This window comes from Arvicanthis niloticus, chromosome 29, assembly GCF_011762505.2.
Source record: "Arvicanthis niloticus isolate mArvNil1 chromosome 29, mArvNil1.pat.X, whole genome shotgun sequence".
In the NCBI taxonomy this organism is placed as follows: domain Eukaryota; kingdom Metazoa; phylum Chordata; class Mammalia; order Rodentia; family Muridae; genus Arvicanthis; species Arvicanthis niloticus.
The window spans coordinates 19,631,417-19,702,377 of record NC_133437.1 but is presented as its reverse complement, the minus strand read 5'-3'; the positions used below and the strand labels follow the sequence as shown (position 1 = coordinate 19,702,377).

Genomic DNA, 70,961 nt, shown 5'->3' with positions numbered 1-70,961 from the left:
CAAGAGAGACCAACCTTTCTCTCTGTATGCAGGCAGGGACAGAGCGGTTAGTGCCGGGATGAGTGGGTGATGATTCCCTTGTGATTAACTGTGAAGAATGGGGACCCGACTGCAGGAACATGGACAGTAAGCGCTGACTGCCTCGAGGTCTGAAGGTGGTGAGGACTGGACATTTAAACGGCTACAGGAGCTGGTGTGGAAAGTGGCAGTGGGTGACCGAGATGATGCAAGAGGAGCACGAGGTGGGACAAGGGAAGGTGCTTCAGTCTGATGCTGACTGAATTTGAAAAGCTTACGGGACTCTTCATCAAAAAGGGGTCCAGGTAGAAAGAAGTTGGACAGACAGACCATCCTGATGCTTAGCAGACGCCTGGGCTAAAGAGATTATAGAAGTGCCCAAGAATGCTCCAGGAGCAGTATTTCAGAGCTGGAGGGAGAGTAAGAGAGCATTCAAAATCGAGGGAAAGTGGCCGCAAAGTCTTGGGGACAGTCTTAGCAGGAGACCTGAACCTAAAGAAGGCACCAGTGTTCATCTAACACGGCCCAGGAGAAGTAACCGCAGGATTTGCTTCCAGATAAGGTTCTTCCGGCCACCACTCCTGTGGGTGTTAGGCACCCAGCTCAAGCCCTCCACCCCCTCCTTAAAGTGTTTCTTACTTGAGAATCCTCCTGCACATTCCTACATACATAGCTTTTCTCTCCTCCACAGACACTAGGTAATGCATCCCTACACGTGATAAGCCTGAAATTGGTGGTAACCACATAAACCAGGAAGACTTACGCTCAACTATCTTGTTCTGCCTTGTCACCCAATATGTGGTCCAGGTACTAGCTGAGCCCTTAGTGAGTCATTGGGCAGACACAAGACTGAAAGTGTGAACACATATGTGCGCATACACACATACACGTACACAGGTGCACACACATGTTCTCTCTCTGTCTCTGCCTCTCTGTCTCTGCCTCTCTGTCTCTGCCTCTCTCTCTCTCTCTCTCTCTCTCTCTCTCTCTCTCTCTCTCTCTCTCTCATTTTGTTCTTCTTTTATGTCTTTTAATACCAGGTCTCCCTTTAACACAAGCCAGTCTGGAACTCACTATACCCCAGGTTGGCCTCAAACTTACGATCTTCCTACTTCAAATTTTGAGGAGCTGGGGTAACAGACAGGGGCTCCCAGTCTCAGCTACATGGATTCTTGACCACAGGACATCTTCCCAAGCAGCCCCCACTGTTTTTTTTATTTCTGAAGGTGAGCATGCCATTGGGTCAGCGTAACTCTGTTCAGAGTCTGCTCCCTTGACCTTGTGAGCGCAGTTGCTGAGGAATGGCTAGATTTGCAACAGTGTTTCTTCTTTGCTCCTTTATTTTTAGACTCCATCCTAGTTATCAACCTCCTAGCAACAAGCTGTATTTCTACCCACGTTCCCACAGGAGCAGAGGGGGCTTTCCCTTCCCACTCTGCCCTCTTCTCTAAGACGCAGCACACACTCACCTTCCTCCATGGCCCTTGGGGCAGCAGCGCACACCTGTTCATTCTGCTGATTAAAAACAGACTCAGAGGCGTCCCCAGTTGGATCACTTGTCTCTGATAATTGTCATTTGTTGGGAACAGGTGTACCAGGTGGAAACCCAGGGATCTGTGCTCAGAGGGCGACTGTGAACACCGTAGACAGCCGCATCCCACCGGACAGGTAGGACATAAGGAATTTTCCTTTTCTTTTGCTTTATTCATTTATTTTTCAATTCAGTATTCTAATATGACTCTGGGCCTGTTTGGTTGTAAAACTATGAATTGCTGGAGGCACACGGATCAGAGGAGTGGGAATTAGAGGGGGAAAAAAACCTGCAACACTCTTGTTTACAACTTGCTCTCGAATGGGCGGAACACCTTAGTGGACCATCATTACAGTTTAAGAACTGTCACTTGTGTATTTTCACAGAAGAGTTGACGTGTCCCCATCTGCTTTCTTTGAGCGAGTGCCTTCCCCTTGGTTTGGGGTCCTGCTCCAAGAGTAATCCACTCTACTGCCAGCATGCCCACCCAGCTGGAGATGGCCATGGACACCATGATTCGCATTTTCCATCGGTACTCTTGCAAGGAGGGGGACAGGTTCAAACTCAACAAGGGGGAGCTGAAGATGCTGTTACAGCGAGAGCTCACAGAGTTCCTCACAGTGAGTCCGTCTTTCTGCCTCATCTGCTGCTGCATAGATGGGGGATGGTTTTGGGGACAGGTGTTATGAACATTCTGTCCATCATTTGCTTCAGGACCCTAAGAGCTGGGGAAGTAAATCCCGGAGATCCATCTTTTCTGCATACACTGGCGGGAGCCATTTTCCTTTCCACTGTCTAAGGCTCCAGGTATAGCTAGCTATTATTAATTGTAAAGATAGCACTGGGTAAAACTAGCTGTATCTTTTATTGTTGCACCAGAATATCGAATGTTGGATTTAAAAAAAACAAAAAACAAAAAACACTTCAATGTAAATTGTCAACACTGGGAGAACCTAACCATAGCGGTAAGGAAAATGGCTCCTGGGTTTGTCTTTTTGTGTGTTTCAGACACTGTGCTAAGTGTGGTTGTGAGATAAAATAGTTTGTACCCCATATAATACTTGGGACACACTTAGTAAAGAAATGCACGTTGTTTAGTGTGAAATTCAGATTTATCCAGGTGTCCAGAACTTGTACTGGCCTTATCCAGCAAACTTGGTACTAAGCACCTTCAAATGCGTTAAAGCATCTTCATAGCATGTGGGTGAAGACTATTCTTCCCATGGGATAAATTAGGGAATTCTGAAATGTTGCATGATTGTTCCAAAGCAAATGTTCCAAAGGTAGACGATAGGGCCACTCATTGTCCCCTTTGACTTTGAAGCCTCTGTTTATATGTTGCTCAACTATCCTCTGGTGTCTTGGTCCTCTGCCTGTGTCTCTCAGTGTCCTGGTCTTCTGTCTGTGTCTCTCAGTGTCCTGGTCCTCTGCCTGTGTCTCTCAGTGTCCTGGTCTTCTGTCTGTGTCTCTCAGTGTCCTGGTCCTCTGCCTGTGTCTCTCAGTGTCCTGGTCTTCTGCCTGTGTCTCTCAGTGTCCTGGTCCTCTGCCTGTGTCTCTCAGTGTCCTGGTCTTCTGTCTGTGTCTCTCAGTGTCCTGGTCTTCTGCCTGTGTCTCTCAGTGTCCTGGTCCTCTGCCTGTGTCTCTCAGTGTCCTGGTCTTCTGCCTGTGTCTCTCAGTGTCCTGGTCTTCTGCCTGTGTCTCTCAGTGTCCTGGTCTTCTGCCTGTGTCTCTCAGTGTCCTGGTCATCTGCCTGTGTCTCTCAGTATCTTGGTCTTCTGCCTGTGTCTCTCAGTGTCCTAGTCCTCTGCCTGTGGTCTCCAGTGAATGCACTTCCAGCAACCATAATTCACTTGAATCTGCGACTGTTTTCTTTGCATATCTGGCCCTTTGGGTCGGAGCTGGTTTCTGTGGACCTGAGGCAGGGGTTAAGACTCTAGGCTGGCTGGGATCTTCTTGTAAATAGACTTTGGGGAATGTCTTTAGGAGAATGAAAAGTTGCATGCAAACAGAAGGAAGATGTGACTTCAGTTGTCATGACCCTCCAGGCCTCCAAGTTAGAAACTTTCTTTTTCTTTTTAGTGCCAAAAGGATCCCCAGTTGGTGGATAAGATAATGCAGGATCTGGACGCCAATAAGGACAACGAAGTGGATTTTAATGAGTTTGTGGTCATGGTGGCAGCTCTGACGGTTGCTTGTAATGATTACTTTGTAGAGCAACTGAAGAAGAAAGGCAAATAAAGATGACTAGTAAGGTAGCAAAAGGCAGAACCAGATTCAAAGTCTGTACCTCCTGTGGGTCTATATCCTTCCTGTTAATAGACACAGTGATACCACTTATATATGTTATGTATGTACACTTACTAACAACAAGTTATGTTAACCTTGACATACTGACTTCACAGAATTATTTATTCCAGGTCTTAGGCCCTCTTTAAAATTTTCCCATATTATTAAAAAAATGTTATGATTTTTAATCAAATAGAGAACACCCACAAATTTAGCTTCTTTAAAGAGAAAATTTTAATTTGGTGAATTTCTAAGATCTTATTCTTAAATTGTGTCTTGCTATTTCTTCCTTACTAAAGAGATTATTACTAGGCCCTCCCCATAGGTTATTAAATGTGTTTCAAATGGCAGGAGCTGAGAGGCTTCTTTACCAGCAGAAAGGCTGGTAAAGAGAAGCCTGGAGCTCTGTGGTATGGCGCACACCTTTAATCTCAGTGCTTGGGAGGCAGAGGCAGGCAGATCTCTGTGAGTTCGAAGCCAGCCTGGTCTACATAGTGAATTCTAGGACAGCCAGGCCTACACAGAGAAACCCTGTCTCAGGAGGTGTGTGTGTGTGTGTGTGTGTGCTTTTCTCAGTGAGTTAGAGTGGGGTGGATAGATTCAGGCCTACATGTTCAAACGATAAGAGCTGAATAGAGCAAATCTTGGGAGTGGGTAAATACCCTTCCATGCCCCACCAGGACTGACTGTTTTATACTGGATACCAGGTCCCAGAGCTTCCCCTTGGGTTATATAGCATCAAGCCTGGGGATTGCTTCCTTCCCTCTGGCCTTCCTACTCTCACTACACTGCTCCAACTTGCTTGCTATGCGGAAAATAAGTGACTAGCACAAGAATCCTTGACTAAAAGTCAGCTCCTGGGACTCCAAACTGTGGCAGATAATTGGGAGAATTTAAAGAAAGGAAATAGTACTTTAAAGTGATGATGCTAGGTACTGGGGGAGGACCCTGGTGGCTCAAACCAGGATTCAGGGATGGAGGTGAAGGCATACAGCTGAAGTGTTTGGGAGGAGAGACTGGCAGGCTCTGGGAAGTGTCACAGGGCAGATTGTTGTTGGCCTGATATACAGTCTGTCTTTTCTCCACACAACGGAACTCTGCTTATGCAAGGGTGTACGGGACCAACTAAAATACTTTATTTCCTAATACGTTGTACAGCTTGGGGCGGGGGCGGGGAGGCAGGCAAGCTGGACTAAGGGAAGCTGAAGGCTGCTAGGAATGTCGGGAATGTTTTGCTGACTCTGTTAGAGGCTTTATGCCTTCTGCCTTCCACCTGTTGCTTCTTTCCGTTCCTTTCCATTGGTTTATCCCCATGAGGCTTGAAGTGAAGCTCCCTCCTGGCCCTGAAGGGCGGTGGAGAACAATGTCTGAGGAAGGGGCTGTCTGTGTTGGACACAGCTCTCCCCTCACAAGGAGACAGGAGGAGAGCCAGGAGAGCCTGGCACCTTGGGAGCTAGCGAAGGAAGCTGAGAGAGAGAGAGAGAGAGAGAGAGAGAGAGAGAGAGAGAGAGAGAGAGAGAGAGAGAGAGAGAGAGAGAGAGAGAGAGAGACAGAGAAGAAGAAGAGGAGGAGGAGGAGGAGGAGGAGGAGGAGGAGGAGGAGGAGGAGGAGGAGGAGGAGGAGGAGGAGAAGGCAGGATGGATGGTTAGACCCATCAGGTGCAGGTCATCATGAGCTCAGTGTTGTTGAGGAGGAGAATTTGGATTAGGGAATGGTCTCAGTCTCTGGAGCACAAGTAGGCGCTCAATACGTATTTCTGTAATAAAATCCATGAAGGAACTTGCCAGCCACTGACGTTCTAGATCGAAGACCTGCCATGTTTTGGTTTAGCCTCTTTCAAACCAGTTCTAAGTGAGAGTTTGGGAAGATTTTAACAGGATGGCAAAGGACTCCAGAGAAGAAATCTGTACCCTGCAATTCACTTACCTCTGCCTTTCAAAAGGATACAAGGAAGTAAACGGACTTGAACATGCATGTGGCTGTGCATAGGTTCTTGTCTTTTCTTGTCTTTGTTTTTTTTTTTTTCTTTTTAAAAAATTGAAAACAAACACTTCATACAGTGGAGGTTGTTTGTGTGTGTGTGTGTGTGTCCACGAAGGCCTGAGAACTCTCAGACCCTCTACCTTTTCCATTTCAATTTGATCTGAACTTTACATGTTCTGAGGTAGCTCACTGAAACATGAAAAGTAAACCCAAGCGTTCGCTCGCTGCTCTATTCTTGGAAGGATGTTCTCCAAACAGCGGAGAAAATGGGAAAACGATGTTCATGTCATGGTGTTTCTGAAAATCAATCAAAAGTAGGGAAAAGCAATTTATGTCTCAAGTTAGATTCCGAATAAGTAAGAATTGCACAGTGTACAAAAGTCCCTCTCAAGTAAACAAGCCTTCTTTTTCTTTCCTATGCCCCAACTCTTTGGTCGGCTACACAAATCTAATTTTGTGGGAGGCAAAATTACTTAGTGCCTATGTCTAGGGGCACTTGTCTTTTTTTTTTTTTTTTTTTTTTTAAATAAACTTGAAGTTCAAACACAATCACAAGCTGTCTCTGAATGGGTGTCTGCTGCTGCTCATTGTTTGCTGAGGTTATTACACAGAGCGGTTTATAGGGGACAACGGTCTGGTTTATCTGGATTTGAAAGGCTGTGCTAGAACACTAAGGACTGGGTCAAGAAAGGCTTCCCAGAGGCAGAGATGTGTGTGCACCAAGCGTTTGATATGGAAATCATGGGAGTGTGGTTAAAGAACGAGAAACACAGAGAAGGCAGTGGGCTTGGATTAGCAGGGATGGTTTGAGAGTGTGCAAGTTCTAGGGTATCCAAGGGTCTAGGGTATAGGCGGGCAAGAGAGTTAGGTCACAGGTGCTATTTGAAATTTATTTTTAAATGGCCTTCTTAGAAGATTTAAATCTTTGCAGCAGAGGTGTAGAGTTCTTTCATACTACTTTGAAATATAGATCTTTGAGCCAGGCATGGTGGCTCACACATATAAGGCCATATAAGGCTCACACATATAAGGGAGGCTGAGGCAGGAGAATCATTTTCTTTGTTGTTGTTTCAAAAATCAAAGCAAAAAGCAAATAGATGGCAGAGAGATGATAGATAGGTAGATATATAGATAGATGATAGACAGACAGATAGATAGACAGACAGATGGATGGATGATGTGCCCCAGCACCCTGCCCCAATATTCCACTTTATTTCAGTAAGGCCTAGGCATCAGCACTCAATTGGACTTTCAGCCAGTGTCAAAACTCACTTAAGGGGCTGGGAGATGGCTCAGCGTTTAAGAGAGCTTGATGCTCTTCCTGAGGACCCAGGGTTGGTTTCCAGTACCCTTCAGGCAGCTCACAACTGCCTATCACTCCAGCTCCGGGGGGATCCAACACGCTCTTCTGGCTTCCATGGGCACCCATAAATATGTGGCTGGTACGCACGTGCGCACGCACACACACACACACACCACATACACACGCACATAAACAAATAAAAAAGGCTTATTTACTATTGACACTGCATCATAGTAAAGGCACTTGGACATCAAGTTGTCTAGTGACTGCAGTGTCCGACCTCCCAGCCCTGCCATCTTAGTTTAGCCAACAGAGTCCTGCTTCTCTAGCCTAAGGCTGCATTTATCCCTAATGTGCCAGTATCCCCCATTCCCCACCCCCACCTTACCCCTAGCTTTCTCTTCTCCAATGTCCTTATGTTGTCTGATTTCCTCCAAAGGAAATATGGCTGAGCAAGAACTGACCCCGCATTCCTAACCCACTCCTCTATGCTGCCATCTAACCGTCTCCCCATTTATTTTAGAGTCTAGACTGTTTCTGTTAGCAACACCTGTAAGTTGATAGAAACGCAGACTGCCAGGCTCTTTCCACGCCCAGGGAGGATGATCAGATGTTCAAGTGCCCTAAAACTGGAGCCTCTGACTTTCCGAGACAGCGCTCAGTCAGGCGTTGATCTCATTGACGGAAGCCGTTCACTATTTTTGTGGGTTTCCAAACTTTATTTAGTAATTGTGTTTGCGTGTGTGCACGAGCACACACATACAAGTGTATGCATGTGGAGCTCAGAGGACAACGTGTAGAAGTCAGTTCTCCCTACCGTGCGGGTCCTGGAATCAAACTCAGCTCGTCAGGCTTGCTCCTGAGCCATTTTGCTGTCCCTAATATGAACTATAAATGGTTAGGTTTTGATATGATCTCAATTCGGCTAAAAGAAATACTGTAGTGCAAGGACTGGCGAGATAGCTCAGATGGTAAAGGCTAGCACTATACTCATCTCACACTGCTACAGAAGTGAAAAATATTTTTTAAAGCACTGCAGCGGCATGAGTTTTAAAGGGAAATCTTTTTTTTTATTGGATATTTTATTTATTTACATTTTAAATGTTATCTCCTTTCCCTGTTTTCCCTCTGGAAACCCCCTATCCCATCTCCCCTCCCCCTGCTTCTGAGGGTGCTCCCCCACCCACCCACCCACTCCCGCCTCCCCACCGTGGCATTCCCCTACACTGGGGCATTGAGCCTTCCCAGGACCAAGGACCTCTCCTCCCATTGATGCCCTATAGGGCCATCCTCTGCTACATATGCGGCTGGAGCCATGGGTCCTCCATATGCACTCTGGTTGGTGATTTAGTCCCTGGGAGCTTTGGGGAGGTTCTGCTTGGTTGATACTGTTGTTCTTCGTATGGACAAACCCTTTCAGTTCTAAAAGGAAATCTTAAGGAAAAAAAGTTGAGTACCCATTGAACATAATGGAAGTACATCAGTTCAAAACTTGTGGGACACAGTTCAACAACCCCTAAAAGAAAAGTTTACACATATTCACATACATACACATACATGCATACACATACATGCATACACATACATGCATACACATACATGCATACACATCATGTAATACACATATAATATACATACATACATACAAATAGTTAGGGGCTTTTGAGAGTGCTCAGTAGGGAAAGTGTTTGGCATGCATGAGGACCTGAGTTCGGATCCCCAGAGCCCGTGTAAATCTGGACATAGTGATGTACGGCTGTAACCGCAGTGCTTCTATGGTAAGATGGGTGTAGGAACTCAAGAAGCTCATAGGACAGATAGTCTGGTGTTTGCGGTAACAAACAAAAAGAGACCCTGTCTCAAACAAAGAAGATGGTAAGGACTGATACCCAAGGTTGTCCCCTGACACCCACACACATGGCATACCATGTTGAATGTCTATACTGACACCCTCACTCTCCACATACACAGAGATTTAAAAGACCATTACATTGGAAAAAGGAGACTCTTAAATCAGTATTTCTTACAGTTTCATATGAGAAGTTTATGCATGTACTTCAACTATCAGTAGAATTTCAAAAATACAACTCACATGAATTCCTAGCCTTACTTTAAAATATTTATTTTATGTGTGTTTGTGTGTGCCTGAGTGTGTATGTATACATGCCATGTGCACATGGGAGTCTTTGGAGGTCAGAAAAGTCATTGGGTCCCCTGGAACTGGAGTTGCAGATGGTTAGATTAACTATATTGGGAATTGAACCCAGGTCCTCTGCAAGAGTGTTGAGTGCTATTAACCACTGAACCATCCCTGTAACCTGCTCAGTCTTAATTTTAATTAGCAGCTATTTTACACTATTCACAGACAGAATGATTCTGAGTATCGAGCCGTATTGGTTTACTGATGTTGGGTAGTGTAAGAAAGTGCTGACGGGGCTGGAGAGATGGCTCAGTGGTTAAGAGCACTGGCTGCTCTTCCAGAGGTCCTGAGTTCAAGCCACAGCACCCACATGGTAGCTCACAACCATCTGTAATGGGATCTGATGCCCTCTTGTGGCAGGCAGCTTGTGATGGTTTGGAATATGCTTGGCCCTGGAGTGGCCCTATTAGGAGGTGTGGCCTTGTTGGAGTAGGTATGTCATGGTGGTTGTAAGCTTTAAGACCCTCTTCCTAGCTGCCTGGAAGTCAATCTTCTGCTAGCTGCCTTCGGAATGAGATGGGACTGTCAGTTTCTCCAGCCCCATGCCTGCCTAGACGCTGCCATGTTCCTGCCTTGATGATAATGGACTGAACCACTGAACCTGTAAGCCAGCCCCAATTAAAAAAAAAATTTATAAGAGCTGCCTTGGTCATGGTGTCTGACCACAGCAGTAAAGCCCTAACTAAGATAGAAGTGTCCATGCATATGGAGCACTCATATCCACGAAATAAATAAATCTTAAAAAAAGAGAAAGAGCTGAATACATAATTCCACAACTGCAAGTAGTTCAGAAGGTACAGCCAGGTACTGGAGCAGGCATCTGACTATCTGGTCTTCCAAAGGCCAAGGCAGAGCTCAGGCCTAAACCAGCTGAATACTGACGCTAAGGTTGACTCCCGAGGCATCAGTACCAGATATTTCCATTACATCACAGCCCAGCTTCATGGTGGCCAACATTTATCTTAGTTCCTGCTCTTGGCTCTTATGAACTGTGCTCCAATGACCAACCATAAAAAGGTGTTTGTCAGTCTTCAAGGAACTTCCTGTAGGACTAATAGTTAAAACTAGCCTTTATGTCAAAACATATGTATTTAAAATTCTTTCTGATATCTACAAACCATCTGCCTGCAAACTTAGTGGCACAGGTCTGTACTCCCAGGTATTCAAGAGGCTAAGGCAGGGGGATGCCAAGGTTGAGGCCAGCCTAGGCAGCTTGGTGACACTGTTTCAGTAAGAAGAGAGTGGGGCTGGGCTGGGTGCATAACTTCCTGGCAGAGTCCTTTTCTAGCAAGAATGAGGTCCTGTTGTCTCTATTTTTTCCCCCCAAATGACATTTATTTGAGGTCACGAAGTATGTAGCTTTTATAGACAGGCTTGTTTAACTTAGCAATATCCATTTGAGTATCTTCTATGACTTTTCATGTCTTGGTAGGTCACTGTTTTTCAGTGCTGAATTCCACTGTCCGGTGTCCTGGCGTGTTATAGTTTATCTGGTCATCTACTGATTGATGTCTTGGCTGTGCTCAAATGTTCATACTCACAAATAAAGCCACTGGAAACACACACACATGTTGCTGTGTAGATATGTTTATTTCTTTATTAAAAATTTTAGTTACATGTACAATGTGTTTGTGGTTATGCATTGCATGAGTGTAGTGCCCTCAGAGGTCACAAGAGGGCACCAGATCCCATTGAACTGGAACTACACGCTTAAGAATTGTCTGACATGGGTGCCAAGAAACAAACTCAGGTTGTCTGAAGAGCAGCAATGCTCTCACCCTCTGAGTCATCTCCAGCCTCTAGACATGGAAGTTTTGGGTTTTTTTTTTGTTTATTTGTTTGTTTGTTTGAGACAGTGTCTCTCTGTGTACCCCGTGGCTGACTTAGAAGTCACTATGTCTGGCTTCAAGCTCACCTGCTTCTTCCTCCCAATGCAGAATTTAAAGGTGCACACCCCCAGGTCTGTCTCAGACAGAAGGTTGTTTGTTTGTTTTGTTTGTTTGCTTTTTGAGACAATATCTTTCTACATAGGCCTGGCTCTCCTGGAACTTACTCTATAGTTCCCGTTGGCCTCAAATTCACAGAGATCCGCCTGCCTCCGCCTCCGCCTCCGCCTCCGCCTCCGCCTCCGCCTCCGCCTCCGCCTCCGCCTCCGCCTCCGCCTCCGCCTCCGCCTCCGCCTCCGCCTCCTCCGCCTCTTAAAGGTTCTACATAGCAAGTTCAAGGCCAGCTAAGGCTATAAAGTAAGCTCTTGTCTCAACAAAAAGCAGGAAAACAAAGGGGAAAAAATATCAAATCTATTGTAAGTTAGACCTCATTTCCACTGTGCCTAGGTTCCAGAAAATGCCCACTGCCTTCCAGGACAGGCTGTGTATCTGGCTGTCTCGGAATCTGCCTCATGCTAAATGTAGCCTAGAGACAGCAGGAGGGCATGGGTTTACCGTAAATGTGTCCAATTTAAATGTTACCACCAACAAGCAGCTGGCTGGTTGTCTTGATTGTGTGGGTCTGTGATGTCAGGAAGCTCCCATGCTTGCAGGAGGGGCTCTGACCTGTGTTAGGCAGTGACTGCAGGGGGCAGTGCTTACAGCAAGTCTGGAGAGCTCCCGTCGCTCAGCAAGGAGGGACCCAAGAGACTGCGGAACAAAGCTGGAGAGCAGTGTGCAGTCCCCCATGCTCTAATCTGGAAATCCACAACTTTCACCGGGAAGAAAAATCCTTTACTATTACCAGTGCAGCCTGGCACCCATGGGTCTTACCATTTCCACCCAGGTTTTTCTCAGCAGATAGATCTCTATGCCTACACGTCATAAAAACTAAGTTGCCTCAAGCACTCTTTGTACTCTATATATTTCAGCTTAGTAAACACACACACCACACATACACACCACACACATACACACCACACCATACACCACACACATACACACCATAACACACACATCACACACATACACACCACACCATACACCACACACACACCACAACACACACACCACATACATACACACCACACCATACACCACACACACACCATAACACACACACCACACACATACATACATACACACACACCACACCAAACACACACACACCATACCACACACACACACACACACACACACACTCATACACACACATACACACCACACACACATGCACACCACACACACATACATACCACATAAACACACACTACACACTCAAATACACACACATACACACACACACACACACACACACTGTGCAGGGTGGTTTTATGTTAACTTGATACAAGCTACTGTCATCTAAAAGGAGGGAATCTCAACGAAATGTCTCTGTAAGATCCGACTGTAGGCAGGCCTATAAGGCATTTTCTTAATTAAAAGATGTGGGAGCCCAGTACGGATGGTGCCATCCTTAGGCTGGTAGTCCTGGGTTCTGTAAGAAGGCAAACAGAACAAGCCAGGAGCGCACCCCTCCATGGGTTCTGCATTAGCTCCTGCCTCCAGGTTCCTGCCATGTCTGAGTTCCTGTCCTGACTTCCTTCAGTGATGAACAGTGATGTGGAAGTGTAAGCCAAACAAACCCTTTCCTCCCCAACTTGCTTTTGGTCACGGTGTTTCATCACAGCAATAGAAACCCTAAGATATATAAACACAAACATATATTTATGGACACACGCATACATATGTGTATAATACATGTATATACCTGATTAGCTTTTTAGTAGATATATCACATTTACTCCATTTTATTGTAGAAATTAGTTCTAATATTTATTTTCTTGTTTTTTTCCAGTGACAGTTTATTTTGTAATACTTTAAAACAAAATCAATCTCCTCCCCCAAGTAACTCCATATACGAACAAACAAAAGATTAAATAAAATTTACTACGGATATACCCAGCAAACATATGTATGTGCAATTAAAGACTGTGCCTGTTACTGCGGCACAAATCTCTCTCTCTCTCTCTCTCTCTCTCTCTCTCTCTCTCTCTATATATATATATATATATATATATATATATATATATATATACAAGTGTCCTGGAGATGGAGGGAGTTTCAAGTTTTAACTCGGGCTTGGAGAGACGAGGTAGGCGGGAACTAGAGAATGGAACATCTATTTATTTTTCTTAAGTCCACCCATATAAATATATTCATCAAGACCATAAGAGGGAAGGCAGCTTGGGACAGTGAGGCGACCAATCAGGGATAAGAGGACGGCAGCCAGGGCAGGAATCCTCTGCTTCCCTATCAGCTGTGATGTGGAAGGCTGCAGACTTTCAGCTTCTCAGTGCTTCCTGCCTCTGGCCCAGTCTTCCTACCTTGGCTCCCCTGCTGGGCCTCACTCCCACTGCACCACTTCATGATTAGGAGCTGGCTGGCTCCAGAATCCTCAGTTCCTTTTGGCTGCTCCAAGTTTGAATCCACTCAGAGTTGAGGTGAAGGGAGGCGTTCTGGGCAGTCAGGGGACTGGGGAATTCAACCTTTACACGTACATGTCAGCAAAGTCTGAGTGATGGCCATTCTCAGCAGCTCTAGTGTTGTCCCTGCCATCTGCACCAGGCAATCCTGAGCATCCTTAAGCCATCAGACAGTCTGCTTTTGTATGGATGATGCCAGCAGACCTGTCACATCTGTCATTTCCAGGACCCTTCCCAGCTTTCCTATCATCATCACCATCATCACCATCATAATCATCATCACCACCATCACCACCACCACCATCACCACCACCACCACCACCACCACCATCATCATCATTATCATCATCATCTTTTTTTTTTTTTAGGTGAGCTTTCACTGTGCAACCCAAGCTGGCTTCAAACTCATCATCTCCCTGCCCAAAACTTTTTTTTTTTTAATTGGATATTTTATTTATTTACATTTTAGATGTTATCTTTTTTCCCCATCCCCCTCCAAGAAAGCCCCATATCACCCCCCTCCTCCTTTTTGCTTTTATACCATTTTAATTACATACAAGCAATAAGGTCAGTTCTAGGTTGAGGAACTAGCAATACAATAGATGCAAATAGTCAAGGAAAAAGCAAGACAATAAACACAGATAGTCAAAGAACAAGCAAGGCAATAAACAAAGTCCCATAATCACTCCAGTGATCTCTGTTTCTAAGGGCTTATCAGGATGACCAAAATATCTGAGCCTACTTCCCTGTCCTAGCCCAAAGTCATTTCCATGCCTGAAGCCTACTTCTTTGTTCTAGCCTAAGATTTAGATTCCTGCCTATAATTACTTCTTTGTTTAGCCTAATGTCAGATGCCTGAAGCCCATTTCCTTGTCCTTGGCTAATGTTAGATTCCTACTAAGCAGCCTCAAAAGCTCTCTGCCTCTCCCCTCTTTTTATTGCAAAAACAAGACTAAACCTGTCTTAGGTCATTCTGACAAGAATGCCTTTCTTACCTGTCATGGAATATGCATTATCAAAAGCAATGCACTGATGTCTTAGGTTGGTAAGGTTCTTACCCGTCCTTGGTTTGCCAGCCTATTAAATTAATAATTCTGTCTGGGGGTCCATTTTCAGTTTCAAGTCATGTACTTTGGCTGCCAACATGTTGATGTTGTTAAAGACAAGCTTTAACATGATGGCAGGAATAAAAGTATTCCCAGGACAAAAACAGGCTAGCATGATCAAGCTATATATGCCATACTTGAAGCTTGACCAAAATGGAAATACTGACCTTGAGCCATGGATAGTTTTATCAGCAGTATCTGCAACATCAAAGCTCAGCAGAGCATTGTTCTTTAAATTCATAAGCTCACTATGCAAGTTAAAACATCCAGAGAGATGTTAGAATTATGCCAAATACCCTGCAAGTGTCTTTAAACTTTTCCTAATTATAATGACTATCTTTGTAAATTTTAGAAGTAACAGAACTTCATTGGTATTTGGCATGATTCTCGAGATGGCTCCCTACTCTTAAACTCTGAACCTCCTTCCAGTAATTTGAATAGGATAAAGAGCATCAATCTGATGTTCCAAATGCCTATCTAAATCCTCTTGTATACTCAACATATTAGTAACTTTTCTTTTGCTAAATGATTAACAAAAGTAGCAGTCTGAACTTCTTGTGTCAAAGCAATTGCAGAAGCAGTGCTGCTAGCAATTCATGTAATTAAAGCTGTTATACCAGCAATAATCAAGCCTGCTACCCTCTTGTTTTTAAAGCCTGATTCACTTCTTCCAGCACTTTCAAGCTTTTTTTTTTTTTTTTTTTTTTTGAGAATCAAGGTTTTCTAATACTCAGGGAAGTAAGACAAAAGCTGGTTGATAGACCCCCATAACAGACATGCCAGGTTTCAACACACTAACACAATTAGAAAGTGTACAATCAATTCAACTTACAATAAAAACTATAGAAGAAGCAAAAGTAATTTTAACTTGACAAATAAAAGAGCCTTAACACATGCACTAACACTTGTTTGAAATCCAGATCCTGTCCCAACCTTATCTCTTGCTAATATAACATCATAGAAAACTGCAGCTAACTTCCAAATATGTCTCTGAAAATGTCCAGAACCAGCCTTCCAAATGAAGGCTGTTATTTCCAATATTGGATTGATTTCTAGACCAGTCCATGATTGAATAACTGGTCACATTTAAGAAAAATACAAGAGTCATTATAACTTCTCTTTTTGATTCTCTTTCCCACAAGGTCTAAAAACTTGAGGCAAGGCAGCTTGTCCCATCTGGGATATAGGCAAGCAAAGGTGGGTCAGGAACATATGTCCAATACAGCTTCCCAGTCACCATTGCCAGGGCACTCAGCAAGCTTACCAGTCAGCATCATTCTTTGTCCCAGCATCGGCATGTCTCACTAATCACTCTGGCAGCCAACATGCTCCTTCAGCATCCTACGATCCTGGGCATGTTAGCGCTCCTGGGAACCCAGCCTCCTCTGGGTTTTGTGGGGTTGGGTGCAGAGCTGACATTCAAGGTCTGCTCAGGACCTGCCTGAAACTTCCAAACACCAAATTAAAGGGATGTCCTACAATGCTGAGCAAACATGTTTAGTATCAACAAGAGCAGAAAAACTTTGTAAAGTTACTGTATTAGAAGGCTGAATAAAAATCTTGTGTTTTTGGATTGGTGTGTGTGTGTGTGTGTGTGTGTGTGTGTGTGTGTGTGTGTGTATAGAAGGGAACTCTGTGGGGAGTGGAATGAATCTAAAGAGAGTGAGTAGAGGAACTCAAGAATTCCTGGGGAGAACAAACATTTATAGTGCCTTCGATCTTAGCTCTCTAGAGGTAGAGTCAGGTGGAGTTCCTTGAGTTCAAGGCCAGTCTGGTCTACAGAGCAAGTTTCAGGACATCCAGAGCTTTATAATAGAGAGAAGCTGTTTCCCAAAACCCAAGAGTGAATCCTAAAAACCTTAAAAATTAAATTTATTATCCCATGCATCTTCTGAGAGTCAGAACTCAGGAGGGGCTTAGCTGGGTAGGTTGTGGCTTTTACAAGGTTGTTGTTGGACTAACAATCACAGCTTTGAAATATGGAGACTGACAGGTGTCAGAGCTGTAGTTGATGTTTCTAGTCTTTGTCAGCCATGGGCCTTTCCTGAGGTGGTTTGCAATCCAGAGCTCCCCAGAAAACAGTCAAAAAGAGGGATGAACAAGAGGGAGGAAGAGCATCTTGGAGTTTTTAGTGAGCCAACGTAAAGGTGCCACACCATCGGCTCTGTCATCTTCTGTCAGCCGTGCACGCCAACTTGGCACTGAACAGCAGGAGATCACATGGCCATGTGAACACCAGAAGACAGAGGTGACTGACAGGGGACTTTTTATTCTCTCTCTGCCTTTGCAGTAAGTCTAATCAGGGCTTCTGTGCTGAAGGAAGAGGCAGATGTTCCCCGATGGAAACTGCAGCCCTCTCTTTTCTTACCCAGGAGCAGCAGGGTGAGCTGACCACCATCACGTCCTCACCTCTCCGTCCTGCTGTCCCCGACTCATTCCACTTTCTATTACATTTATGAGATTTGCTCTCGGCCTCTCAAATCCTGCAAGTAAAGCCTTGGGCATCTGCCCCTTACTCACCTCTCCTCCCCCCTCCACTCACACATGCTCCCACCCCCACCAGACTGCAGACTCTGTCTCTTTTCCAGGTGTCTAGATGTCTGTGGAGAAAGCCAGGCTGTACCCTCCCTGTGCTCCAGGCTGCATAAGGTTGGCTCATTCTCACCTTCATTCAGAGAGGCACTTCTGACCCTTAATCTAAAGGACCCCTTCCCCAGTCACTCTTAGTCTGATTCCCAGGTTTTATCTTTAGACTTCTGGTATCCATAATTATCCAGTTTAGACATTTGGTCATTAAGTGTCTATCTCACCAGATCTCAAACTCCAGGAGAACAGACGTTGGCCTGCTTCACTAAGCAATGCTTCTTGGCATCTAGGATAATACCTGCAACGATCAACACTCAGAAATGGTTTTCTGATTGTACAGTGATCGGTGGAAAGTTCCAGGTCTCCCAAGGTCAGCCTGATTCTTTCCTCTGACATCGGAATTTGTCCTCAGAAGCAAGTGAAGCTTCTGTTGCCACTCAGACAGATCTCGTTTGTTCATGTCACTCATCAAGGGATCATTAAAGTTAAAGACTTGCCCAGTGGTGTAGTTCTGAGATCAGTCAAAATGTGAGAGGAGATATAGAGAGTCCTTTGATGAACACCAAAGACAAGACTTGTTTGAATTTCAACATATCACATGACGAGCATGGGGTGGGAGCAGTTAAGCAGGTGAGGGTAGCCTCGTTAAGATTTAGGCTTTATCTAGGCTGAGTTTGTACTGTGTCATGACACAGAGTTTTCTCAATAAACCTAAGAGAAAAGAACTAATGTCCCCATTGTAAAACACAAGCAAACTGAGGCACAAATAGTTACTTGAGCAAATTCCCCAGGATCTTATACCTAATATATGGGAGAGCCAACTTCACGCTGAGATCTGGATTCTTTGAAGACCTGAGGTGGGGGTGAGGGATGTGGCTGGTGTACCCACTGGCCCTGAGAACTCACCTCCTGTGCCACTACCACCTGTGTGACTTCAAGCACCCAAGTCAGAACTGCTTCTGCTTTGAAACGGAAGTTAACAGTCTTCGTCACACATCTCTACGGATTAGAGAGTTGGGGTCTGTTGGGGTCCAAGAATCACCTCACAAACACATGTACTGATCTCAGTCAGACAGGGATAGTTTTTTGTTTTGTTTTTGTTTTTGTTTTTTTTTGGTTTTTTTTGTTTGTTTGTTTTTGTTTTTTTCGAGACAGGGTTTCTCTGTGTAGTCCTGGCTGTCCTGGAACTCACTCTGTAGACCAGGCTGGCCTCGAACTCAGAAATCCGCCTGCCTCTGCCTCCCAAGTGCCGGGATTAAAGGTGTGCGCCACCACCGCCCGGCAGACAGGGATAGTTTATTGAGCATACATCCCAGGACTGGTCAACCAGAGCAATGGTCCCGATTCGGTAACTGAACCATGACCTTGAGGTAAGATTCTGCATTATTTTAAAGCCCCAAATCCACAAATATCCGTGCCAAGTTATTTTACCAATCAGGATTTAGGGATAGGGGATTTCCTTAGGAACATGTCTTTGTTGCACACTTATCCTGCTCCCATTGGTTGGGTATTCAACTGTGGCAGGGGACCTGCCTTATTCACGTCCTAATTTGTCTACCAGGATGGGACTTGTTAACAGGATGTCCGTTACCCATGTACATGTCTCTTTCTCCCAAGTAGGATGTCAGTAGGGAGGTCTTGGGAACTTAAACTTTACTTGACCCCCTACTCAAAATGGAAGTCTTATTTCTAATAGTTTCTTATATTGGTGCAGGTGTCTCTCTTATGTTGGGGTCCATCCCAGGGGCAGCTTATAAAGGCAAATACCATAAAATCTTAGACATAGGTACAGGAAATTCTGCTGGGTGGTTGGGTCTGGCCCAAGCTATACAAAACAGTTCTACTGACTGTTAGATTGATTACCAAAGGCACAGAACGTAACAGAATATGTAATCAATCTTGTCATTAGAAAGTTTTTTAGTAACAGCAGAAACATATGAGAAAGTTTCCTTATAATGGCAGGCTAGCCAGGTAACAGCGACCTAGGCTCTAACAGTTTACCTAGGCCTTAACATTCCATCTAGGCCTTAAGAGTTTACCTAGGTCTCAACAGGGTCTAATTGCAAAGGAAATAAGAACCACAATTGATTACCAATAATTTGCTTTAAAAAATGACTAACATTTCAGAATTGGACCACTGTGCTCACATCCAGACAGGGCACTCTGATTCTGCACATTCTCAGTGTCCCCCTCCTGTGTTAGGGTTGTCTGGCCAGCTGGCTTCTGTCACTTGCACTGTTAGAGTCTCAGCCACAGCAGGAAGAGAGGAGAACAACCAACCTGTTGATGGATGAGGCAGAGAGAGAGAGACAAATTGCAGGGCTTGGAATGTAGACCAAAAAGCTCCTCGCTAAGGGGTTCTCAACCTGTGGGTCTAAACTCCCTCCCATAGAGGCCACCTAAAACCATCTGAAATCACAGATTTTACATTACAGTGCATAACAGTAGCAAAATGACAGTTATGAAGTAGCAACAAAAATAATTTTATGGTTGGAGGTCACCCACAACATGAGGAACGGTATTAAAGGGTCGCTTCATCAGGAAGGGTGAGAACCACTGTCCTGGCTAAACGGCCTGGGCAAATGTGGGAGAGTTTGACTTTTATAATATGGCTTCAAAACTGACATCCTGTGTTTTTACAAAGGAGGGTAAAGATACACGCATATCTGATCATCTGACCTGCCTTCATCAAGACTACCTTTAGATCAGGTTAGCCAGATGTCCCATCCTGCTAGGGATTTCTCATCTACTACCAATACCCCATTCTGCTGCACTCAAGAGCCCCATTTCCCTGTGGGCTATTCTGGGGTATATAGACCTTCCCTGTGAGCTATCCTGGGCTATACAGACCTCCCACTTCTCTTGGCTGTATTTAGAGCTGAGCTTGAACGTGTGATCCTTTTACTCCAAGGTGACACTCTCACTGAGTAAAGTCTTCTTTTACTGATTTAGTGAGACTCATGAGTAATCTTTTGATGAACATGCCCAAAGCTCTTATAACACATTCTGTCTCATTTCCAAGGAAAGAGACACGAATCTCATTATGTGAGTTTAGGGGTCAAGGAACCTTAGGTTCAGCAGCTGGGACAGACGGTCACGGGAGCAATCTGTCCTGATAAGGCTGTGAGTGGAAGTTCTTTATGAGCTCTGTGCCCGGTCAAGACACTAGTGTCCAAGTCTGAAGTCCCCATTAGTTGGTCACCTGGGGCTATTTCACCTTCAGCTCGTGGCTCTGTTAAGGCCACGGAGTCTTTTTTATTGATCTCCGGGTATGACTCAGTGCTGGTGTTTTGGAGAAACTGACCATTCCTGTCTGGAGTGTAGAATAAAGAGAGGTTCAGGGTGTTTATGGGCCTATGATTTCTTGTTGTATCACCCACCTGGGAGATGGTCTGAGAACCCAGTGGAGGAGGTATTTCTAAAATCCAGCCCATCTGACTTTTGGGAGGGGGAATTGACAAGAAATCATCTGGAGAGTATCCCTGGAGAGTCAGAACAGACCCTCCTCATTCTCTGAGGAAGACTAGAGGCAGAAGGGTTGGGAACATGCCTGTACGCTTAAGGGACAGCCGAAAAAACAAAGCAAGCTGCCAGCCAGCTTAAGGGGACTCATGTGGGACTCTCGAATGATCTTTTACCATCTGTTACAGACAAACGGCCATAGATTCACTCCTGTTAATGTGTTTCCTGCTTACCATGTTAATTTAAGGGAGAGGCACTCATTCATTGTTTTAAAAATAAACATACTTAAAAAATTATTCTAAATAGACTCATAATAGAGTGGGTAATTCAACTGCTGTTGGTGATATTTTTGCAGTCTTATTTTTTTGACACATGGACCTATTTTTGCACGTACAGTAATGATGGGATATTCTGAGAAATGTGTCATGAGATGACGTCTATCACTGTGTGAACGTCACACGATGACTTGCACGAACAGACTTTACTTTAGTAGGCATCTAGGTAGGCGTATGGGACCCCCATTGTTCAGTCTGCGGCTGACCCACTCGTGTGGCTCGAGACCATGTTTTTGTATAGATATGCACTTGTGGTTTGGGAATAGGGTAAGGGGTTATTTTGAAGTCTGGGTTTTATTTCGTTTGTAGTTCTAGGGCTTGAACCTAAGACTTTGAGTTTGCTAGGTAAATACTCTAACCACTGAGCTAGCTAAACCTTTAACTTCGGGATGTTAAATCTTTTGGAATTGAAGCCTGTGGTCTGACCAGGAGCAAGAACAGAAAGAAGACAACAGTCAGCTCCCAGCTTTGCTTCCTGCAGAGACAAGGCTATTTTGGAGCAGTGGTGAGGGATGATGCCTTAACTCAGATTAACACTGATGCCTTAACTCAGATTAACACGGCAGCCCTGTGTTCCCCATTCTTAGCAGATGTGTGCTCTTTGGCAATTTGATTATGCCTCATAGGGAAGATAGGCTTACGTTAATTTATGTTGGGTCTGTCTCTAGAGACTAGAACTATTGTCTAGTCTGTTTTATACTTAGTAGATATTCTGCTTTTAGCATATCATCTCACTCCATCTTCCCAGCAGCTCAGAAAAATGTTATTCTCATTTCATTAAGTATCCCCAAATATGTGTTGGTGAATGAACTTACCCTGGACTAAACAACAACGATGGACGGTTTCTTAGTCAACCTGGGCTGCTGTAACAGAAGGCTGTAGTTCGATGTCTGAGGCAACAGGCCAGGAACAGAGGCTTATTTCTCTCAGCTCTGGAGGTGGGCTAGTCACAGATCAAAGTGACTTCTCATTTAGATACTGGTGTGGGCTCTGTTCCTGACTTGTAGACAGAAGCATTCTCTCTCTCTCTGTCTCTCTCTCTGTCTCTCTCTCTGTCTCTCTCTCTGTCTCTCTGTCTCTCTCTCTCTCTCTCTCTCTCTCTCTGTGTGTGTGTGTGTGTGTGTGTGTGGTGTGCATGTGGGGGGAGAGAAAGGTGGGGTGGTGGAACAAACACACACACACACAGACAGTGAATGAGAGGGGGCACAAAGACAGAAGGTGCTGGAAAGACACAGACAGACAGACAGACAGACAGACACAGACATCACGGAAAGAGACAACAAGACACACAAGGGTGCTCTGGTCTCTTTCTCTTCTTACAGAGCACTCACTCCATGGGTGAAATTTGGGAGAGATGCAGTGCTATAGAAAGAACCAGATCGGGAAGGAATCTGAGGACAATGGAGATAAGGCATTCTGGAGGATGATGGGAGGTGGAACATCCAGAGAAGAGTCTTAAGAACAAGGCAAGGGTGGGCACACCTCTGTGGATGTGGGTGAGTGTACTCAGCATGCTAGTGGCTATGGCTGGAATTCTCAGAATAGTAGACCAAGCAAGACAAGATGATAAGATGAAGTCATCTTATGGGAAAGGGTGTTTTTCTTCCCTCCTTCCCTCTTTTCTTTCCTCCCTCCCTCCCTTCCTCTTTCCCTCCTTTCTTTGCCTTCCCTCCCTCTTTCTATTCATCTTCTCTTTCTTCCCTCCCTCTCCCTTCCTCTCTCTCTCCCTTCCTCCCTCCCTCCCTCTATTCTCTGTCTGTCTGTCTGTCTGTCTGTCTCTGTCTCTCTGTCTGTCTGTCTCTCTCTGTCTGTCTCTGTCTCTGTCTCTGTCTCTGTCTCTGTCTCTGTCTCTGTCTCTCTCTTTCCAGATTCTCGATGTACAACCCAGGCTGGCCTTACACTCAGGAACCTATTGCCTCTTCCTCCTGAGTGCTGAAATGTTCCTCCCCCACCTCTTGCATGTTAGTTAAGCCACAGAATATTAACTGTGATACATTACACATCCAGACATAGACACAGATGAAAGGAGATACAGGTCCTCAGGAAGTCCGTTGCTTGTAGAGGTCAATTGTGTTGTGTCTTCATTTTCAAGGCAATAACCTGTAAATTCAAACATTTGCTGTTAACTCCTCTTGCTTGGCTCTCCACTAAAACAATCTGAGATTCACCATTCATTCATTTGGCTCCTCTATAGAGCTGAAATTAGCAAACCATTCCACGGACACAGTCTAAGATAAGGTGGTTACTTTGAAAGGCAAGCACTTTGCCCAGCTTCCTCTGGACTTTGAACATGTGGTTTCTATGCTTAGAGCAAACAGGCAGAAGGAAGAATAGCTGTCAGTTGTGGTGGTTTACACCTCAAATTCCAACACTGCAGGAGCTTGAGGCAGGAGGATTACCATAAGTTCAAGTCCAACCTGGGCAACTGGCCAAGACCTGGGTTAAAAAGCAAAGCAAAACAACCAACCAAAAGCAGCAGAGAATACTATGGAACTCCAGCTAAGAAAATGCTGCCCAGGGTTCTTCCCCAGCCATGGATGAAAGGGTCCATCATTCCCTTCCCAAAGGAAAACTATCTGTGCGTTCATTGACATTCAAAAACAAACAAACAAACAAGCAAATGAAACCAGACTTACAGTTTTTTTCTGCTTGACTTTGGGGAGGAAGATTAAAGACAGGAAACCAAGAGAAGAAAAGCTTCTAATAAACCCTTGTAACATTTAAAACTGAACAAAGGAGCCCAGCACCCCGTGGGAGCCAAAAGTAATTAGAAACCAAAAGGAGGCTGGCTTTATCAATTCAGAAATAAATCCCATGGAAAACAAAGAGGGACTTTTGTAATTAGATTTAATTGAGTAGAATAATGTTTGTCCTTGCTTTTTGCAACTGTGGGTTTCTTCCTTCCTTCCTTCCTCCCTTCCTCTCTCTCTCTCTCTCTCTCTCTCTCTCTCTCTCTCTCTCTCTCTCTCTCTTTCTTTTTTTCTTTCTTGTTTTTAAAATAAAGGTTAAGGACATACTTGCATAAAAGCAAGCCGTGTGCTAAGCTCTGTGTGCAGTTGGAATGATTCAGAGAAGCCGGTGACAGGACTACTGCAGGGCCTCGGAGAAGCCAGGTGAGGCACCTGGCTGGATCCCCAGGGTGAGGCTGCCCAAGCCTGTTCATTATTACTGTGTTGCTAGGTGAAATTCAGCCTTGGTGTGTTCTCTTGAGTGGAGTCTCCACCGATGTCAGAAGCTGTAGAGCCGTGGAGAATCCTAAAGAGTAAGACTGGTTGTTTGTTTGTTGTTGCTTTGTTTTTTAATAGAAGCAGTTGTAGAATTGGGTGAGATGGGTGGGGAACAGAGGGTAAATGCCCCTCTCTGAAGTCTCCAGCTGGGCATGGTGGCTCATAGCTTTAATCCCAGAACTCTGGAGTGGGAGGCAGACAGATCTCTGTGAGTTTGAGGCCTGCCTAGTCTAACTAATGAGTTCCAGGACAGCCAGGCTACAGATAGATAGAAGATAGATAGATAGATAGATAGATAGATAGATAGATAGATAGATAGATACCCTGTCTCAAAATACAATACAAAACAAAACAAAACAAACAAAAGATTAGACCCCAGTCTGGCCTGATAAGGCAGATAATCACCCACTTTCTAAGATCGTCTGGGAAAAGATTATACTTGGGAAGATTGTCACAGTTCTCGGGTGGGAGCTAGCAACCACCGAATGTCTAATCCTTGCAGGTCTTATTTTTTAAATGTTTTGTAGCTAGCATATATGAACTATATAGGTTTCATTGTGACATTTTTATACATAGCGAAATGCATTTCAATCATGTTCAACACCAGGTCACCTTCACTCTTGCTCATCCCCTTTCTCTTCTCGATAGTCCTCTTTCTGCTTTCATGTCTCCTTCTCCCTTTCCCATTCCTCTTCTTCCTCCCCTCCTCCCCGTCCTCCCCCTCCTCCTCCCACATTCTCCTCTTTCCCCTCCTGTCACTCCTCCCCCATCTTCCTCCTCTTCCTTCTCCTCCCCCTCCCACATCCCCCTCCATCTTCCTCCTCCCCCTCTTCCCCTTCTTCTTCCTCCCCCTCCTCCTCCCCATTTCCTTCCTCCTCATGACCCAGGAATTTTCATTAGGACTGCTCCAGGATCACAAGTAAGGTGTTCTTTCCAGGAACATAGGTACCATGCTAGTGACTAGACTACTAAAGGAAATGTCTCTCCCTCCCTCGTCATCCTTTTACTGCAGATGAATCTTCAGGGAAGGGTGAGGCCTCACGAAGCTCTCTCCCTCCATGACAGGGTGTCAGCATGTCCAGTCTTGTGCAGATCTTGTGCAGACAGCCATGGCTTTTGTGCTTTCAGAAGTCCGGCAGCCCTGTCATGCCCGAGCATCGTCATTCCACAGTGAATTGCTCTCCTCAGCCCCTTCAACTCTTACAGTCTTCCTGCTGTTGCTTCTGTGATGTTTGCTGAGCTGTGGAGAGGAGGTATAGATGTCCCAGCTGTGCCTGGACGTCCAACAGTCGGTCATTCTTAGTACTTTGAGCAGTCACAAGTCTCTGCAGTCACCACTGACCATGCACAAACAAACGTTTTTGACCAAGGCGGCAGTAGCACTGGTCTATAGACACAAACATTGTAATCTAGAAGGGAAGTTGACAGGCACACCATGCACATTTAGCAAACAGGAGGACCTATGTGCTTCCCATCCATGGCCAGGTTATAGTACCAGATGTGAATTCCTTCCTTCCTGTGGAATAGGCACCAAGTTCAAGCAGAAAACAGTTGGTTACCTCTATAACAGATTTGCCATTATTGCATTAGTAAGCACATCTTGCTTGGTCTCAAGGCTCTCTCTTACTTTCCAGGTCGTCTTGTTCAATATCCACCAGAACCTTAGGGAACAGAAATATTAAGTGTATTAAAAATGAAATTTTACTCTCAGTTTTATGCCTAGATCTTTCTTGTTATTCTGGTAAAATAATCACAACTAAAATTGCCAAGTGTACAACTTAGTAGTATTAAATGCATACGCAGTGTTGTGCAACCCCACCACTCATTTCCAGGACTTTTCCATTATTAAAAACTCGCTGCTCTGTCCTCCATTAAACCCAGGGAGCCGCTGTCTAATCTCCTACTCTGGATTCCAAAAGGAATCCACGGGTTTGTCCTTTCAGATCTTTTACTCAGAAAAATGTTTTCAAGGTTCATTCATGCTGTGGGATTCACATTTTATAGGTCAGAAAACTGGGCTTACAGTAATTAACCTGCTCAGAGCCCTAAGTAGTGGAGAAAGAATCCAAATCCAGGGTCCCTGCTGTTAGCCATGCTTTTCCAACCATTTCTCCTAATACAGACCATGGATCACTGGGTTAGGAATATCTAGAATGACTGGGAAATATGGATTTCTTGGTCCTACTCCAGTCCTGGTGTATGCCAATCTTTCCACTTTTAGCAAGTTCCCCAGATGATTGATTTTATTTATTTATAGTTATTAAAATTTTTTTTTGAGCCATGGTCCTACTGTGTGTGTTTGGCCATCCTGGAACTTGCTATGTAAATCAGGCTTTGTAAATCATCATCCAAACCATAGTATATGTTATATTTTACTTTAGTGAGCTCTATGGAAAAACTTTTAGTTTGTTATGATGACTTTATTTTCTCCTGTTCTAGTTGAGATTACTATCACTGTGGACAAAACTGTGACCAAAAGTAATCTGGGGTGTGTGTGTATGTGTGTGTGTGTGTGTGTGTGTGTATTTGTGTGTACATTGTTCTGCTTACACTTCCACATTGTAGTCTATCACTGAAGGAAGTCAGAACAGAAACTCAAGCAGGTCAGGAACCTGGAGGCAGGAACTGATTTGGAAGCCATGGTGGAGGGCGCTGCTTACTGGCTTGCTCATCATGCCTTGCTCAGTCTGCTTTCTGATAGAACCCAGGACCACCAGCCCAGGGGATGACACCGTCCACAGTGAGCTGCATCTTCCCCAAGTACGTCAAGATTTGTCTAGAAACTCCATCCCCACACAAGAAGATGAGGAGACAGGGCCTCAGAAGTGATTAAGTCATGAGGGTTTCATCCCCAGAAAGAGGACCAGTGCCTTCATGAGGGCTTGCTTTCCGTTCCTTCTGTCATATGACATCATAGCTTTTGTCTCTCAACAAGATACAGCATCGAGGCATTATATTGGTAGCAGAGCACAACCCTAAGCAAACACAAATCCACTGGTATCTTGATCTTCAACTTCCCAGTTTTCAGAACTCTGAGAAGCAAACTTCTCTTGTTTATAAATCATCCAGTCTGTGGTGTCTTGTAATGGCAGCTCAAAGGGACAAAGACATAACTCTAGGCATTGCCAAAGGTTAAGCATCCTACTTAGGCCTCCTAGAATGATTTCTGGTGTGCCCTTTATACCTGTCCTTTGTGGCCTTGTGAGTCAGCCTTTTATGAAGGGAAAAGATAAATCTCTCATGGTTATTCCATAGTTTCGATTCCCATTTTATGGTTCATGTCAATATGTATTATGAATGAAAAACAAACTAGCTTTTTGTCCAGTGCACCAAAGTATAGCCTCCCAATGTGGGGAGGGAGGACATGAGAGATGAAGGACAGAAAGGGTGAGTGAGAAGCTGGCAAACCACCGTACAAAGCGGCCATGAAACTCACCTTCAGTAAGACCTTCACCATCAGGGCTTGTAACATGTGGAACAGATGTTTTAATTAACCAGGAATCATTTGCATAATCAATCCTTCACATGCCGTATCCCACCTGCCAAAGAGCAGGTGACATGTGGAATTGCTATGATTACGAATTTGACACATCATTGAGGTTAATTTGACCTCTCTTAGTTTCATCACACCCAGAGGTCTGTACAGGCGGGAACGGTGTCTATGAAATGCCATATGTGGCTATCTAAATTCATCTCGGCACCATAAACCAAGCAGCCACCTTGCTCTGTCTGAGCTCAGGGTTCAGCTCCTTTCCTTTCAAACTCTAAATTGAGAGGAAGGCATTGGATGTGTATTGTGTGTGGAGGGTGCATCTGACTCAGTATCCATGACTTTATGAAAAGTAAGTGACCTGCTTCCCTCTCTATATAATGTATGTGAATGAATGTTGTCTTTTTGGCCTCTTGATTTTCCTTTGACCCCAGTCACAAGGAGAGATAGCACAGTTGAGAATCCATGGGCTTAAGTGTTTACTTTAACTCTAGAGAATTAAAATAAAGGATTTAAATATATAACCTGGAAAACAAAAGTAAATTATTTGAAACCGTAGACATGTTCTTCCACAGAAGGTTGGTTAAATAAGATAATGTTTTGTGCTGATGAAATGCTATACAGTCATTTGGATAACATAAGTAAGTACATACACAGATGTTTTTGTGACTTGAAATGAAAGAATTATTTGTAAACATGTGAACTATGACCTCATTTCTATAAAGAAACTCTCACATGTAAAAGTCTTTGGGAAAGATAGATGCTGCATTAACTGTGATTGTATATGCAAGATAGGATTAAAAGGACATTACAAGTTTTTCCTTTATCTATATTTTAAATTTTTTAAAAAAAACTTCAGCTATGAGCATGTTTTTGTTGTTATTATGGTGGTTTTATGATTTTTAAAAAAGCCATGTCTCTAAAATCATGGTGATGCATTGAACTCAATACCACTTTGACTCTCTGAAAACTCCATTCACATTTTTATTAACAGATTTCTCTCTTTCAGCCAGGAGGAAACACCAAGAGCAACTTGTGGGTTTCTCTCCTCTCATTGTATATATGGGTTGTGGGGATTGAACTCAGGTCTTCAGGCTTGGTGGCAAGCACCTTTACCCACTAAGCCATCCTGGTGGCCCAATAGACAATTTACAAAATATTATTTTAAAATGTATTCTTTGATAATCTCATACATGTACACAATGGAGTTTGATCACATTCTCCTCTTCCTCCAATGCTTCTGGATTCCTTACTCACATGTTCCCATCACTTCCATGTCTTTAAAGTAATCTGTTGATTCTATTTAAGTGCGGCAGTCTGTGCACAGGTACGGGCCATGCGCTACAGTATGGTCAACCTACCAGGGCCACATCACTGACGAAAACTGACTCTCTGACAGCCATCAGCTTCCGACAACTGGGGGTGTGGGGCCTCATGGCTCCTTCCCACTTCATGTTGGGGTGTTGATTGGCTTTATCTTGTACAGGTCTTGCACAGGTGAGTTCATCAGCATATGGTCTTGCGAAGTCCAAAAGACACTGCCTCGCTGAGGTCCCATGCTCTGAATCATACAGCCTGCCCTATTGTAAGATCAAACACTCTGCAATGTTCCCTGAACCTTGAGGGAAGGACATGTTATTTGGTGGTCCTAGTTATGGCTGAACACTCCACAGACCATAATTCTCCGCACTACGACTGGTTTTGAGCTGTCGGAACACTTCCCAGGAATGGAACCATGTGAGGAGAATTCTCAGAGCTTGTGAGAGAACTCCAAGAAAACAAGCCCAGAGTCTTGTGACATTTTTTTTTTCTTTTTCAAAACACAGGCTTGTTTTTGGAATGTGTATTTATGCTCCCGCCAGGTGTAGTGTTTAGGCGTGAGCTTACTTTAGAGTACTCGCTATTGCTTGCCGATGTTATTCAATTGAATAGTAGCCTTTCTGTGCCTCTATGGAAGAACGTCTTTGTCGCGTGTGGCTTGTCCCCATGACTGGATACCACTTGAACTCATGATAACTGTATTCAGGTGACCTCTTTTAACCCTCAGAGTATAAACTGTCTGATGGGCTGAATAAAGTTGGCTACTGCATGAAACTTTAGTCCGCCTCATGCATCAGCTCTGTTCCCCCTCCCAGCTCCCACTAGCTCAGTATTAACCATCATCCCCTTTGCATAAAGAGGCTTCTTTGATGAGAGCTGCAATAACCTATGAGCATACAGATAAGCATTTAGAAGGTAGTTTTGTAACATGCCCTGTTAGCAAAATAGTCACAGTACGTTCTCCTTTAGGGACTAGGTACTCCGCAGCCATGGGATCTTGGCCACATTTACAGTTCTTGTTTACGGAAAGCTCTCGGGTTAACGGTGTGTGCTAGGGTTGGGGCACATCATGAGAAGAAAAGGGTTTTCCAGTCCATGTTCTCAAGTTTCACAATGTGATCAAATATCCTGTAATATCTTACCATCAAATTCTGGTGTGCAAACAAGAGCAACGGCAGCAGCCTGTATTGATTTAGGGGTGCGTCTCTGGTTCTTCCTCACACGAGCAACTCAAAGGGAGGACTCCCGCATTCAGCACTGGGCTTTCGTTGGTTTGACAAACAGTGGCTTTGGGGAAGATCTTTGTGCTCCATGTAGGGTAACTCCACTCATACTCTTTTTAAGAAAATATGGATAGTTTTTTAGAAGCTTGTAAAATAATAGGTTTACATAAAGCTTCTCTCCCAACTCCCTTAGTATAAGTGATCCCTCCCCAACCTCTCATTTATCCTCCCCTCCCCCATTACTCTTTTCATGTTTATACCACCTGTGTTCTAGTAAACCCTTCCATCAAACCTTTCTTCTCTCCCTTCCCAATGGCCCCTTTCCACTTTCCTGTCTTCTTTAGCTCCAATTTAAATGCACACACTCTAAAGTGTGAAGCGAAGGTCTACATATAAGAAAGAACATAAAGCTTTTGCCCTTATGGGTCTCCTACAGTGCAGGATATAGGACCAACAGTTGACAAATGGGGCCCCACCAAACTAAACAGCTTCTGTATAGCAAAGCAAACAAACCCCACTCACTTCAGCTTTTACTCTGGTTTAGCTTTTCCTGATGCTCTTTTTCTGTCCCAGGGTCCCATCTAGGGTCTCCTTTTATGTTTATGTCTTCTTGGGCTACTTCTCCAAGTATGGAGAATGGATGTGACCATTTCTCAGATTCTTTGTGAGATTAGCAGTGTTAAGGAGCACTGCTTAAGTGTAGTTCAGAATGTCCTATAGACTCTGTTGGACACGTCTCATGCTTTAGTCATGATTAGACCGAGCTGTAAGGGTTTAGGAGATGAAGACTTCAGAGGTAAAATCTACCATTTTCATCATTGTTACATCAAGGGTTGGACTTCAGTATGATTTTTGATTACTGATGCCAACCGTGATCCAGGTGAGACAGTGTTTTGTTGGGTTTCTTACTGTTAAATGTTACTCTGAGCTCACGCTTACCCCACTTTTGGGAAAGAAATCACCAATTTAATGCCCCAAATTGAAGAATAACAGCATGAGTGTTTTGGGATTCTTTTGTGTGAGAGATTTGAGATTATTCTGTGTCTTGTCTCTTCACTTACAATTTGTTCAATCATTGATCAACATTAGCAAGGCTTGTGGAAGTTTATTCTACCCACTAGGTTAGAGTCCAACATTACCTTATTTTGTTGTTCAAATTGTTCCAATTTTGGACATAAAAACACTTTCTATTGGATCTTGGTGTTTACTTTTTAACCATAAAGTTGGTTAACATCTGGTCAACATTCTAGTCTGTTTTGAAACCATGAGATACAAAGAGATCTATCTATCTATCCATCTATCTATCTATCTATCTATCCATCTATCTATCCATCTATCTATCCATCTATCTATCTATCTATCTATCTATCTATCATCTATCTATCTATCTACAATATATACTATATATTATATTTCTCTATATATTGTATCTTTTTACACACACACACACACACACACACACACACCACACACACACACACACACACACACACACACACACACACACACACACACACATATATATGAAACCCTGATTCTGCAACTTGAGGTAGCCTTCCTTCCCCAGGTGTCCTAGAGGAAATGGGCATAGTGATGACAATCAGAAACATAAATGCCAGCATAGAGAAGGGGAGGGTGCTTTGTGATGCTTCGGAGTTCTAGCACCAGCTGGTGAGGACCTGCTGGCCGCAGGGCTGAGGTCTAGAGGCTGCTGGCATCTGTTTTAGCCACATCCTCTTCTCCCACAAGCCCAGCTGGGCACCGGGCATCTTGTTTTACAGATGTTGACTCAGCCTGGAAGTAGCTGTCTTGGAAGAAGGCCATGCATGGATACAGATGGTGGCTGAGCCAAGGGCTTTACAGACAAAAGCTGTCATAGAGCTTGAAAGCTTGGAGATTTCCCAAGGGAAAGCCAGGGATGGGCATTAGAAGTGGGAGGGCCTGTATTAGCTCCTCTTTGAGTAACAGGTCTCTCCGAACCTTAGTGGTTCAAAAGGACAATAGTCACTGTTTCTCTGGCTCCCAAGGTTGACTGCAGGAAATATTTAGTATGGAGCTTCTGGTGTGGGGCTTTTTCATTGTCCAGAACTAGAGTCACCTCAGCCTGAAATTCTTGATTCCTCCCACAGACTGCTGTCTATATACTAACTACACAGTATTGTGTTGAGCCACTCTGGAGCCTGAGGCAATCGATATTGATGGTGTCTTCTCTCTCTCTCTCTCTCTCTCTCTCTCTCTCTCTCTCTCTCTCTCTCTCACACACACACACACACACAATCCTTTGGTGGGACACTACACAAGGAGATACCACAGATAGCTAAGTGTTGCCTGGGGTGTGTCTTTTTCTGTTCATGTCCTTTTCAAAAGCTCCCGTAAACCTCTGTCCTTCAGATCTATTCTAAGGCAGCAGAAGCACACTTCTTTGCATATTGTTTCTCCTCTGTCAGGGAAGAGGCAGATTCTGCAGGTGATGTCATATCCCAGTACATGTCACCACTACTCAGTGACACACACTGCTGGGTTTGGAGCTCATTGTACCTTTCCCTTTGATGCGAGGAGTGAGGCATATGAGATGGCATGTCATCATCATCTCTGGACTGAATGTTAGTCATGGAATATTTTAGAGGAAGCCTGAAGTGAGCTGAGAAAATAATGTCACTCCAAAGTCAGGGGAGTCTGCGCAAACATGAGCAATGTGCAGCCTCTCTGACAGCGATTAATCTGCCACTTCCAGCTTGGGGCTGTGCCGTCTCACTTCTTGTTGCTTGTCTAGTTATTTTTAAAAGCCCAAATTATTATTGTTCTGACTCATTTCCAGGAATGTTTCTCCCCCCATGTTTTTGGAGAAGAATTCATCATCTGGCTGGATACGGAGGCATCTTTATGGTGTGAGCTTGGCTTCCTGCTCACAGTGAGAATCCGGGCAGGTCTGGCCCTCTTCATTTCTTCCTCCCATCAGCGCCCTTCAGACACATGCTTGCTAACCACACTTTCTTGGTCCTAACCTTCTCAGTTCTGGCACATGATCTCACTCAGCGATACTTGATATGGGTCTAACTGCTTCCTCCTCCTCGGTTCCCAATTCCCCCCTCTTTCTGCTTTATAACATCAGCCGCTCCCATTCCTCTGTCGTCTCGATTTTATTCCACTCTGTATCTCATCATTCCTCTCTGTTATGCACATAATCTTTAATGGGACCCACTCCCGGCTCATCCTTTAAAATGCAGTTCTGCAATTAGATTCAGATCTAGTCCTCTAATTTTCCAGCCTCGGCTTTTAAAGTCAGTTAATGTTTTAATATGAAGTCATTCATTCTAGTTTAATAATGACATGAAAACACATCCCATGTATGCCTCTTACAAAACTATTGTCATTAGTTTGGGTGATGAAGGCATGGAGTAGAATTGGTAATTTAACCCCAGCTCTCATTTACACCTATTCTGTCTGTGTTACTTACACTATTTGACACCTACAGTAATTTTTAGCATAGACTCTGCCATTTATAGATAAGGATGTTTACGATCAAAGAGCTCTTTGAACCCATGTGGGGTTTGTTTTGCTTTTGTGTGGTTACTGAAATGCTATCATACAGTCCGTTATCTAGAAATAGCGCAACACTTTAGTATATCACACAGATGCATGGATATTATAGGTCAACTCTATGAAAGCCTGAACTAGTTTAGAGATGGCTGTGCTTTGGAAACAGTAAATGCCGCCAGTTACATACAGCTTTCAGGGAAACCGCTTCCCCCTTTCTCAAGGGAATGCTACTATGACAGTATTCTGCTCTTGCCTCTGACCTCCGCCCACAGATTTGTGGGTGAAGAAGATATTAAGAATGTAAGTTTGAGGTTGTTTTCATCTGTCTGAGGGGAGCATGGAATTGTTGGTGGCCTGTGTGAAGCCCCAGGAATGGCAACCCACAGACAGCAACCAGGAAGTGCAGGATTTGACCACATTGCGAACCACAAGACTGTGAACTGGGGTTTTGTTGTGGTGCGGCTCAGCCTTAGCACACACCTTGAACCCAAAGAGCTTTCTGTAAACAGCAGCTAAATATGGTCAATGATAGGTCAAGAGGCAGAGAAAGCTACCATTTAACAGGGAGGGAACACGAGGAAGAAGGGAGGGTCTTTGAGTTAAAGGCTATTTAGGACAGTATGGAGAAAGGGGTTTTTCAGCTGAGTGCTTTCTCTGCCTCTCTGAGCTATCAGGCTTTTCCCCCAGCATCTGGCTTTTGAGTCTTCATTGGTAAATCGAACATTTGGGATTGTGTTTTTCAAAAAACAACAGTCCTCATATCTTGAAAATAGATTATACTGATGTACTGATTATACTTCAGTGTGTTATCACTCACTATCCCCCCCCCCAAAAAAATTGTAGCTTCTCTCAACTGAAGATCTTCTGTGGGTTACAAGTAGCTGAAATATGAGGGTGTCATCCAAAGTCTGACTCACCACAGTCCTGCAAATCGGATTCACTTAGCTCCCTCTGACTTTTGAATTCCTCTGAAAAATAATCTCAATGATTATAAATAGATATAAACAAAATAATAAAATACATTTTGATAAAAATACAAAAACAATTCTAAAATTAATATGGAACCTTAAACAAAATAAAACAAAAACTTTGAGAAAACAAAAAAACAAAAACAGGAGACATCGGACTTATTGACTTCAAAATTCAGACCTGGGGTTGTCAACTGAAATCCTGGCATAAAGGAGAGATACAGGCCTACTAAGAAGAACAGCAAGCCCAGAATACATTCATACAGTCAGGCAAACTCAGTTTGAACAAAGATGCCAAGACTATACAATGAGGAAAAAACACATATGTTGAGGCCTGCCCCCCAGCATAGCTGTAGTCATCTTGTTCTATGCCTGTCAACTATATCATATTGTTGCTGTAATATACCTGTCAATCACTGACAGAACAATAACTTGACTCAGAGCAGGTTGACCACATACACAGTTTTGTCTCGTATGAGGTTTGTTAATCTTAAGAAATTCCGCAACTATAAGTTTCCTATAGGCACCATCAAATTAAAGGTCAATATGAACTGTTCTGTCTAAAACGGCTTGAGTCAGAGCTGACCACTGGGCAGCACTTCCAGAACCTGTGAATGAGATCACTGTGGGGTTTTTTTTGTTTGTTTGTTTGCTTGCTTGTTGCCTTTATAAGCAGTCCCTGAGAGATGTCCAGTGAACAGCTTTGAGCTGTTGCCCTGATCAATCAGTCTTGGGGGTGTGTGTTCGGTAAGCCATCTCTGTTTAGCTGATTGGTGTTCGTGTGGTTTGTGGTTTGACTCTAGGGCTCTCACACACAGTATTGGTAACACACGATAACAGGAAGACTAGATGTCCGCACACACAGGAATGAACTTGAAGTCTTACGTTACGTCATTTACCAAAGTAAACTCAAAATGGATTGATGACTTAAGTGGAAGATGTTAAACTGTAAAACTACCAGGAAAACGGGAAGAGATTTATAATATTGATCTTTACAATTATTTCATAGCCATGACAACAAAAAACACAGACAACAAAAGCAAAAATAAGTCATGGGTACCCAACAAAATTTAAAAGTTTCTTCATGGAAAAGGGGGCATGGGATTGGGGTTTTCTAGGGAGGGGAATTGGAGAAAGGGGATGGCATCTGAAATGTAAATAAAATATCCAATAAAAAAAAAGTTTCTTCACAGCAAGGAACTCAATCAATGCTGGGAAACAGTGAACCATCGGATGCTACAAAATGCACAACTATTCTTCTGATAGTGCATTAATTACCACAATATATGACAAATTCTATAAGGCAGAACAAACCAAAAATCTAATAACTTTACTATCTATGGACTCTGGAAATTTTTGCTGTTATTTTCGCGACAGAGTTTTTGTACAGTCCTGGCTGTCCTGGAACTCACTGTGTGTATTAGGCTGGCCTCGAACTCAGAGATCAACTGCTTCTTGCCTCCTGAGTCCTGGGATTAAAGCTGGGATTAAAGGCATGCACAGCCAGCTCAGACTTGGGGTTTGAAGAGACATTTTCCCAAAGAATGCACATCAATGACCAATAATTATACACAAAGATGATCAATATCACTGAAAAAGCAAATAAAAGACCCAGTGAGCCTGGGCTTCACACCTGCTGTGTGTCCAGATGGCTATTATGAGAGAAAGAGAAGGAAACCCCATGCATACTAAATCTAGATAAACCTCAATTGAAATAAGCCAGCCATGGATAACAAACCCTGCAGGATTCTGGTGGGTTCTTTCTTTGTTATTTTTGCTTTTGAGACAGGATCTCTCCACGTAGCCCTGGCTTTCCTGGAACTCGTTCACTATATAGACCTGGCTGGCCTTGAACTCACAGAAATCCTGTGTCTTCTTCCCAAGTGCTGGGATTGAAGGTATGTGCTGCCACTGCCTTGACTAGGTTCGTGCTAGGTATCCTAAACTGGTTGGGAACTCTTGTGATCCCAACCCTCTTGAGTACTGGAGATTCTACGTCTCTGAAATATCTAAAAACAGCCACCTTTTAGCAGCAGAGGCTAGAGCAATGGTTGACAGAGGTTGAGTGATGGGTGGAATTGTTCATCCATACAGATTGTTCATCCATACAGGAACGCAGGGCGGATAAGTTCTAGAGATCACTGGATAGCACCATCCCTACAACCTGTACTGTGTCCTGTGCTGAAACCCCTGACAAGAAGTAGAACTTTTGTCATTTTCTCACCACAAGAAAATAAATAGCAGCCGAATCAAACAAGACTCTGTGAAAGCCAGTCTTGTTGATTACGGTTAACTATGGTAGGTTTTATTCCACGGTCTCTCTCTCTCTCTCTCTCTCTCTCTCTCTCTCTCTCTCTCTCTCTCCTTTTTTCCTCCCTCCCTCCCTTCCTCCTTCCCTCCCTTCCTCCCTTCCTCCCTTCTTCCCTTCCCATTACCTTCTGTTTCTTTGAGATAATTCTCACTATGCAACCAGGCTGGCCTCGAACCCACAATCCTCCTCTCTCTGCCTTCTCAGTGCTGGGACTACAGGCACGCACCATGATGGCTAGCTTAATCTTGTTTCTTTAAAAACTTAAAAACCTATCTGTTTTTTTTTTGCTTGTTTTTTGCATGCAAGCATTCAGAGAACATCCTTGTCCCTGTGCTGGTAGAGGTGGGGGTAGGGTAGGGTGGGGTACATATGTATGTGAAGGTGTGGGCCAGAGACCAATAATGTCTTGATGATGTTAATGTGTACCTCAGAGCTGAGGTGACACAGGTGCCAAACCCCCAAAGTGGAAAAGACAGTGTTGGGCTGGGTGTAAGTGTTGGGGTGAGCCCTAGACTGGCCAAAGCCTGGTCTGTGCTGATGAGAGAGGAGGGCATGTCATGGTATGCTGGGTGAGAATTTCCTAAGAATCTCTCTAGTTTTGGATGGGATGGGAGATGGTCCTGAAGATGGCTGGATGCCTTTAAGGCAGGCAGGCGATGTTAAGCCATTAGGTTTTCTCTTCTTTCATTCCTGTCCATGTACTGCATCCCTCTCTGAAGTTCAGACACCTAAACAGTGGGGGATGAAGAGAAGGGCATGGTGCCAGAGCTCATGATCTTTATGTGTTCTTTCTGCTCTGTGGTCTGGTCTAAGGACTGTTGGCATTAGACCAGGATAGGAAGACCTCCTGATGTAAAACCTAAGACACAACCCCTGTAGAGCTCAGTATTGTCTCAGATATGAACACATCAAATTCTGATACCCTGAGGAGATTCCTGTTACTTTAAAGTGTTTTAATCACAAATGTAATCATTTTCTTTCATTAAAACCTTACATTGTGGTCTTGAGTTTGATTTTTCTAGCAGTATTTACTGCCTATTTTAAAGGGGGAAACTAGAGAGGGCTTGTCTCTACACTGTCCCCAGCTCTGGACAGAAAACAGAAGCCATGGTCTTCTGCCAATTGGCAAAAGTAAGCTTACACACAACTCCTGTCTGGATTCCCTCCTGTTCCACCGGAGCTGTGTGTCAGTTATGGAAGCGTCAGCACGTTTCCCACTGGTGATTCAGAGTAACCCAAGTGCTTGGAAGCATGGCGTGGAGTGATTTCTCTCAGTGGTTCAGTGAGGCTGAAGTCCTGGCTACAGAGCACTGTCCAGGAGCAAGGACACAGGGAAACATGCAATTCAGGGACAGCCCAGCTAACACCCAAAAGCCTGTAGACTCTCGCTCTTCATTGATCAAATGCTGATAAGAAGCAGGATCGGAATAAAGCAAGAGAAAGGAAGCCTGGAATTTTATTTCTGCAATATTCTATAAAATCAGGCTCTGTCAAAGTTTTGGAGCTGAAACCACCTTATATTTCTTATGGACAGGAATGATAGTCGCACTGACACTACTCTCTGGACATTTCCGGCAAGGTACCATCAGCAGTTATGTGACTAGGCCCCATGATGAGGTCATATGTGTCTGACACTACTGACATTTGCTTTTACAATGTCAAAAATTCCCCCAATATGTATAATGAATATAATGTAACTAACGTTTTAGAGGCCAAGCAAAACGCTCTCCCTGAGTCTCTGCTCTGCCTCTGCCTCATTCTTTCTCCTATACGTTCAGGTCACTAGGTTCTCGTGACTGAAGTGTCACTCTTGATGAATAATGCGGGGCCATGCTGAAATATTTGTAGCTGAGAGCTGGACCCTCGTCATTGCCACGCATTTTGTCACCGAGGCAGGGTAACCCATGGTAACTAAGCTCGGATCAGTTAAGGGGCAGAGAGCCTCCCCTCTCTACTGCTCTATAAAAGAGACCCAGGAAAGGGACCCTAGCAGCTTCGAGCTCTCAGCGTGGGCGAAGGTGTGGGAAGAAACGCCTAAGATCTCTGCAGCAGAGCACACCAGCTGCGGACACAAGGCCAGCATGTCACTGAACTTCAAACTCCAATGCCACTTCATTCTGATCCTCCTGACAGCTCTAAGGGGAGAGAGCCGCTACCTAGAGGTGAGCCATCCTTTCTTGATCCTTAACACCTTTCCCTTGATTATTCAGCCAGGGACAGCAGAGCAACTTTTGATCCTTTCTCTGCTGCATCCTTTGTCCCTGGTTCACCTAGACGTGCTTTCTCCTTGCCCCCGAGCATCCAAACTGCCTGCCTTTCTCTGGCCTGGGTACCCTAATCTGATGGAAAAAAAATCTAATACTCACTCATAGTCTCTAGACTCAGGAGACATGGACCACCCCTCCCCCGCAGCCCCCATTTGTTTCTGTGAGCTGCAAGAAGGGTGCCCTGCTCCTGCTTCACTTTCTTTCCTTCCCCCTGAACTTTTCCGGACCGATCCACTTTCCTTGCCAGGTGCAAGAAGACGCGGTCTACGACCCTTTCCTGCTCTTCAGCGCCAATCTGAAGCGGGACCTGGCAGACGAGCAGCCGTACCGACGGACTCTGCGTGAGTTGGGGTTGTCCTGCTCCAGTGTGTGGGTGCCCGGGAGGTGGGAGGCTAAAGCTTTGCACCTAGGACACAGGCTTGCAGGATATCTGTCCGGGGGGCAGGCTGGGACCTCTTGGTTGCAACATCCACGAGGCTTCTTCCAAGCCAGGGCAGGGAACCCAGTGCAGCTTAAGCTGGGAGCTCCAGGCTGGAGCGCGCTGTGGAGGCGGGGAATGGGGCGTGCTGGAAGCAGCTTCCCGAGGCAGCTGAGGACCCCGGGCTCGGTTCTCTCTCCCAGGGTGCCTGGACATGCTGAGCCTCCCTGGCCAGTTCACCTTCACCGCTGACCGGCCGCAGCTGCACTGCGCCGTCTTCTTCATCGGGGAACCCCAGGAGTTCATCACCATCCACTATGACCTGGTCTCCATCGACTGCCAGGGTGGGGATTTCCTGAAGGTGAGGGGGTCCTTACTGTTCGCGGCCCCAGCCCACTTGCCCCTAAGTGCGGCCATGTGGGGGACAACTGAACCTATATGTCTCGAGTCTCAGAAGCGCCCTAGGAGAGCCCAGGAGGCTGGATTCCTAGGAAGGGTCTAGTACCAAACGCTGCAGGTCTAGCGCCCCCGACGCTGGTGGTTTAAATTTCCCTTCTGTGCTCTCCCCAACTCCTGGGAACTTCCTAGCACTTGAACTTGCAGTGTGAGACGCTACGATGTAATCCGGGGCACACAGAACATGGCAAAATAATTAGCAGGAGCTCTCAAATAGGGTTCTCTTGCGATCCGAGATCTGAACCCACCTCGCCATTCCAGGAGCGCCTAGGCTCTTCGGCGGGCTGATGGGGTTCTGGAGTAGTGAGGCACTGTTTGGGAGAGGGATGCTGAGAGGAGGTGGAGTTTGAGAGAAACAAAGAATGGAAGGAGAATTCACCCAGCGCCACAGCATCCCACTTCCGTCCCCAGAGTCACACAGGTCAGCCGAGGGAGCGGGGATAGAGGTCTACTGCCCCAAGAAAACAATCACACTTCAGACCTCCAAAACCATTTGGGAACCTGTCAAGCTTGCTAGAAATAATTTGCAACCCGGCTCGGCTGTCGCTAATTGCACTACGATGGACTCATTAAAATGGAGGCCTGTGGTGATTTCTGAGAACGGGGTCAACTGACCTTGACCCTTTGTCCCAGGAAGCAAAGAGGAAGTCTTACGTGGCTTACTAGCCAGCACTGCCTGACTGCAGCATTTAGAAATATTTTAAAAAATAACTTGAGGTGATGATATATATATATATATATATATATATATATATATATATATTAATATTAATATGATTATATATTAATATGAAGAGTGAGCCACTGGCAAAGAAATCTGCTCTGGATTCCCCCCTCCTACACACCCCTCCCCCCATCACTTGGACACAATCACTCGTTTTATCCCAGGTTGGCTGCAAACTCACGATGCTCCCCCTTAGCCTCTGTGGTATTGGGGTTACAATCACCCTCCATCATATCCAGGTCAGGTGTTGTTACTTAGTCTTTGAGATTTGTTGTTGTTGCCCACGGTTAACTGATCAGAGGAAAGCAGAAACTGAAGCCAAGTGAAATCCAAGCAGCCCTCCGGTGGAGTTGTTATGAATGTGGAAAAGACAGGATGAAAATCAGTGTTGTTTGTAATTCATTTCCTTTTATCAAACTAGTTGATAAGGTATAAAAGGGTGTGCTAACTTAGCAGCTTGAAGGCTTATGTAGAAAAGATAGTCCTTGCAACTGCACAGACAAGCAGGCTGGGAGTAGCGGCTGTGTGTTCCTCATAATGGAAGGCTTGTTGCTTGGTAACTCCCGCCTCTTTACAACAGATTCTGATTTTAGAAGCTGCTGAAAGTGACTAGGTATGTCTGTCCAATTGTTGTTGTTGTTGTTATCATTATTATCATTTGTAGGTATTTGATGGTTGGATCCTTAAGGGGGAGAAATTCCCAAGTTCTCAGGATCACCCTCTGCCCACCATGAAGAGGTACACAGATTTCTGTGAGAGTGGTCTAACCAGAAAGAGCATCACATCTTCCCAGAATGTGGCCATGGTCTTCTTCCGGGTCCATGAACCAGGAAATGGATTCACAATAACCATAAAGACAGACCCCAACCTCTTCCGTAAGTAAACAAGCAACAGACAGGACTCAGGGCCAGAGGCAGCCACTTCTGCTTTGTAAAGATTGTATTACCTCACAGACTTAAACCACGGAATGGCATGGGTTCTTTATTCCTTGATACGAAAATTAAACCACAGGTTTTAGTTGTATTTCCCAGGCTAGGTAATATTCTAACATATGGCACATACACTTCTATTTTTCCTCCAAGTCTTGCTCTGCCCTCCCAAGGCATTACAATGGGTTCAGTAACCAACTTTAATCTCCCAAGCCATCGTGCAGATGCGGGATAAGCTTGAAGAATCATTTGGTGCCAGAGCTTTGTAAACAAAGTCTGAAGACTGTGCTTCTGAGACAGGTGGGCAGATGTCATCCCCTAAGGAGGGAGTGAACCAGTGCCCCTGTGTCACCTCCTTCCATGTTATCTTCTACTACAAAACCACCACCATATCTCGGTTAATTTCTGTTAGAGAGATACACAGATTAGGCTATAAAACTATACAACCAACCTGAAAGAGTGTGATTTTGAGCAAAATGAGTTCATACATTGGTTTATTTCCTCATTAAGGGAAAAAGCTGAGAACTAGGGATGTAGTGGTAAACCATTTGTTTAAGGATGCTTGAAGCAAAAGTTGGGTTCAAACTTTAGCACTAGGGAGGAAAGAAGAGAGGGAGAGGGAGACAAGAAGGAGAGGGAGAAAGGGGAGGGGGAAGAGGAAAGGGAGGGAGAGGAAGAGAAATTCTACCCTGAAAAGCTGAGGCTATCTGAGAAGCAGAATGTTGAGAGTTCATTTCTCCTGGAATTTGCTTGGTAAAAAATCAGAAGATGTCTTTTAAAGCTGCCAAGGAATTTCACTCATTCTGAAATTAAGAGTAATTAAAAATACAAGGAGATAAGTTGTCAGAAATCCCATACCTCTGTTTCATAGATAGAAGAATAACTCTGTTGTAAGTTTGGACTTGAGATAAAAGAAAAAAAATTCAGAAAAATCTTAAGACTTTCACGATTTAAAAATTTAAGCTGGGCATGGTGGCCTACACCTTTAATCACAGCACTCGAGGGCAAAGGCAGGCAAATCTCTGAGTTTGAAGTCAGCCTGGTCTACAGAGCAAGTTCCAGGACTACCCAGAGAAATTCTGTCTCAAAGCAACAACAATAATAAATAATATAAAATATAAAATATAAAAAAGATCATTTAGCCGGGCAGTGGTGGCGCACACCTTTAATCCCAGCACTTGGGAGGCAGAGGCAGGTGGATTTCTGAGTTCGAGGCCAGCCTGGTCTACAGAGTGAGTTCCAGGACAGCCAGGACTACACAGAGAAACCCTGTCTCGAAAAACCAAAAAACCAAAATAAAACAAAACAAAAAAGATCATTTAATCAACTTTATATTATTCTATACCCAGCAAATATGTATTAGGTACAAAAGTGTTGTCTATTTTATTTTTGCCTTCTTCTGTCAGTATCATGAAATCTTTAGAATAAAATTAGACTTGATTTTATTGTTTAACAAATAACACCATGGCTCCAAATTCTATGGGTGAGTTTCTGGCTTCACGGTTGAGTCTTGATCTCCTGGTTTAGATCTAGAATCAACTCAACAGAGGTGCTCCTGGTACCCCCCAGGTGTGTTGTCTGACTGGCAAAGACTCCCTACCTTAGGATCCTTATAAACAGACAAAGGTGAGACGCCCCCTTGTGGCTGGTGCTTCCCAACACTGATGAGTTCAATTCCCAGGCTCCTTCCTCTCCCCAGATTGTCATGGTGATATACACCCTCTTCCTGGGCGCAACTCCTAACTAGAGCGGCCCAGCCCCTGGATGTTGGTAATCTACAAATATGTTTAGCACCAATCAAAGCTACCCCGGGGCACTTGTGGCCAGTGGGCCCCAGATAGGCCATACCTACCAGACCATGAACTGAAATCTAGAACAAAGGTATAATAAATTTATACAAAAAAACCTGGCACTCTAAATAATGTATTTGTATCTTTTTCCCCCCTCCTAAAGCTTGCAATGTCATCTCTCAGACTCCGAGCGGAAGGTTTACTTTGGTGGTTCCATACCAGCAGCAAAACTGCAGCTTCTCCATCATTTATCCAGTGGCAATCAAAGTCTCCGATCTCAGCCTCGGACACCCGCACGGCCTTCAGCTAAAGGTCAGTAGCTCGCTTGCTCCTTGGCCATTTGGTAAGGTCACTGGTTTCTTGTTGTTGTTTTGTTTTTTTCTTGTTTTTGTTTGTTTGTTTGTTTGTTTGTTCTTTATCTGTGACAAAGCACCCATCCTGTCGGGAAGCCCGAGCCATGTGGCCCCTGGCTTTTACGTCTCCTGCACACGGCCCTGGCTTCCTCTCTGTCTATTTCAGTCGCGCTGCCGGCAAACACTCAGGTGCCCGTTCTGACTGCTCCAGGATTTCTCTTGTGACATAGGAAATGCTTTCAGTTGGTAAAGCTGCAGCATGTAATTACAGTCGAACACTCTTGTACTTTCCTCTTTTACAAAAATCCTCTCCTAGCTGACGCTCCTCTGAGTCACGGGCGCAGCTGCTCTCCTGATTATTGGAATTTTCTTTTGATATGAAGGAAGCCACTCTCATTGACAGCACTCGGCTATGAAAGAATGCTGATGGTGGCATAAAATGGGAAATTAGATTTTTATATTGCAAAGAGCGGTGAAGTTTTGAAGAGCGTGTTGTATGACATCTTGCCTAACACACACACACACATTAGTGTATATATATATGTAATATATACTAAATATATATTTTATATATTAAATATAAATGTATATATTTATATATAAATATATAAATATATATATATTTATATGTATATATTAACTGTGAAATTCTTACCAACTTGCTTTCATATCAGCTTCCATGTGTGCCTTACCATAAATGCTAGTTTCACTGCATCCCTTTGCACAGACAGCGGATGCTCCATGCGTCACACTCATTTTCTTTTCCTTGTTCATAGGCCTAAGTTAAGATAACACATGCATTTGGTGGTGTCAGAGGCAGCCAGTATTCCCAAACATACAGATCTTCGTGAAAAGTAAATAAGGAACAGGTCCAAGAAAAAGAAGTGGTGCCTAACTTCCTCTCGCCCCCACACCCACAAGTCCCTGCCCCTTCTTTGTTATTCTTGAACTTTGACTGAGGATCGATCCTTTGATAAGAATGTCTGAGTGCTTTGGATCCAACCTGATAGTGTTTGTAAGCCATGCTGTTCCTGAATGATCTAGAATCTGGTGGGAGACATGGTAACGTATTAGGAGATCTGTGCTTTCAGTATTGAAGCCCTAAGGATAATTTTAGTATTCCCCTTAATTTTTTTGTGTGCCTACTGTGTTCTAGGCATCTATTCCTTTAAAAACCTCCTTTTTGAGGCCTGGGTATTGAAAGCTGAACATGGTAATTGTAATTTATACTTGTAACCCTAAGCACAGGGAGACTGAGATAGGAGAACGTCTTGTGACAGGCTAACAGCATGATCTCTTTACGAGTACTACCAAGTAGTAGTAGTGGTGGTAGTCGTAGTAATAGTAATAAAATAATAATAATAATAATAATAATAATAATAATAATATCCTCTGTGCAGGGACTATTCTAGATTCTAGAAATAAGCAATGAACAAGGCAGATCCTGCTCACAGGCAGCCTATTTTGTAGTGAAAATTATCATGAATTTCAAATCAAATCTGTACAGAAAATGCAGCAGAGTGGTTTGATAGACAGGACCTGGAAAGTGGGTAGACAGAGCTGTCTGAGACAGTGTCGTCTGCAAAGGAAACTTACATCAGAAGGAGCAGCAGTCACAGGAGGCAGGAGGAGCAAGCAGAACAGTGTTGCCCAGGCAGAAACGGGCTTACTGGACCCTAGACACAGGAAGCAGTGAGCTAGAGAGGCAGATTGGTAGAGCCACGTGTGCTATCTACCTGGAGAAGGTTGTGTGCAGCAGGAGTGGTGGGAGAGCCTTGGGATCAGCTGGGAAAACACCTGATGTGTGTTGTCCTGCAAGGTCATTCTGGCCTCCACTGATGGGTGGGCTGGGGACACGAGATGCCTCACATTCCCTGTGAGATGGCTCTGTGGTTGTTGCTAGTGAACCACTGGAGACCATCCCATTAGCACTTCAGAATTCATGTGTTTTGGGAGATGAGACTTTGAGCGTTCATAATGAACAGTGGGGAGTTGGCTTAACGCCAAGAGAGGGTAGGAACTTAAGGCTTCAACAAAAACATGTAGGAACTGCTGCTGAGGCCCAGAACCCCAGACAGGTCCCCATGCAGCTCACTTTCTGCCACTGTTTATAAGAACACCTGAGAGGATTCCAAAGAGGAGAGAGATGTCATCACTCACCAAGTGGAAACTTCCGTCTATTATCTACTCATGGGAAAGGCAATTATGTTCTTCTATTTCTAAATAGCTTGCTTGAATGTCTGTTCACAAACTTGTGCACAGTGGGCCTAATTAAATCTTTATTTCATCATGTAATGAAATTACATTTGAAGTACCTAAGCATATGGTCGTGCTCACAGTAGGCTCTTTAAACGTAAGCAGCCCCTGTTGTCTCCATTCCTTAGCCAAATATGTTCCGTTATACGATGTCTCAATTTTACTTCCCGCCACATCGGAGGGTTCTTCTCAATGTCTGACAGGTGTGCACCTGTGTAGATGGGTGTTTAAAGTCCTCAGTCTAAGATTTTGTCTCCTATGTGTCGGGGTTTGTCCGGTTAACTTCAGGCTACCAGCCACACACCACTAGATCTCTTCACGAGTACTCAGCAGTGAACAACAGGCAAACCTAGCTACTGAGATGATGGGAGAGCGTAGAGAGTGAAAATGTAGGAAATGCTTACAAACATCATTAAGAATTTAACACACATGTGCAGCTCATTCCTATAATCCCAGCCCTTGTCGGGAACTGACGTGAAATCAGGACTAACCTGGGCACGTGAAGCAGGAGCCAAGCTCGACATTCGGGACTGCGGATGCATACTTTCTCTGTGTTGAGCAGGTCACAGAAATCCCTGTGGCTGAGAGCTGTGGGAGGATTCGGGGAAGCAGGAAATGATGGTTTCAGAGGCTCAGAATGAATTCTTTTGAGTGCCATGAAAAGAATTTGTTTTCATTGAAAGGAAAGAGTAAATGGTAAGTTTGGCTAACTTGAGCCCCAAATCACAGTTCTAGTCTTTTTTTTTTTTTTTTTTACTATACCCATGAGTAGTCTAAATCCTTATTTGTGGAAGACACGTTCCAAGAACAGAAATATCCCTCTATTAGCAAGAGGAAAAGATGTAAGCTGAGGGAGAACACAGGACTTTAATAAACAAATTATAATGTAATTATAAAATGCAGGTGCCCGGGCTTTCTTTCCTCTGACTGCATGCATTACAAGATCCCAGTCACTTGGTGTGTGTCCAAGGACTCTCAGGTTCTGTATCTACACATCTTAAAGAGCTTACAAATTCCTGGTTCATTTTTCCAGTCATTGGATTTAGCTTTTGCAGGTACACATACATTAAACAATGACGTATCAACTGACAAAGGAAAACTGACCCTCGGAGAGCCTTTTCCCCTCCACCTTAAACAATTTCTGGAGTCTCTGATGTTTGATTCAAGCACAGTTACAGGCTGAAGGCTGACAGAGTGTGTTCACGGATCCATCCTGGCTCAGGTCGACCTGTGATAGGTTTATCTGCATCTTGCTCTTTTTTTTTTTTTTGCTGCTGTCTTCTCTTAGAAACCTGCGGCTGGCTGTGGCGGAACTGGTGACTTTGTGGAGCTGCTGGGAGGAACTGGATTGGACCCCTCCAGGATGATGCCCTTAGCAGACCTGTGCTACCCCTTTCATGGCCCTGGTGAGACAGATCTTTAGCTGTCAATTATGTGACTGTCAGGGTTCTCTCCTTAAATACAACATGCTAACTTTTCATATACAAGAGGGTAAACTCTACAAAAACATTTGTTTTTTTTATGTTGAGCCAATGTGAGAATTTTATTTTAGAACCCATGTGTAGTATCAGAACCTATTACCTAAGCATCAGGCACCAGGCGAGACACCTATGGAACAGCTAGAATGTGTATTTAAGGAAAACTGTGGAAAAGACAAGGTTTCTCCACTTCAGGGAGGACGTCTGCTTTTACACTCTGGAAACTAACTTGTTTGTTGACTGACAGTTCAAATGGTAAAAGTATCAGTGGTTGGTAACAATATAATAATGAAACAATTAAATAACTTTACTACCTGTATATGATACATACACGAGGATGGATTATTTATAGCCACATATACAACAAACCAGTAAGATTTTTAGAATATCTCTGAGCTTTTGAGTCTTCCCAACTTCTACAGGTTTGCTAGCTTCTCAAGGGCCATTGCAACCCAGAGGCAAATTCTGAAACCCTCATCATTAATAAAAAGATGCTTTAAGATGCAGATGCCAAATGGGGCCAGCTCTGCGTTGCCAGGGACCAAAGAGGATGCTCATGTACTCAAGCTAAGGTGTATGAGGATGGCGTCTGGACTACTGACCTCATGCCCAGACTAATAACAACTGTTATGTGTGGTGGGGGAAGTTTCCACAGAACGACTCTGTAAGGCCATCCTCACACCTGTACTTCAGGTGTCGGGAATTATTGGCAATCTGGAAAGAGTCAAATTAAAAGCAAAGGTCGAGAACACCAATGCCAAATTGCACAGACCATTCCCACCAGAGCCCTCCTCTCCAGCCCCAAGTAGGCAATAAAGTTGCAAAGCAAACCGACATTTTGGTCAGTTATGTCCTGATGTTACAATAAGCTCTCCTCCCCAGTATTTTCTCCCTGTCCTAATGCTAAGCCCTCAGTAAACAAAAGAGCTCTGAAAGAGAATTCATGTACACAGGTAGAAGGGAAGGCCTGCTGTGACCTGCTCTCTGCTCAGAAACGTCTCCATGAGACCAGACTAAGTAGAGCTTTTTACAGATGTCCAACTGCTGCTGAAGTTGAGGAGGGTTTTTTGTTTGTTTGTTTGTTTGTTTGTTTGTTTGTTTTTTGAGACAGTGTCTTACTACACAGCCCAGGCTGGCCTTGGATTCTTGATCTTCCCGCCTCAGCCCCTAGAGTGCTGGAATCACAGGTGCACACCACTGTGCCCAGAAGGGGCTGCTATGCTCACTGGCCTCTACTCTGATGTAAGCGGTCACTGCATGTAGCTGTGCTGGTCTTCTGAAGTCACCTTCTGAGGCACTGTGTGGGTTCAGCTGTAGAGGGAAACGACCTTTAGGGACATGCATGTGGGTGTAGGAGCGGATATGATTGAAGAATGCTTGTGACTTCAAATTACATAGTTGAAGATGTCTTATTTCTGCTTGCATTACAGGACTTAGGTTAGGTGAGAGCATCCTAGGAACCTAGGCCAAACAAACAAACAAAAAACTAAAACCCAAGAACCTCCCTGCTTTGTCTAAATTTTGAGCATAATTGAAACCAATGTTAAGCGGTTTAAAGCTTGGATCTTATCACGTTTGGCTTAGTTTTGGATTGTTTAGGTTTCTTTCTTGCTTTAATTTTCTTTTCTTATTCATTAACCTGTGTGGTGCTAGGTGCTATACCCAGGGCCTCACACACATGCTAAGTGCTTTATGCTGGGATTCACAGTTGGCAAATGTAGCCTTTCCCTTCTTTCCTTTTTCCTGCTTGCAAGTACTCTAAATTTAATCCGAAACCATCAAACTATTAGAGACCCTGCCCCTTAAACTGAACTTTGTTAGAAATGATGTCAAAACAAATTGCATGCACATTAATTAAAGGAAATTAGATATACTGTGTAGATTAATGTTCAGAGTAAAAAACGACCTTCCAAATTATCCAAAGAAGAGATAATCTTGGCTTTCCAGGCAGAAATTAATCTAGGTTTTGTCATATTTGTATTTTTAAAAAAATATCAGGGTTGAAACCTATCATTCTTTCGAACAGACTTTCACCCTAATGACATTACTGTGCTGTTGTGCTTCATGTGCACCCAGGGGTGTGTCTGGGGGGGGACACCTGTGACACAGGGTCAGTGGTGGCCTGTCTCAGAGTTGATACAAAATGTGAGGCGGGAGACAGAGAAAATTAAAACAGGAGAGAGAATATTATAGGATAGCTAACGTGCACATCAGGAATCGACTGTGGCAAGGGAAAGAAGCGGGAGGTAATTTTTAATAAAAGCCATGTGGCTTCCAGTGTCTGCTCAGGCACACCTGCCAGGAGAAGCGACGAACAAGTGTAAGATGCCTGTACAGATAATGACAATACTGGATGTCAGCCAAGTGACAGTGTTCAAAATTATCCCGTACCAGGACAGTTTTGAAAGGTGTTGGTGAGCAAGAGAACAGTGTTTCTCAGCCTGTGGGCCGAGGCCCCTTTGAGGGTTGCATGACCCTTTCCCAAGGGTTGTATATATCAGATATTTACATTACAACTTATACCAGCAGCAAAGTTACAGTTATGATGTAGCAACGAAGTAATTTTATGGTTGGGGGGGGGTGTCACACAACGTTAACTGTATTAAAGGGTCACAGCATCAGGAAGGCTGAGAACCAGTGCCATAAAACAAAAAGTGACCTACTCAGTGTGTACCACTCTGCCCAAATGTGTTTTCACTTACGTATAAAATGTAGTCATTATCTAGACTAAGGATAAATGGGGTTGTCTGGGCCACACAAACACCCAATGGTGTAGACCCTTCTCTCAGGACTAACTGCCACTTGTAACCCCATCCTCTGTCCTCACCATGAACTGTCCCTGGAACTCTCCAACCTCCCCCTATAGGTCAGTGTTACATCCCAGAAGGGCCAGCATGGAGCAGAGTCTACTAGTCACCATAGTCTCCTTTGCTACCTGAGAATAGCAGGCAGAACAAGACAAAGCCCAAAGAGATATCATGCCTCTTTCTAGCCAGCTTTCTTTATCCTACAGTGTCCTGTACGTGCAGAGAAAGGCTGGATCCAGTTCACGATTCTACAACTAATTCTATAGTTTTAAAACAAGTTGTTTTGACTGAAAGCAAGATGCCATACACCCCTGGCCTCCCACCTTCTCTGTGTTTAACTTAGGTAGTGAGAGTGCTGGTTGGACTGATTGTTCTCTAACCTGCTGAAAAATGTTTATTCCCCTCCCCCAATTCCAGCCCAGATGAAAATTAGCTGCGACAACGCTGTGGTGCGTATGGTCTCCAGTGGGAAACACATTAACCGTGTGACATTTGAATATCGTCAGCTGGAACCATTGGAGCTAGAAACCTCGACCGGAAACAGCATCCCAGAATACTGTTTGTCTAGTCTTTGAATGATCGGCTTCAGCGATTGACACGCTTGTTAGCCCAGTGAGTTCTCCACACTTATTGTATATGATCTTGGTGGGCAGCAAGTGTTTAAAAGCCTTCCAGTCAGCATTCCAGGCCTTGAACACGTGCACACATAAGTTCCAATTTTGCTTCCTTTTGTTATAATGTATCAACAAACAGAAGGTAGACAGCAGGTTGTTGTTGGACATGCTCGGCCATTTTGGTGTGCTGCAAAGGTGAAGTGGTGGAACAAGGGTCCAGCAAGTGAGGGAAAGAGCTGTGTCACAAGGGATGATGCTCCAAAGAGAAACCAATGGCAGCACTCACAGTTTCGTGACAGATTTAAAAAAAAAAAGTCAAAGTCTTGAGTATACCAAAGGAATTCTATGTTATTACTTCACACTTCTAGTTGCAAATTGTAGCTATGTGTTGTTAATTGGTAGTACTTGTTTTTTAAACAGCACTTTGTAGCATGGGAACAAGACCCTCTTTCCGTTCATAAATCCAGATGTAAATAAATGTATTCAGAATCTTGGCATCTTGGCTGTCTGCTGTATTGGCTTTCCTGGGTGGTCCCTGCCTTCATCACCTCCCCACAAAACTGTTTCCATGTGGGGCAGACCCAAGCTATGGACTGAACTGTTTTGGATTCCTTGAAGATGCTAGAACTCTGGAGTGTCTGGAGTAGTTGACAGACTTATGCAGAGTAGAGGGAGACTTCAGGGTGAATTCTGACCATCCCTGGCCAGGAAACGGGGAGCAGATGTGTGTTTCCACAATCCACCGAGGAAACTCAGAGTGTATGTCTTTACCACAGAGGGTCTTCCCAACAGCTCTTGGAGACATAATTTGTAGAAATCTGAGTACTTTGCTTTAGAGCCTGTGTTGGGGGTTGGGAGTGGGGGGCTGGTGAGATGGCTCGGTTTGAAAAGTAATTTGCCACCAAGTCTGACGGATGAGTTTGATCCCTGGGACTCACATGGTGGAACCAACTCCTAAAAGTTGTCCTGTAACCTACACACACAGAGAGACACACACACTCAGATACACACACACACACACACACACACAGAGAGAGAGAGAGAGAGAGACAGACAGACAGACAAAGAGGAAGGAAGAGAGGGAGGGAAGAAGGGAAGGAGGGAAGAAGGAAGAGAAGGAGAAAGAGACAGAAGGAGGGAAAGCAAGAGGGCACACACACACACACACACACACACTAATATACATATACATACAGAGTGAGAGAAAGAGGGGGAGAGAGGTACAAACACAATAAATAAGTAATGATAATTTTTAATCTTTTAGGAAAGAAACTGAAAGAGGTTATTGGTAATATTTTTACTACTATTTTTATTTGAGACAGGATCTTACCCTGGCTTATCTGCAGCTCACTGTGTAGATCAGGCTGGCCTCAAACTCACAGAGATCTGCTTTCTGCTTTCCCCTGCCTCCTGAATGCTGGGATTAAAGGTGTGCTCCACCACACCTTGGCATATTGATAACATAAGAGATAATCACACCAGGCCTTTCTTGTGTCTCTCCTCACATCTGTGCCCAGTTGGCAGGCTCTGCCTTTTTCTAGACCCAATCCTGACCTTCTCCAGGAACTTGAACGGAGCTCACAGTCTGTCTTGGCTGGCCCCTCTGTCACCCCTTTTCCAACGCTTTAATCTTTCCAGGTCTCACCCTTCTGCCCCAGGCTTAGCCTTGGCTTTTGTAGATTCAGTGATGAGGTGGTGTAAGTTCAGTGATGAGGGCGCCGCTGCCGATAATTCTAAAACCTCTCCTGCCTTTATGCTTTGCTCTTAGGTTCTGTATGACCGTGACTCACTGTCTGCATGCCTTTCCAGCTCTTTCTTGTTTGGTTTTTGAGACAGAGTCTCATTATGTAGCCCCAAATGTAAACCAGGCTAGCCCATAACTCAGAAATTTACCTGACTCTGCCTTACAAAGTACTGAGGTTAAAGGCTTGTATTACCATACTTGGCCATCTTCCTGTTTCTTATAAGCCTGCCTCTCCTGGGTGTCATCTGAGGACTACTTTGTCCATGACAATGTTGTGGGTTTTCTCTCAGTTTCTAAACCAGCTTGTTTTCTGCAATTCTAGACACTCTGGTATTGTTGTGTCATGGAAGCAGGTACAAGTGTAATGTACCCTTCAACCTCTTGAGTGTAAAGACTACATTTCCCAACATCCCTTCCTAGAGCATTGATCATCTGACTGGATCCTGACTGAAGGAATGTGGAAGGAAGTGACATCTTTTCTCATATGACCCTCTATCTGTTGTTTAAATGTGGGGATTCTGACAGAGGACACTCCAAGGTCATCAGAGGGCAGAGCCATAGGATGCAATAGGAATCCGAGTCTCTGTACGACACCAGAGAGGGATGCTCACTGACCAGGAGCGTCCACACTGGACTCTGTGCAAAGTGCTTTTGTTTTGGCAAGCCACTGAGTCGCTTCACTCTTTGCACTGGGGAATTGTCTAAATCCAATTCTCAGCCATTCTTGAATTTTCCTCTCCGGTTTGGCTGGTAATTATCCAGACAGGCCTGCCTGGACTCTCTTTCAAAGAGAAAATACTCCAAATGTGCATCGTTGATCTCATAAACAGGAAGTCTCACACTGATATAGTTCTATCCAACTTGTCCATTTCCCTGAGAAGATTGTCTTGACATAGTAATTCTTAGACCCCTTAACAACCTATGACTCATGGACCAGGAAAAAAAATCCCATATAGTTACAAATACCTCCAGATTGCTCAAGAGGTCACAGACCCCTGTATCCCACTTAGAGCTCCAGAATTAGGACCCCCACATCATAGTAAAAGTCAGCTCCGTGTCAGTCCACTCAACCTGGCTTGCTGTCTCTTCGGCATCACTCAAAGCACTCACTAAGCTGGATTCAGCTGGGGCTGATAGCTCGGCGCCTCCGCCCCCAACTAACCACTGAGGGGTACATGCCTTCCAGGAGTTTTTCTTCCTCTGTTGTCTAGTTCTTCCCAGAGCAGGAGGTACATTTGGTTTTGAACAAATTTCACAGACAAAGATTTCTTTTCGAGGACTGTCTCGACTGTGAAATCTTTTTTTCTTTGCCATTTTAACAGGGAGGCCATGTTTGCCTGCAAAGTAGAATCTTCATGAAAGAGGAAGAACAGTTTGATGAATGGGATGTACTTACAGGCAGTTTGTTTGTATGCTCAGCATACCCAGAAGAGGCTGGGAAAGAATCTCCAATCAAAGGGTAATCATGGGGGATTATATCTGGATAGACTCCTCTCTGTAGCAGAAAAGGCACCTTTGTAAGAGTGAATAAACAAGCCGGTGACTTCTTTCTACTGGGTCATCTGTAATGATTACATCCATTTTCCTCTTCACATCTGAAATTCTTCTCTTTGTGTGTGAAGACAAATGGCAGAGAGGGAAGAATCAGAGGTAGGAGAGAGAAAATCTGAGTGAGAGAAAGGCTTGACGAGAAGGCTGGGACACACAATAAAATCAAAGTCTGTGGCCTGGACTGTGAGCTCTACTCCTGGTGAGTGTGTGTTCACCCCCCAGCAGCTAAAGAAGTGCTTTATGTAAGACAAAGACTCAATGTGAACACTAATGTAGAAGGTCAGATGAACAGGATGGAGCCATGTCTGTTGGCCTTTCTGTTTGAATGGGAAGCCCAGAAACCACACAGCTCTGAGGAGGCTTCCTCGGCAGAGGCCTTGCTGCTCCCAGGGGAGGGGATCCCAACTGAGCTGAGGAGCCTGGGAGCCTCATCCCACTCCTTCTCTGCATTTCTTCTCTTCATCACTTTGTATCGTCTTCTGATGACAGAGTCACACCAGGAACCAAATCTCACTCATGAAGAGAGAGTTACTGGAGGGTACAGGGTGTGAAGGGATGAATCCTAGGGCTGCCGGGGAATGAGGGTGGGGAAGCAGACAGCAACAGTGAATTGGACAAAGCACAGTGCTTGTATAGGAGTTCTTGGGGTTCACTTGAGTGCCGTGAATATCCAACAATCACCCTCATCCTTAGAAGGATGGGACAGATACTAGAGCTCCTCAGTAAAAAGGTGGGTGTTACCTGCTGACCTCTCTCCTCCAGGATTCTGAATATTAAAGAATGAAACCTATGTTGATTCAGATAGAATCAAGTCCATAACCTCACAGGGAAAGTGGGTGACGCTGTCTATAGGATTTGAAGGACAGCAAAGGCCCACTTGACTAAACCGTTGCCCTTCACTGACATCACAGTTACAATCTTCTTCTCTGTCTTTAAAAATGTACTGAGGGGAGCAGGGGCACCCTGGTTCCGGTGTGGCTTTGGGTGCCTTATCCCACTCAGTGCTGACCCAAACAATGGAGGGGAGAAGGATTGGTTCTGACTCATGGCTTCAGAGTTCTGAATTCTGGGTTCCAAAATGGCTTCTAGGTCATAGTGAGGCCTAGCATCATGGTGGTGGCATCACATAGAGTAAGACACTGTTCGCCACATGGTCAACAGGAAGCAGGGAGAGAAAGAGGAAGCAACTAGGGACTAAGTATGCCCTTCAAAAACATGTCCCCAGTGACTCACTTTCTCCAGAGAGGCCACGTCTCCTAATGTATTCATATCTCCCAAGGTAGCAACATCACCCAGGGACCAAGCATTCTACCTGTGAGCTTCTAGGGGACATTTAATGTTTAAACCATGTAGTAGTTTGAATAGGTTTGGACCCCATAGAACTCATGTGTTTGAATGATTGACCCAGCATGGAGATATAGTACCATTAGGAGGTGTGGCCTTGTTGGAGTAGGTGTGGCCTTGTTGTCGGAAGTGTGTCACTGTCAGGGTTGACTTTGAGGTCCTGTGCTTGAGATCCACTCAGGGCAGAAGAGAGGGACACTCCTCCTGGATGCTTTCAGATCAAGTTGTAGAACTCTCAGCTCCTTCTCCAGCATCACGTCTGCCTGCACACTGCCATGCTTTCAGCCACGATGATACTGGACTAAACCTCTAAAACAGTAAGCCAGCCCCAGTTAAATGTTAATAAGAGTTGCTGTGGTCATGGTGTCTCTTCACAGCAATAAAACCCAAACTAAGACAAACCCTAACAGTTCCCTGATTTTCTTAAAGGTTCAAGAACACAGAGTCAACTAGTTAACGCACTAACTTATATCACAAGTTAATTTGGCCATGTAAACTACTGACCATAGTTTTGACATAATACAAAAGTGACCGATCAGTTTTGATCGAATGAGAGAAAATGAGAGTCTTTACCTTTGTGAAGGTTGGAGTGGCTATCGAGGATGTATATGGAGATAATACCATAACAAACGAGCCCCAGCCCCACAGGGCCAAAGGCACTGCCATGTTTTATGTCAAGCCACAGTACTCAGACATTTGGTTAAATACTTGTCAAGGTTTTACAATTGAATCTGTTTTCTGGACTAGTTTAAATTATATAGAAAGTCCATCGGCTCCCACCAGAGCAGATTGTGCACTGTGATTTTGGCTGGGCCCGATTTAATCTGCTGTAGGCCACAAGCATCCTGTGCTCGGTTTCCCGGAGAGCCCTGACTAGCTGCATGCCATTGTCTGAGGATGCATTCTTCCCTGTCCCCAGCCATAGTGTCTGGTAACCAGAGATTCCATCCTGTTCACAGCCCCTCACTGGTGGACACCAAGGCAGGAACTCAAGGCAGGAGCCTGAAAGCAGGAACTGAAGCAGAGACCACAGAGGCACACTATTTACTGGCTTGTCCCTCATGGCTTACTCAGGCTGCATATATATTATACCACCCAGGACCACCAGCCCAGGGTGGCACCACCCACAGTGGGCAAGGCTGTCTCATATCAATCAATAAAGTAAAATAAGATAAACTGTACCCACCACAGGCTTGCCCACAGGCCAATCTGATGGAGGCATTTTGTCAACTGGGTTCCCTCCCCCCAGATGACCCTAGTTTGTGTGAAGCTGACAAAAATGCAGAGCTATTGCTGCATTTCTGCCGAGAGTCTGAGGCAAGCGCACTCCTGTCACAGTCTTAGAGCGGGGCCCCCAGCCACGGACAGGAAGATAGCAGGACACATTAACGGACGCCACCAGGCTCCTCAGCATCTTTTCCGTGGCCCCTCAGTCCACTCCCCTGAGAACCAGTTCTCCAAGAGAGCAAGATCCAAACCCGAAACTCACTTCTCAGGCAAATGAAACACATCTGAAAGATTTCAAAAACCCCCATCCCATTCAGGAAGAGCCGCAAAAGGGACCAGCCGCCGTTACCCAGAAACTTCAGTTTGCGCCTGCGTCAATCCAGGCAGCGGGCTATAAATACCCTGTGCTAATTAAATGTTATCACTTAGCATTTCCCTGTTAACAAAGGTTTTTCTTGCTACCATCAAATCTACAGGAGAAGAAAAAAACCGTTCAATTTCCTTGGTTCTTCTCAATGAAACGGATTTAGAGTTCTCTCTGACACGCAGTGTATAATCAGAAGCCCTCCCTCCCGCATGAATGAACACCACGTCAGTCACTTCAGGCCATTGCTTAAGACGCACTGAGAATGAGCAAAACTCCACAGTGTGCTCACCGTATTCATCGTGGTGGAAACATCTGGAATGTAGTTCTAGAATAGTAACAGAACACTGGGAGGAGAAACTGCAGAAGATCAGTCTTTCAGTGTGACGGATGTCAGGAAGGAAGGCAGAGTCGTATGGCTAATGAGAAAATCAATTCTGAGAGAAAAGCCAGATGATGAGGGGGACAGAATGAAATCTACCTTAATACGCTTGGGTGGGCCCCTGGTCTGAAACATTTACACTCAAGTTCCCAGGGAAAAATAAGCCACACCTGCTATTAGTGATGTTACAAGGATGACTGATTGATGGAACCTTGTGATTGTGGAGAGTCAGAATGTTGCAGATCTGGAGTGGAGATTATTTGCGGCTATCGTCAGCCACCTTAACCCTTAATCACTGCCCGTTGCCATAACTCACGTCTTTCTGTCAGATAAAACCTTAGGGATGTATTAGCTTAGCAGGCGCCAGCAGCTGCTGCTAGCTTCCACTAACCCAGAGGGGCATCTGCAAAGGACAGCACAGATCTCTCTTTTCTGTAACTGTGAGTCACACTGTGTCATTTGACAAATGCCTTGACTTAGGGGTTTCATTTTTGTTCTGTGGGCATACAAAGTTCAAGTAACATTTTCATGTTAAAACCTGTCATTCCGGGTGCTCCGAATCCATGTCCCTGGGCAGTGGTCACTCATATTTGACCCAGAATAAACAATCTCATATTTCCTGTGAACTGTGGTTTGAGTCAGTACACATTACACATTCGTTTCTTCTCATTACAGAGGGTGAGAGTTCTGGTACACTTTGCTGATTTTTTTAAAGTAGCTCTCCTGGGGCTGGTGAGATGGCTCAGAAGTTAAGAGCTCAACCATGAAGACTGGAGTTTGGTTTCTTGTCATGAAGGCTCACAGGTGTCCAGAACTTCAGCTTGAAGGGCGTACTGCAGGCACACGGGTGCAAACACACAGCTAGGCACACAGAGAAATAAAATAAAATTAAAAATAAACCATCTGTCTTGAAAGTTGCTAGCATGAAGAATTAGTCACTTTCATAAGTTGAATGAATATAGATAAAATTAGCAATGAAGGGCAAGCCCTCCCAGTGAGAGGGGCACTTGGAAGCCGTAGTAGTAGGGACCTTCCATCTGTCGCTGGGTCCACAGGTTTCAAAGCAAGCCAACGTCAGTGGTACTCCTAGTATGTAGAAAAGCATACCAAGGCAATTTCCAAATAAACCAGTTTTCAAAAGATCTGAATATAAAGGGATTCAAGAAGCGTGTTCTCAAAGAGTGGGAATTAGTAGGAATATTGCCAGTGGGTCTGAGTTGTCACTGCTGTTCTCAGCTGTTGGTGTAGTTGATGCTGAGACAAACCTATGCCTTAGAAGTGTTAGTGCACATCTAAGGTGAGGAACCTGAGCCCAAGAGTTCATTCGATGAAGATTTTCTGCTCCGGGGGTTGCTGTAACCATCCAATCGGATCCTCTCTGCTGAGACTGAATGGAGTTCTTGATTGTGTGTCTTTTCCAGTTGGCAAAACCACTTGGGCCTGGCTCATTGTTCCTTTAGCCTTTCATGCCCTGGGAGCTCACTGCACAAGGGCTCTGTAGGCAATTCTGAGTTTTAGCTATTATTTTAAAAAGTCTCTTGCAGCAGTGTGTAATGTTTCCCTTTGGCAGAGATGCCTGGTAAGGGTTTTGTTCATTTTAACAGAATTCCTAGTAATTGTTTTATAAGGAGATAATTGATATTTTCCATCAGGGATAGACCTTAGGCTTAGGAGATCTAAAGGCACACTGTGTGTGTGTGTGTATGTGTGTGTGTGTGTGTGTGTGTGTTGCCCACTTGCCTGTGGGTGTGGAGGACAGAGTTCAATTCTAGGTGTCTTCTTCAACTGCTATTCACTGAGCCTGGGCGTCACCAATTTTAGTGAGACCGGCTGACAAGCAAGCCTTCAGAATCCTCCTCCCCCCAGTATTGGGATCACATGCACACACAATCACACTGGGATTTTTTTTTTTTAATGTAGGTTCTTTGTTTTCAGACTCAGGTCTTCATGGTTGTGTGGCAAGAACTTTATCAATTAAGCTACCCATCCATCCCCACCATTCTATTTTGATATAATTTTCCAAACTCTCATTAATCTCTTATTAGAAATGTCATGATTTATCTTACATGGTTTTTATATTGCTTATTTATTTTATTATTTTTTTTAAGAGGCAAGATCTTATTATGTAGCCCTGGCTGGCCTGGATCTCACAGTGTAGAACATCCTGATCTCAAGCTAACAGAGATCTGCTAGCCTTTGGCTTCTGAATTCCGAATTCTGAATTCTGATTCAAGGCATGTTTGTTCATAGATACTTTTAAATTCCAATAAAGGTAGACTCTCTATCTATGACCCTTAGTTCTGTTGCCTAAGGCTTCTAGCTTAACATTCCTCCCTCAGATTATGAATATAAAATGTTCTCAATATTTACAAATACTTGCAGGTTGGGTTACCATAGTTATCAAACAGAACCAGCTGGAGTACCAAATGATGTTTTGTTTTTTATCCAAATATGTCTTTCTCGCTTGAGTTTGTTTCTCATTGCACTGTTGTTTCCTTTACTGGAAATTGCAAAGCTCTAAGCTGGCTAGAGGGAATTGTATTTTATATCCAGCTTATGTGCTTCTCGGAGGAATAGCTCTCCTAGGTCTCACCCCCAAGGTGGCTCCATTCTGCTGTGCCTCAGGTGAATCAGGTGAATCAGGCATGTTCATGGGATTGTGAGGAGTCCAAGACATAGGGTGTTTTTGTTTTTCTTTTTTGTTTTGTTTTTTGGGTTTTTTTTTCCCGAGTGTGTCTTCCCAGATGAGCCAATATGGTTCCTTCTCACCCAGGAGGAGGCTCTGTGTCCATGGGCTCCCCAGTGAGGGTGCTGCACCCCTGGAAAGTTTTCTCTGACACCACTAACCTGATGAGTTGGAGGAAGCAAATGCCTTTATCTCTGGTGTGTCTGTCACCATCCACTCATAGAAGTTCTAAAATAAACTAAGGTTGCAATGAGCAGAAAAGAGAAGACAGAAAACAAATGGAGAGTTAGATATTAGAAGAAAGGAGTAGGAAAGGACCAAAGGCAAGTAAACAGTACACTGAAACAAATAAGAGGATAGCCACTAACTACCTCAGAATCAAACAACAGATCATTGGCCAAACCAAAGGAGCAGGCTGGGCTCTGAGAGAACTCTGTGACATTCATCCAAGGAGGCAACAGAAACAGAGAAACATGGAGCCTGTGCTAGTGCCTGGCATCAATCCTATCGGCTCTTGTGGTAATAGTTGGTTATCCTTTGGGGTGAGGGGAAGGTCTTATATTGGGAGCCAATATGTCTGTGCAAAACACAGCTTTTGCCTCACAGGGAATAAGAGGCAGTTTATTATGAGCCAATATGAATGGCCAGGGTCCAAGAACACAGACTGCTGTCTTGAATGGCATATTTCACTGTGAAAACAGTTACATAAACTTTTAATCAATAGAGTGTTTTCTTTTAAAAAAAAAAAAAAAAGACATAAATTAAGACCTTTACAGATACATTGGTGAGGATTATAGGTGGATGGGTTGTAGAAAAATGGAGGAAGTCTCTGATGCAAGTTCTAAATGTCATCTGATGACATTCTTAGCTTTGGGGTTGGTGGAAGCTAGTAGTCTCCTAAAAATATATAACAAAAGTTTTCCTGATAATCAAGGGCCTAGAGGGGGCTCAGTGGTCAAGAGTTTGTGTTGCTACTACAGGGGGCCTGACTTCAGCTCCCAGCACCCACATCAGGTGGTTCACAACTTTAGTTCCAAGGGATCTGAAGCCTCCAGCTCCCCAGGCACCAGCACTCATGTGCCCATAGCCCTCACACAGAAATACATAATTTAAAAAAATGAATCGCCTGGGCCAGAAGGCTGAAGATTGGATGCTCCAATGTTCTGTAGTATAGGGGCTTTTCAGGTGTTCAGCTGTCTCTATAAATTGGCTAAGTTTTAGAAGCTATGCTTAGTGCTTCCCATAACTTCAGTTAACTCAGTCATTCTGGATTTCTGATGGGGTTGAAGACCTATAGTCTCATAGCCAATCCTGGCTATTTACTTTGAGAGAAAAGATCTGAGTAGATGGTTTTCAGCAGACATTCATTCTAAAGCCAAAAAGCCAGGATCAAAAGTAAGTGTTTTAGTTAGAAAAGATGACAGAGGTTCTGGTTAGTCAACAAAATGATGGACTGGGTATTAGGACTATCTTGTACCTCACTGGTACAATTAGGAATAAGTATGCTCTAATTGTATTTTGAGAAAAAAGTTCTACTTTAACAGGAAGAGTGATATGTAGGAGGAGCTAAGTGGGAAGGAATACTGAGAGGAAGAGATGGAACAAGGAGAGAAGATGAAGAAGAGGAGAAGTAGGTGATGAGAGAGAGAAAGAGAGAGGGGGCATGGAGGCAGATGTTCACATGTCTCCACCAGTCAAAGATAGTTTTTATATCTAGGTTGGGTATTGGGTTACACTTCTGATTGAGCATTACCAAACTTATAAATCCTTTGATTAACATTTTTAAAAAATCATATAAAGGCAAAAAGGAAAGGGGGGCATGGGACAGGGGTGTCTAGGGAGGGGAAATGTGGAAAGGGGATGGCATCTTAAATGTAAATAAAATATAAAAAAAAAAATGAATCGCTCTTTCTCCTCCAGTCCCAGGCACTGTGGGAGCCGTGGGGCTACCGTGCAGACGTGACCAAGTCTAAGAACCACACCACATACAACCAGTCCTGGGGTGGCACAGAAATTAAGAAAACCCCAATTCAAAGATATGGATCTCTTAAGGGGGTTGACTCCAAATTCCTGAGGAACATGTGCTTTGCCAAGAAGCACAAGAAAGGCCTGAAGAAGATGCAAAGGCAGTGAGTGCAAGCACAGAGGTCATCAAGGCCCTTGTGAAGCCTCAGGCCATCAAGTCTAAGATGCCAAAGGGCCCCAGCCGCAAACTCAGCCACCTGGCTTTCATCGCTCACCCTAAACACATCTGACCTTGCACGGCCCCAAGGGTCACAGGCTTTGCGACCAAAGCCCAAGGTTTCAACCAAGGCAGAGGCTACAGCTTCCGCTAAGGCCCAGGCTTCAACTCCAACTCAGGCTCCCAAAGGTGTCCAGGCCCCTGTGAAGGCCCTGTTTCTATAATGGTTTCTGCCAATGTGAAGACAGACAGACAGACTGCTGTGACACACCTACCTACACACTATTTGCAGATGACCACTGTCCTATGCTGGTTTCTACAAATAAACCTGAGGCAAGATCTGTTAAAAAGAAAAAAAAATAAATCCTACCTGATAATGAAAAAGCTTTTAGGTCATATACGGAGTTAGACAATGAAAGGTTATTAAAGAGACTAAAGACAGCCTAAGATAATTTTGGCTCCCTGCCTGCAGCATTCCAACTCTCAGCAATGGAAGTTCTGATCAGATAACCAACCTTGCAGAATCTTTAGCGTAGGTAAGTTTGTTTGGTTTGGTTTGGTTTTTTGGGGTTTATCATAAAGTACAAGGACTTGCCCAAGGTCAAGCGGGTTATCCTCCATAAAGGAATCACATTTGTTTGTGAAGATTAATTCACTGAAAATACAGATCATCTCCAGGCATTACACTGAGAGAGAGAGACCTTAGAACACTCAGTTCTAAATGGGACGCCTCCATCACCCCCCCACCCCCTCCCCGCCAGGGCTCAGGGAACCCCATGGAAGAGGAGGTGGAAAGAGTGTGTAAGCCAGAGGGGATGGAGGACCCCCAGAGAACAAGGTCATGTGAACTCACAGAGACTGAAGCAGCATGCACATGGTTTGCCCCGGGCTGCACCAGGTCCTCTGTGCTTACACTGGGGCTTCCAGTTTAGGGTTTTTATGATACTCCTGAGTGTGTAAACAAGGGGGTCACTGATGCTTGACCCCCTCTTGGGCTCTCTTCCTGCCGTTGGTTTGTCTTGTCCGACTTTGATTTGATAGTTTTTCTTTCGTCTTATTATATCTTATTTTGTCACATTTTTAAAAAATGAATGAGTGAAAACCCAGCCACTAGGATCAAGGTTAACAGCGAAACTGTCATTTACACAGTTTTCTCCAGTGGAGTGACACTGGCTATCCCAACCACTCCAAGACAGGCCTCATGTTCAGGAGTAGTTGGGCCAACATGTAACGGACCCCACAGTTTGTGTGTGTGTGTGTTTGTGTATGTGCTTTTATTTGGCTATAGTTCGGTGGTTTGGTTTTTCGCTTTGGGGTGGTGTTTCATTTCGTTTTCTTGTTTTTATTTTTTTTCTTTTTGCGGTGAGGAGGGGCACCGTTGCTTGTATGCGAGAGTTTCTAGGTATTTCAGGAGTGGCTTCCTCTGATGCTCTGGAAGATGGCACTAGGCTGCATGGCCACACCTTCTCTGGATAAACAGTGGCCTTCTTCCACTTCCTGTTGAAATCTTAACCACCATGGCTAATGTGGGGGATGGGGGAAGTGGTGTTTCAGATGAGGAAACCCCTGTAGGCAGCCATTGTCCAAAGTCTCCAAGGGAAGTCTATACGTGACAGTATTTCTTGAGTTTCAGTCTGACTGCAGATCCCTAGGCATCCTCCTGACAGTCAGGTTTAATATTGGGTGGGCTATGAGAGTCTGAATTTCCCACAAGCCCTAGAAATGCTCTGCTAGGGTGGCAAGAAACCCCAGAACATACAGAATTGCGTAAGGAGGAAGGTAGCCTTCTGACGCGCGGCTTGCCGCCCGTGGATTGTTTTCTGCTCTTCCTGGAGTGTTCTGCAAGATAAACACCACCTCATGCTAGTTCCTCCTCGTCACTTGGGAGCAGCCTCAGAAGGAGCAAGCTGTAACTTGTGAACGGGAGACACATTAATAAAACAAAGCTCCAGAGAGAGAGTCCGAGGCCAGCCTGTTGCCATGACACCGGATTAATGACACTGAGCTGGAAGAGTGATTCTCCCTGGAGTGGTTATCAGCTGACACTATCTTAATTACACATTGAAACAAGCGCCTGCTCCCAGCAAACAATTATTTCCTGATCGATACCCTTGTCTTGTTAAGCACACTCTCTGGCCGTTTATAATAAAACCTCTGATTGCCTGTCCTGAGAAAGAGACTCACCCCCACAGCCATCTCTGCTTATTGGCATCCCAACCAGGCTTCACCCAAAGTGTCCCGCTTAGCTGTTCTGAGTGGCACAAAGCCCATTATTTGTTAAGTTTGTGGACTTTTGGGTGTCGATGAGGATGCACAGTTTACCTTCTAGCAATGTTTTATGCCCATGTTAGACCCCTACTTGGAGGTAAGGGGGAGGTGGTCCCAAGGGCTTCTTGAGTATTTTGACTTTGGATTTCTGTCATCAGAGATGCTGTAAGATGGCAGTGCCACTCTCACGTCTCCTTTTGGTCCTCTTCCCCATCCCCCATGACACCACTGCATCAGCTTGGAAATGTCACTGACACACAGAATGTGACTTTGTGCGGAGAAAGAATCCTTGTAGATGTGGTGCCGGCTTATGTTACACATTCAATTTCTGATGTTCTGACACAAGGAAAAGGAGACTGGGGACCTCTGTGGGAAGGTGATGAGCAGGGGAACTCTTGGACACCCAGCTCACTTCGAATGCAGCAGCTCCAGGTCATGATGGTCCTCAGTTTTCCCCTCAACCTCCAGCTTCTCTCCTGCCCATAGCTTCTTCCTATCCCCAGCTGCTCCCAAACCATCCTCCTGCAGAGACCTCTTCAGTCCTTCATGTAACATAAGGACTTCCCTTTAATCTGCCCCAGCAAAGGCTCAAGTCCAGTGCTGGCTCCCTCTGCTCACAAGCTGCTTCTCGTGAAAAGCCCTGCTTGCATTCTCCACACATGTGATTAAGTCTTGGTTCTGTTGCTTCTACGCAAAAAAGCTTGTTTTCGGTTACCGAAAACAACACGCAGACATGGAGGCGGCATGAGCATGAGGAAGGCCTGTGACAACCAGGCAGAGATCGGCAGGATGGAGGGGTGAGCCAAGGAATGTCAGGGGAAAGACAAGGGCTCCCCCCAAAACCCCCAAAGGGAGAACTGACTTTGATTTTAGGCTTCTGGCTTTTCGAACCGTGGGAGAATGCACTCCCGTGCTATCCATCCATCCATCCATCCATCAATCCATCCATCCATCCATCCTGCAGTGTCTTGTTAATACAGCCCAAGGAAACAAAGGAGCTGAGCAGTGTGAAGTGCCTAATTCAAACTGTGAGGGATGACTACTCCCCTAGCCCCGCCCCTAAAGAAAAAAAAATCCTTATAAACGAAGCCCTCAGAGAGCAACCCCAATTTCCTCCTTAAGACTCAAGTCAGAGCTTTAAATAGCACAGTTTTAATCCCTCCTCAGATCTCTTTGTTTTGCATCAGAGTTAAGCCTGCATTCCTCTGGTTGACACTCAGAATAATCTCTAATCACAACGTCAGTTTCTCAGTCACCAGAGGATGTCCCCAGGGCTGTAAAGCTCAGTGATGGGCATCTGGGACAGTGTTAGGACATTAGAAGCCAGGTGGGTAAGAGGGGCTTGTTAGAAATTCATGAGGACACAGCTGCCTTCTGTAAGTAAGTCCTCCCTCTCCGGTTTATGTTCACTCATAGAAATCGTGTTCCCAAAGAAATCACCTTTCTTGTTTAAACCTGTTTCTTAGACATCCTTCCCTCCCTCAGAACTTGCTCTAAGAACCCTCTTACAGTTGAGATTTCACCAAATATGTAATTGAATAACTGAAATTACCCAGATGCCGTATTTGCCTTCTCTAGCTGAACACCACCCAACTTCTAAAATAATTGCTGCAAACAGGAACTAAATGAGTCTGTATTCTTAAAATTTATCCTTCAGTAGATTAAAATTGGTGTGATCATTAACATGTAAATTGAACTCCTGGGAAGTCTGCTCTAAGAACCCTCCTCCACATGCCTTGGTGTGACCCCCATTACAGCACTTCCTAAGAGAGAACCCCATCTCTGCTCCCCTTAGAGTGGACACTGGGTGGATGCCATTGCTCAGGAAAAATACTACAAATGGCACCCAGGAGTCTTTCTCCCGGGGGCCTCACCCTTTCCTCTGCCTGATCAAAGTAGGACAGTAAGTTTGGATAGATGTGGCTGGGATTTATTCTAAATATAAATGACAAAAGTAAGCAGAGCTTTAACTGGAGAGACCTGGAGAGGAAGAGCACCAGCTTCTATCCATCAAAGATAGAAAACAGGCTGTACGGAGGACCTAAGCCCACTGGGAGCACTTCTCATGTGGAGATGAGGAAACTAAGACCCAGGCTACGGCCAGGCCATGCTGGGAATTGCAGCTGGGTATCCTGATGCTAGCCTGTTTCTCTCTATGCCACTCTGCCCCTCTGTGGACCTGTCAGACTTTTCTTTTTCTTATGTATGAATCAGCTTTTTCTATCCTTGCCCACTTCTGCTTGGAGTTAATTTGTCCTCCGTCCCATCTTTAGCTCACTGAGTAAACTTATTCATAAGGGCCAGGCATGGTGGTACACACCTTTAATTCCAGCAATTGAAAGGCAGAAGCAGGTAGATCTCTGTGAGTTCGAGATCAGCTTGGTCTACACGAGAATTCCAGGCCAGCCAGGGTTGCACAGTGAGATTTTTTTTCTCAAACAAAACAAACAATAACAACAACGAAACCAACCAAACAAAAACAAACAAGCAAAAAAACTCCAAACCACCACTACCACCACCACCAACAAAAACCAACTTACTCAAAAACCTTTCTTTAAACTCGCCATTCTGAATTGAACACTGGGGGTCTAAGGGTTTAACCAGGAGAACTTGCCTCGCCTGGGTTTGAATCTCAGCACTGCTTAGCATTTTTTAGAAATTAGAAAAAAATAAAGCAAGCAAAGACTTTAATTATTATGGGATTCCATTTTAACAAAATAGACACACAATCTTTAAATTCTTCCTCTGATTACTGTCAAACTAAGATTTCTGAGATGAATTCCGGGGCCAATTAATGCTCTCAAATTTTGTTATCTGGGACTCAGGGGAACAAAGAGGGCAGGCTAAGGTCATCCAGGTAGTGGCTGGCACTGCTTACGACTGTGGGTGCTCAGGCAGAGTACCCCTTTCTGAAACCTCAATGTCTCTGTCTTCAGAACAGGGACACTGAACCACAGGATGGCTGAGCTTCCTTCTGTGCTGTTCCACCTGTCCTTCTGATGTGTGGAGGTAAGCGCTCGACGCATCAGAGATTCTGGAAGGTTCTTGAATTGAGCATGAAGAACAAACATGCCAATCAAAAGGGTCACACTTATGAAGCCACACAGCAAAGACTGACCAAGAAAATATAAAGGGAAGATTTCTCAATAACCAGAAAACTATATATACACATTATAACTCAGCATGAATTAAACCTTCAGTTTAACGCATGAGAACTTTAGAAGTTAAAGGGGGGGTGGTTGGACTCCATTGAGAAAGCACTTTCCAATGGAAGTAACTCTAGATACGCTCTCCAGCCTGAGAATATTCTCCCCACCGGGGACTTGAATTCAATCCCTAGGACCTATGTAAAAATTCCAGACATGGTACCATGCATTTGGGACCCCAGAAACAGAACTATAGAGACAAATGCCTCTCTGGGCTCAGTGGCCAGTCAGTCTGGCCTAAGGCCAGTGACAGAATCTGTTTCAAATCACAAGGTGAATGGCACTTATGGAGGAATAACACCCAAGATGAATTCTGGCCTCCACATGAATGCATATCCGTTGTCGATTGCTGCTATCAAACACCATGGCCAAAGCAACTTGAGGAGGTAAATGTTTATGTGGCTTACATTTCCACATCACTGTTCATCACTGGGGGAGGTCAGGACAGGAACTCAAGCTGGGCAGGAACCTGGAGGCAGGAGTTGATGCAGAGGCTGGAGAGGGGTGCTGCTTACTGGTTTGCTTCCCATGTCTTATGCAGCTTGCTTTTTTATAGAACCCAGAACCACCAGTCCAGGGATGGTAGCACCCACAACGGACTGGGCCCTCTTCCATTAATAATTAAGAAAATGCCCAACAGGCTTGCCTGCAGCAGCCCAATCTTATGGAAGCATTTTCATAGGAGATTTTCTCCTCTCAGATGACTTTAGCTTCTGTTAGGTTGACAGAAAACTATCCAACACACTGAACACATGTGTACCCTGCAAGAATACGCACACACACACACACACACACACACACACACACACACACACACACGTAAAAAATAAAATAAATAAAACCCAGGCTGGATGTGTAAGCTCAATGGTAGAGCGCTTGCCTACAACAGGCCCAGCCCTGGGTTTGATATCCAGCACTGCAAAACACAAATACATAACCAAATGGTTTCCATTTGATAAGTCATGGCTGAATTCCTGATGAAATTATAGGACAATCTAGTGAGAAAACAATCCAATTTCCAAATAACCTTCTCCAAGAATTCACTACAGCATCAAGAACGCTTTACTGGTGTTTGCACATCACAGGAGCGGGTCAAACTCTCTCAGAAATGGATGAGCTGTCAACAAGCCCCGCTCTCTTATCAGCTTGCAGAAGGGATCCGGCTGCTAGATAAGCAGAGTGGGCAGGTTTATTGTCAGTGCTTGGAAAGTGCGATGCATTCTAAGGGGTCTTGTGCTTGCAAAGCTTTACCACTCCTTTGTGTATCCTCTCTCTCTCTCTCTCTCTCTCTCTCTCTCTCTCTCTCTCTCTCTCTCTCTGTGTGTGTGTGTGTGTGCATGTGTGTGAAACTGATGTCAGGTGTCTCTCTGTTATTCTTTTGTTTCATTTTGTTTTTAAAACAATGTCTTTCACTGAACCCAGAGCCCAGAGTTCACAGATCACAGTACGGCTGGTCCCAGTGGACTTCTGGGACCTATCTGTCTGTCTCTGTCCCACCAGCAATCAGTTGGAACGGCTGGTCCCAGAGGACTTCTGGGACCTATCTGTCTGTCTCTGTCCCACCAGCTCTGGGATTATACTTGTGCAATATCATGGGCAATCTCAGGTCCCCCAACCCGTTATCAGCGGAGTCATCTCCTCAGCTCTCTGTTCTTGCTTTCTCTGTTCTTGCTTTTATTGGATTTAATTTCATTCCATACACAGGGAAATTAAGTTCTTGAGAAGCTGTGACAATTCTTCTCGATATTGCACACACCCAGGAAAGGAGCCCAGTCCTGATATGTTGTCACAGAATGTATACAACTTAGCCTTGGAAACATGAGAGCTCCTCGCTTCTTCAAGGAGGGCAATAATGCCAGCATGGGCTGAGGCAGAGCTGACAGTATTTGAAGTTCTTATAATACTGTTGGCATTCTGATCCTCATCAGTTAATCCTGTAAACCCTCATGCCTGGGAGTGTACCTATCATCAGCATTCCCAGACTATTAATTGGGTTGTGATTATTGTGTCTTTTTTTTTTTTTTTTTTTTTTTTGGCTCTGTGATGGAGCTCAGTGATAGGAAAATTTGAAACAGGGCCTGAAACTGAGAAGAAAATGTCTATCTCCTGAAAATGCTTGGATAAACAGGGGAGACACCGCAGAGTATCTTGCTAAGAAGCGGTTGGCCCTGCTGGATGACTGGATGGCTCAGTGATGAGAGCCCCAGCTCATCAAATCACAACCAGTCAGATTTACTGCTTCCTTATCTTCATCCACTGGACACCTGAATATCCCCCAGAGTCCTTAGAAAGAAAATGTTCATTTTCCTGCTTCCCCCAAATTGGAGGCCAGTGAATATTGCTCTTATGTTAGTCTCCCATACATCCTTGCAGCTGCCCATTGGCCATTACCCAGCTACTTCCAATACACATTGAGTGGATTACTGGATTATGGATTAAAGCAACAATAAAACATTTGGCACACACACACACACCCTATGTTTCATCTGGTAAATACAGTGTGTGCTTGGGACCACACACTACCAGACATCAGCAAGTGTATAGCCTGCTTTTGTTATTTTGCTTCTAAAATTTCAAGAGTGTGAACAAGAAGTTGACTTAAGTGGAAGACAGGATTC

General features: G+C 44.4%; 2 protein-coding genes and 2 long non-coding RNA genes across 7 annotated transcripts; 3 read left to right on the top strand and 1 right to left on the bottom strand.

The window, feature by feature from the left end:
- Positions 1 to 1,531: 1,531 nt before the first annotated feature.
- Positions 1,532 to 5,387, top strand: S100z (S100 calcium binding protein Z). Of its 2 annotated transcripts, none has more exons than XM_076927198.1 (3): positions 1,532 to 1,686; positions 1,970 to 2,169; positions 3,629 to 5,387. In XM_076927198.1, the coding sequence occupies exons 2-3, from the start codon at positions 2,029 to 2,031 to the stop codon at positions 3,785 to 3,787; spliced, it is 300 nt and encodes a 99-aa protein (XP_076783313.1). In that variant the 5' UTR covers positions 1,532 to 1,686; positions 1,970 to 2,028; the 3' UTR covers positions 3,788 to 5,387. The 2 variants fall into 2 exon arrangements, with proteins under 2 accessions (XP_076783313.1, XP_076783314.1); XM_076927199.1 differs by having other exon boundaries at positions 1,541 to 1,686; positions 1,936 to 2,169.
- Positions 5,388 to 14,239: 8,852 nt separating this feature from the next.
- Positions 14,240 to 24,345, bottom strand: LOC143440408 (uncharacterized). 2 transcript variants are annotated; one of them, XR_013108112.1, is made up of 5 exons: positions 24,236 to 24,345; positions 23,218 to 23,318; positions 22,034 to 22,161; positions 19,542 to 19,701; positions 14,240 to 16,282 (listed from the first exon to the last, which is right to left on the bottom strand). It is a non-coding gene; the product is annotated as an uncharacterized LOC143440408 (long non-coding RNA). The 2 variants fall into 2 exon arrangements; XR_013108111.1 differs by lacking the exon at positions 14,240 to 16,282 and having other exon boundaries at positions 16,375 to 19,701.
- Positions 24,346 to 24,367: 22 nt separating this feature from the next.
- On the top strand, positions 24,368 to 30,034 carry LOC143440409 (uncharacterized). Of its 2 annotated transcripts, none has more exons than XR_013108114.1 (2): positions 24,368 to 24,480; positions 25,511 to 30,034. It is a non-coding gene; the product is annotated as an uncharacterized LOC143440409 (long non-coding RNA). The 2 variants fall into 2 exon arrangements; XR_013108113.1 differs by having other exon boundaries at positions 24,394 to 24,480; positions 25,458 to 30,034.
- A 9,010-nt stretch (positions 30,035 to 39,044) lies between these two features.
- Crhbp (corticotropin releasing hormone binding protein) lies at positions 39,045 to 51,878 on the top strand. Its single transcript, XM_076927197.1, has 7 exons — positions 39,045 to 39,459; positions 39,812 to 39,905; positions 40,186 to 40,343; positions 41,827 to 42,037; positions 44,045 to 44,193; positions 47,779 to 47,896; positions 51,193 to 51,878. Exons 1-7 carry the CDS (start codon positions 39,202 to 39,204, stop codon positions 51,348 to 51,350), a joined length of 1,146 nt encoding a protein of 381 aa, XP_076783312.1. The 5' UTR covers positions 39,045 to 39,201; the 3' UTR covers positions 51,351 to 51,878.
- Positions 51,879 to 70,961: the final 19,083 nt, after the last annotated feature.

What these genes read in the sequence shown, in the direction of transcription:
- S100z (XM_076927198.1), top strand. Translation starts at nt 2,029, where the DNA reads ATGCCCACCCAGCTGGAGATGGCCATGGACACCATGATTCGCATTTTC. An exon ending in AGCTCACAGAGTTCCTCACA is followed by an intron (nt 2,170 to 3,628) that starts GTGAGTCCGTCT and finishes TTTTCTTTTTAG; the next exon opens with TGCCAAAAGGATCCCCAGTT.
- Crhbp (XM_076927197.1), top strand. Translation starts at nt 39,202, where the DNA reads ATGGTAACTAAGCTCGGATCAGTTAAGGGGCAGAGAGCCTCCCCTCTC. An exon ending in GCCGTACCGACGGACTCTGC is followed by an intron (nt 39,906 to 40,185) that starts GTGAGTTGGGGT and finishes TCTCTCTCCCAG; the next exon opens with GGTGCCTGGACATGCTGAGC. An exon ending in GACAGACCCCAACCTCTTCC is followed by an intron (nt 42,038 to 44,044) that starts GTAAGTAAACAA and finishes CCCCTCCTAAAG; the next exon opens with CTTGCAATGTCATCTCTCAG.